Source organism: Eublepharis macularius, chromosome 17, assembly GCF_028583425.1.
Source record: "Eublepharis macularius isolate TG4126 chromosome 17, MPM_Emac_v1.0, whole genome shotgun sequence".
Classification (NCBI taxonomy): domain Eukaryota; kingdom Metazoa; phylum Chordata; class Lepidosauria; order Squamata; family Eublepharidae; genus Eublepharis; species Eublepharis macularius.
The window spans coordinates 9,752,546-9,813,493 of record NC_072806.1 but is presented as its reverse complement, the minus strand read 5'-3'; the positions used below and the strand labels follow the sequence as shown (position 1 = coordinate 9,813,493).

The 60,948-nt window shown below is 45.3% G+C and overlaps 3 protein-coding genes across 5 annotated transcripts; all 3 read right to left on the bottom strand.

The window, feature by feature from the left end:
- Positions 1–922: 922 nt before the first annotated feature.
- On the bottom strand, positions 923–11,050 carry PRXL2B (peroxiredoxin like 2B). Its single transcript, XM_055001689.1, has 7 exons — positions 10,907–11,050; positions 5,328–5,532; positions 4,526–4,577; positions 4,095–4,158; positions 3,107–3,182; positions 1,937–2,055; positions 923–1,077 (listed from the first exon to the last, which is right to left on the bottom strand). The coding sequence occupies exons 1-7, from the start codon at positions 10,970–10,972 to the stop codon at positions 1,051–1,053; spliced, it is 609 nt and encodes a 202-aa protein (XP_054857664.1). The 5' UTR covers positions 10,973–11,050; the 3' UTR covers positions 923–1,050.
- A 3,942-nt stretch (positions 11,051–14,992) lies between these two features.
- Positions 14,993–35,810, bottom strand: TNFRSF14 (TNF receptor superfamily member 14). Of its 3 annotated transcripts, none has more exons than XM_055001728.1 (9): positions 35,531–35,810; positions 34,440–34,764; positions 27,033–27,135; positions 25,260–25,385; positions 22,999–23,154; positions 22,142–22,232; positions 20,743–20,942; positions 19,637–19,653; positions 14,993–18,778 (listed from the first exon to the last, which is right to left on the bottom strand). In XM_055001728.1, the coding sequence occupies exons 2-9, from the start codon at positions 34,491–34,493 to the stop codon at positions 18,674–18,676; spliced, it is 852 nt and encodes a 283-aa protein (XP_054857703.1). In that variant the 5' UTR covers positions 34,494–34,764; positions 35,531–35,810; the 3' UTR covers positions 14,993–18,673. The 3 variants fall into 3 exon arrangements, with proteins under 3 accessions (XP_054857703.1, XP_054857705.1, XP_054857704.1); XM_055001730.1 differs by having other exon boundaries at positions 34,440–34,668; XM_055001729.1 differs by lacking the exon at positions 35,531–35,810 and having other exon boundaries at positions 34,440–34,948.
- A 15,310-nt stretch (positions 35,811–51,120) lies between these two features.
- LOC129344981 (transcription factor HES-5-like) lies at positions 51,121–53,342 on the bottom strand. Its single transcript, XM_055001916.1, has 3 exons — positions 53,277–53,342; positions 52,434–52,614; positions 51,121–51,353 (listed from the first exon to the last, which is right to left on the bottom strand). The coding sequence occupies exons 1-3, from the start codon at positions 53,340–53,342 to the stop codon at positions 51,121–51,123; spliced, it is 480 nt and encodes a 159-aa protein (XP_054857891.1).
- Between the last annotated feature and the right edge of the window lie 7,606 nt (positions 53,343–60,948).

The following is a 60,948-nucleotide window of genomic DNA, read 5'->3' as shown; positions in this document are numbered from 1 at the left end:
GAATGGAGACTGTCTCTTGATTCAGAGGTAATGGGGGAATATGCAGGTTGCAAACAGGTAATGCAATGCTTTATAGAGGGTCAAACCACACAAGACAAAATACACTCGAATTACAAAATACACTTGATTTACCCGTGTATTTTGTCTCGTGTGGTGAGACCCTGAGTTAGCAATACCATCTACTGGGAGTCCTGTTAGCAGTCTACTCTGGTTAAAACAACCAACTATCTTTCCAGTGGTATTTGTTCAGAGACATGTTCTTATCTTTAAGTTGTAACACCCATTGGCCCCAATCCAGCTAAAATGTTACCAACGTCCATGCAAATCAGTGGCATAGATGAGGTGGGATTCGCTCCGTAGGATTTTAGCTTGACCCACTTTAGACAGATTGCTCGCCCCCCTTTTTTTTCTCCTTTTAGGAAGATGGTTGGACACTAGCAGGCCAATGTTCAGAGATGTGCTCTTCACTGCCCACCATTGGCTTTCTCTCCCATCCTTCTCCACAGTAGGTTAGAACACAATTGGTGCTTCATCTACAAATGGGCTAGTACTCGAGCAATTTTGGAAATTGTATATTCTGTCCTGAAAGCTTGTAAGGAACAGAGATGTGTCATCCCAGTCAGCAGTCGCTGGATTTCACCTTGAGAGAAATTCAAAGTGTGTGTGTGTGTTTGTAATCAGATGGCGCCTGTTCCAGTCACCAGCGAACAGGAACTATGGCAAACTTTCTTCAGCTGGTCTTCTCCAACCAAGGTTGGGATCGAACCAGCTTCTCTGCTGCTTAAAAAGAGAGTAAGGGCCCTTTTGACTACCACTGGAGATCATGGGGCAAAAGCCACACCAGACAAGGGGAAGCAGAAAAGCTGGCCAAATCCAACCCAATCGCTCAGCGAAAAACAACCAACAAACGGTACCACAGTGGTCAACGAGTAAACATTTTACTAATTTAGATTTGTGGCTTCAGCTTCACTGCTTTGCAGAAATGCTATACCAATTAGGAAGAAAGGGAGGAAAGAGTGTTTGTTCAGAAGAGCTTCGTACTTTCCTTCTTCATGTGGTACAGACTTCTTCGTTACACTGTGAACAAAGAAAAACAGATTTTGTTTTGAGCTGCGCTCTGCTGGAACATGTGAATTGCCCCTTCTTTCCTGGAAATGCTATGGGGCACACAGTTATTTATATTGTGCTGTCAATGTGCCAAGACAGTAAAAAAGATGGAGTCCCTGCCCTGAGGAACTTACAGTATAAAATTTGATATAAATGAGACAATGGAAAGTGGAAACGGGAAGGGGTGAGAGTTTGGGCTGAATTTTAGTACAGGAAGGGAACTAAGGAGGTTGAGTCCAAGGTTACTTGGGAAAGATGGGTTTTGCAAAAGAGTATGAAGGAGGGTCAATGTTCTATTAAGAGAGCAACTTAGGGGTAGCGTTGGACTATTCCTCATCTGTGTTCAAATCTGCACTAAGGCTCAATAGGTGGCAGATCTCCCTTCAGTGTTATAAACACTCGACAAAGTTCAGTGACGGAGCACCTACTATCCATGCACAGGACCCCAGGTTCTATCCCAGCGATGCTCAGCTAAAGCATCTCAGGTAGCCGAGGATGTGGAATGTCTCTGCCTGAGATGTTACACAGTTGCTCCCAAGCAAAGTAGACTACAGTAGGCTAGATACGGGGTAGCCAGAAGACACCATCTGTACATGCTATGCATTTGGGGAAGTATCCAGTCGCTCAATGGACTGAGCACTTGCTTAGAAGGCAAAAGACACCAGGATCAGTCCCTGGCATCTTTGACTATGGGTATCTCCTTCAGTGCTTGAGATCTGCCAATCGGGGTAAAAGATATCGAACTACGTGGACCAATGGCTCGGGCTCCATATAAAACAGCTTCCTACAGGAAGGGCAGGAACTGATGAAAGAGACAGCAGCTCCTCACCTCAGGCCTTGCCCCCTCTTCTGCATCTGCTGAGAGGCCCAGGGTCTTCATTATGGTGTCCAGGGGAACGTAGTCACCTGGGGACTCCTGCTTAAAATGCAAGAGGACTTTCTCTCCACCTGCAAGGTAATACAGAAAGCATGCAACTACAGCGAAGCCTGAATGAAAGCGAGTCAGTCCGCATGAAGGAGAAAGGCAGCAATCCTTAAACATAAAAGGTGAGCTGTATTCGCAATAACTCACCTTTTATGTGGCGCAGGTGCACTCTGCACGCCTGCAGGAAGGACGGCTCGCTTCCCATCCCTTCGCCACTGCGATCGGCTGGCGGAGGGAAGGGCCCAGCCACCTGCCCAGCCGCCACCCCTAGATCGGGCGGCCAGGCAGCAGGATGGGCGGGTGCGCCTCCTTCCCCTTTACCCGGCTGCCCTGCCCTCCCCGCAACCAGATCAGGGCATGGCAGAGATGGCAACACCTGGCCCACCTGCCCTGCCCTTTCTAGAGCCCATTGTCTTTTTTCTCCGCAACGGGCTTTGTTGCAAGCTTTCATTACTTGCATAACTGGAACCAAAATAAGGAAATTTTTTTGCTATTTTCAGCTTTAGAATTCAAACGGTGTTGATTCCAATTTCCTACACTCGTGCTGCCACCTGGTGGCCGTACACAGAAACATTTCTCTGAAGAGCAAAATTTGTGTCCAATAGCACCTTAAAGACCAACTAGATTTCCAAGGGATGAGCTTTCGCAAGTCTTGAGTAGAATCTGATACTCGCCACACTCTGTCTTGACTCTCAAAAACTCACACCCTGGAAATCTAGTTGGTCTTTAAGATGCTTTTGGACCTGAATCCTGCTCTTCGACTACAAACCAACATGGCTTCCCATCTGAAAATTTCTCCAAAGGAGTCTAAAGAAGCAAGCCCTAGTTCACAAAAGCTTCTCCGAAGTACCATGTTGGTAATCTTTAAAGTTCCACACATTTTTTGTGTGTTTCAGACGGGGCAGCTCAGCTTAAGCCTTTGTGCCCAACCAATAGCTGGTAAAGTGGATTCTAACTATGCTGTCGTTTTATGTAAGAGGTTTGGAAAAGAAACACAAAACGCACCCAGGTTAGAGGGCCAGGAAGTACTGGACGTATAGGGTGCAATGCAATTATGTCCCTCCCACCCCATACCTTGGCTGACAATCAGCGTCCCACCGTTCTGCAAAAGATCTCCGCTGAAGTTGCCGTGAATGCCCTCAGCGTTTGCCTGAAAAGAAAGCAGAGACTTAGGGCCAAGCTACAAGTGACGCCTGACACAGGTTGGACACTTGTCAGCTTCCCTCAAGTTTTGATGGGAAATGTAGGGAGCTTGGCAGAATGTTGGACAAGTGACAGTTGAAAAGTCCATTGGACAGCAGTCGGAGAGCCAAGCTGCAAGACCAGGATGCCTACATTTCCCTTCAAAACTTGAAGGAAGCTGACAAGGGTCCAACCTGTGTCAGGCATCACTTGTAGTTTGGCCCTCATACTGGGGGGGGGGGAAGGGCCATAATGTGACACCAGCAGAAGGTTCCAGGCCCAGTCTCCAGTTCAAAGGATTTCACCTTGAGAGCAAAGGAAGGGCTTCTCCTTGCCTGATGCCTCATAGATCACTGCCAACTGGGGTGGATACATCTGAGCTAGTTGGACGAAGCATAAGGCAGGTTCATATATGACTAGGGAAGGTCCTTAGCTCAGTGTCAGACCACATGTATCATGAGAAGACAAGACCCACTGGAAAAGACAATAACGCTAGGAAAAGAGGAAGACCCAAAATTAGATGGCTTGACTCAAAAAAGGAGGCCATGTCATCTAGTTTGCAAGATCTGCGCAGGGCTGTTAATGACAGGACGTTTTGGAGGTCTTTCATTCGTAGGGCTGCCGTATGTCAGAAGTGACTTGATGGCACATAACACACAGAGCTCACATGTCGTGGAAAGCCTGAGAATCAATCCCAGGAAGCAGGTGTCAGGAAAGACATCTCTCCCCAGGAAACACCCTCGAAAGCTGCAGCCAGTCAAAGAAACCGAGGCTAGGCTCGCAATAAGCTTCATAAGCAACCAGTGTTAGCCTGGAGACTTTCACCCTCTAGGACCTGCACAAATTCATTTGAACCACACTGTTGCTTTTCCTGTCTCACCTTGGTGACGACTTCTCGAACGGGCTTCCCCAGTGCAGCAGGAACTATGCTTAAGGCGTTATACCTGAAATGAAGAGGATGGATTAGAAGGGCCCGTCGTAGCCAACCCCAGCCCTTTGCAACGGACAGCCAATTCCGTTGATGTGGCCCTAGTCTTACAGCCACGGGCGACCCTTCTGGAGAGCCCCATTGAAGCAACAGCCATGCAAAATCCCCTTGAATCCATCTATGGGGCTTCCTAAGCAGTATTACGCCCTCTGGAGTCCAGTGAAGCTGGCAGCTCAGCGTAGCATTGCAGTGTAATGCTGCTAAGCTAAGCACGTATCAAGTCTGGCTTCAGAAGCCAGAGAGGAAAACGGAGGCACCCCGGGCTGCTCTTTGCCTCCTATACAGAAAGGCCATTGCTTAGCCCAAGTAAACTGTGCACCGACCTTTTGAAGCCAAGATCATTATAGCACTGTTTGGTCTCATCCAGATAGAGTTCTGGAAGGAAAAGGAAGAGTAAGAGCTTAGAGCAAAGAAGCAAAGCATCCAGCCAACGTTTTTTCAAGGCCAAACAGTACACAGAAGACCTGAACCGAGTTATTTCCAAAGCAGAACCCTTCAGTTTGGATCCTAGGGTTAGATCCTGAAAGCTCTAGCTTTAATTTTCATCCATTACTCCGCTGCAGACCACCATTTTGCATGTCCCGTTGTTCCCAGGTGTCCACAGCCAGTCGTAAGAGGAGGAGGAGGAGGTCAGAAAGTTTGTTTCTGGGAGCATTACTCCACTAGTGCTACTTTGGACTTACACTATAGTATTGACGTAGATGCTTCCTCTGGAATTTCATCACCTTTAAACTAAACCCTTTTGTGTGGGTATGCTTTCACCGTGCGTATTTGCAAAGGCCGTGGCATTCAAAGTAGGCCGTCGTTTAAGCCACGTAGGGGAATTCACACTAAAGTGTCAGGCCTGCATCTCCCTTCAGTGTGCAACTACAGACTCACGTGATGGCATAAATGTCCATTTTTTTAAAAAAAATCCCTGCATGTAGAAAGCAAGCATACCAGGAAGAGGAATGCTAAGCATAACCCACTTGTTAACATGCTGCTTTTCTAGAAATTTATTTATTTACTTCATTTAGAGTCTGCAACGTTCTCTCCAAGACACAAGATGGATTACAGAATTCAGTCAAAATAAGTGTTATGCAAAACAAAAACGTGGACCAACCATTATGTGCACCCTGGGCCTACCTCCTTTGAAGTAGTTCCCATCTAGAAAGTCCTTCAGACCCACGCTTTCTGGCGCAACGCCAACTAAGCGGACGCCGTGGCTCTCCAGTGGTTCTTTCAACTTGCTGGCTTCCTTGGCGATCCAACGGCACACCTGGCAGCCAAAGCGGCGCAGGAACAGCACCACGCAAGGCTGGTCCTTCCACAAGCTCCTCAGCTCCACCATCTGCCAATCAATCACAAGATTTTACTAAAACAGCAAGATTGGAGGCTAGTGGCGCCATAGAGACCAACAAGATTTTTCAGAGTATGAGCTTCCGAGAGTTAGCGCTCCCTTCTTCAGAAACAAGGAGTGGAGATCCCTGAGCCCATTCCTCCTTGTAGCTGAAGAAGGGAGCTTTGGCTCTCAAAAGCTCACACCCTGGAAATCTTGTTGGTCTCTAAGGTGCTACTGGATTCAAGTCCGGCTGTTCTACGGCAGACCAACATGGCTACCTACCTGAAACTGCTTTTACTAGGCATGCTCAGGTTACCCGAGGCCTACCCTAAAGTAGATCTGGGAACAGACCCCCAGCAATTGTTGAAATGCCAGCTTTGGTCACAAGAAAGTGTTGAGGAGGCCTGTCTCTGTCCTAGATCCTGGAAGGAAGGTCCATTAATGGCTATTCGCTGTGACAGCTAAATGAAACCTCCATGTTCAAAGGCAGTGTACCTGTAAATACCAATTACTGGGGAACAGCAACAGTCTTTAACCTTAGTGTAGGCCTTCCAGGGGGATCAGATTGTGGGAAACAGAACATTGGCCAGGTTGATTCAGCAAGGTTCTTTCTGGGTTGTTTTAAAAAGAAACAAACAAAGAAAGAAAAAGGATAATAATGTTGACTAAACTGTTTGCTGTGGTAAAGCCTGCTTTGTTAGATAGATGAAATGGACTCCAAAGAGACTATGTACAAGGCACTTGAGGAGAAGAAAACAAGCCAGCAAAAGGTATGGTAAGTAAACTTTATGGTAGGATTGCCTGGTCCCTTTAAACTCCTGGTGGAAATGGGGAACCCAGCACTTACCTCTGTGAACTTTTACCACGCACACAAAGTATGCACACACTCCCAGCAGGCATGATGACATCACTTCCAGAAGTGACGTCATCACGCCCAGAGGCGGGCAAGCTCCTGCCCTCCACAGTAGTTCCGGAAGTGATGTCATCATGCCTGTGAGAAGATCGCCTGTTGCACGCTGTCCCAGGAGACTTCTTTGTTCCCTGGGGTCTTTTCTCCCTGCTGGCCAGGTGAGTGGTGGATCCCACAGCCCCATGGGGGGACTGGCAGCCCTACTTTATGGCTCAATTCCAGCCTAAAAATTCGGTTTCCAAAACAAGCTCCTCTGTTAGACTTTTGTTGTTGTTGTTGTTGGTAACGGGCTGATCTAAGCCTCAGATCCTAATACATCTCTAAGCCTGCATAGGGCTTAATTGCTATCTCAAGCAGTTTACTGACTGATTTCAGGCTTCGGCCTTTAAAACAGTAAATAGCCAATGTAATATGAGATGGATGGACTCAATAAAGGAAGCCACAGCCTTCAGTTTGCAAGACTTGAGCTCTAATCTGGAGAGCCAGGTTTGATTCCCGACTCCTCCACTTGAAACCAGCTGGGTGACCTTGGGCTAGTCACGGCTCTCTGGAGCTCTCTCAGCCCCATCCGCCTCACAGGGTGTTTTGTTGTGGGGATAATAATGACATACTTTGTAAACTGCTCTGAGTGGCCATTAAGTTGTCCTGAAGGGCAGTATATAAATCAAATGTTGTTATTATTATAATTATTACGGAGGTCAGTAATTCATAGGGTCACCATAAGTCAAAAGTCCAGTCCAGTAGCACCTTTAAAACTAACCAACTTTATTGTAGCAAAAGCTTTCGAGAACCAAAGCTGTCGTCATCAGATGCAAGCTTTCGAGAACCACAGCTGTCTTTGTCAGATGCAAGCTTCTGAGAACCACAGTTCTCTTCATCAGATGCAAGCTTTTGAGAACCACAGCTGTCTTCGTCAGATGCAAGTTTGAGAACCACAGCTGTCTTCGTCAGATGCAAGCTTTCAAGACCACAGCTGTTTTTGTCAGATGCAAGCTTCTGAGTACCACAGCTGTCTTCGTCAGATGCATGTGACGAAGAGAGCTGTGGTTCTCGAAAGCTTATGCTCTAATAAAGTTGGTTAGTCTTAAAGGTGCTACTTTTTCTCCCTTTCTCACAATACAAGAACTCGTGGGCACTCTATGAAATTATTGAGCAGTCGGGTTAGAACAGATAGAAGAAAATACTACTTTACACAAAGGGTGATAAACACATGGAATTCGTTGCCACAGGAGGTGGTGGCAGCTACAAGCATTGCCAGCTTCAAGAGGGGACTGGACAAATATATGGAGCAGAGGTCCATCAGTGGCTATTAGCCACAGGAGATAGATGGTATTCTCTTTGTGGGGAGGTGGTGCTCTGTTGTCTTGGTGCTGGAAGGAAGGCAGTGGGAGGGCTTCTGGTGTCCTGGCCTCACTGACAGTCCTTTAGATGGCACTGGATTTCTAGCCACTGTGTGTGACAGAATGTTGGACTGGATGGGCCACTGGCCTGATCCAACATGGCTTTGCTTATGTTCTTATGTTCTTATGGACTCATTATTTGGCAGCTACAGATGAACATGGCTAACTCCTCTGGACATAAGTCAAAAGTGACTCCAGGGCACATGACGCACACACAACCATTATAACAAATATATTTACAAATGAAAAACTAGGAGGTTTTTCTGCTTCTCATCATAGTGTTTCTTTTTACATGTTAGTTGTAATTGTTTTCTTTGTAGATTACATATTTATTTGCTTTCTGTCAGTGTGTGTAGGGGAAAGAATCACTTTAAAAAATTGTTAAAAAAATTCATCAAATAGGAACCTATAACATGTAATCAAAATTATGTCCCATGTGGCACAGACTGGCATATAAAAACAAGGAGCAATAATAATTAGAAAGAACTTTTCCAACTGCACCTGTGGTTCAGCCAACTGGGAGACGACAGCTACGAAGGTCATACATTTATATGCTGCGTCTCCAGGGACCAGTTCAGTCTATGGATCTAAATACATTTCCAAGAGTGGCCAAACCTGCATTTCTGGATGCTCACAACAGAAATCTGTCTGCAGAATCCAGCATTCTGAGGTACACTGCTTCTGAATATGGAAGCTCTGTTTCAGTCTCAAGGAAATGGCTCCTGGGTTATTTTTCAGCACACACCTACTAGATCTTTTCTATACTTTCACAGAGAAAAACCAAAGCAAGGAGTACAGCCTAGACTGGATATTGTTGTGAAAAAATCAAATCTTTGCAACACCCTTCCCCTCTTTTTATTGTGTATATAAATCAGCCTAATAGATTTCTACTCCAACATATCTGAAGAAGTAAACTCGGAGTGGGAGAAGCTTAAGATAGAACAAATTGTGTTAGGTGTTTAACGTGCCACTGGACTCCTGGTTTTGTTCTCTCGAACCTCTGTATCATAAATGAGTATGATTTCTCGTTTAATAACCAAATAAGATCCCCCTTTCCCCCTTTTTAGAACCACGAGTTTCAGTGGCTTAGGCACAACTCTGAAAAGAAAAAAACACCCTTCCTCCCATGCCATAGATTTACTGCCTGCCTGACACACAGGATGAAAGAGCATTCACACACCCAAGTTAAACCTCTCGGACAAATATGGGGAGGCAAAAAGAATACCTTAAGAGCCCCACTTCTTCTCTTTTGGGGGGGTTGACTTCATTATTTATTTATTTAGTTTCTAATCCACTCTCCCCCTGAACAAGATCAGAGCAGAACACAACATATATAAAATACATAAACAAATTACTTTAAAACCAGATAAAAACATCAATAAATATATAAAACAATTTCTAAAAGACAGCAGTACACATATTGCACAACCCAAACAGCAATCCATGGGGCCAAACGGTCAACTATTAGATGTTGACCGCAGAGGAGGGAACCCCTCCCCCCCCCATGGCAGGAGGGCAGTTTTACGACCCACCTGCCTCAACCACCATATGCCTGGCGGAACATCTTTGTCTTACAGGCCCAGCGGAAAGATATTTCCTTCCGAGCCCAGGTCTCCACAGACAAAGAGTTCCGCCAGGCAGGGGCCAGGGCTAAGAAGGCCCTGGTCCTGGCTGAGGCAAGTTTAAAATCCCAATTAAAAGGGAAAAGAGAAAGAAAAGAAAAAGAAATAAAGGAGAGAAAGAGAGAAGAGAACAAAAATTAAAGTAAAAGAACAAAGAAAAATCATACATATCTAAGAAATCATTTCCCACTTTTCTCTACAACACCGATATCTTTACAAACATTATACTTATCGTTTTGATACCTCCAAAATTTACCTTCTCAATACTGCCCCCCTTCTATTTAGTTTTCCCAAATGTATTGTTTTAGAGATCAAATCCACAAATCACCAGTTAATTTTTTTCTCATCTCATGCAGAAAGTCAATATGGGGTTTCCTATTTACTATAAAAGTAGACAATGTTTTTATCTCTGATCAGAACTTGCAATATACCAACCAGTGCTCACGAAGGAAGAGCAAATTACCCTTCAAAAAAAATCCCAGGGTTTCAGTGGCACCCTTAGAGACCGAGCAAGATTTTCAAGGTATGAATATTTGTGAGTTAAAGCTCCCTATTATTACTATTACTATTATTGGGAAAGACCCCCCAGTCTACAAACAGAAAAAGATCTCAAACATGGGCAATAAGAGCCAGTTTGGTGTAGTGGTTAAGAGCGGCAGGACTCTAATCTGGAGAACCGGGTTTGATTCCCCACTCCTCCGCTTGCAGCCAGCTGGGTGACCTTGGGGTCAGTTACAGCTCTCTCAGAGCTCTCTCAGCCTCACCCACCTCACAGGGTGATTGTTGTTGTGGGGATAATAATAACATACTTTGTAAACCGCTCTGAGTGGGTGTTAAGTCATCCTGAAGGGCGATATATAAATCGAATGTTATTATTATTATTATAAGTGAGTTTTATACATTAAAAAATAGCCCCTCTATATTGCCTTGAAAATGTAAAAAAAAAACCCCTCCCAAATACAGAGCCACCTCCTTCCACAGCCATTACCCAATGCAAAACAAGAATGACAATTACATAAAATCTCTTCCACACGGATCGCCCCCCCAAACTGAAAGCAGGCATCGGATTGCCTTGCAGAAAATCTTTTTCCGGATTTCCATAAAACGCTCCCACCCTCGGCAGACACCAAAAGTGGCGCAAGAGCGATTCTGCTCTCATTTCTCTACCAAGACCAGCAGTGCACCCTAATCAGAGTTCCGCCCTTCTCTGTCCACTGAAGCCTGGGGCCTTAGAGAGGCGTGACCCTGCTAGGATTCCACTGCAAGCTAACTAACGGTGCAGTCCTAGGAAGAATTACCCCAGTCTAAGCCCGTGGAAATCAATGAGCTTAGACTGGAGCAACTCTTTTTAGGATTGCATTGTAACTCAATCTCCAGGCGGGCCACGACAATATTGCAAACATCAGATCAGAGCATGCAGTGCAAAAAATACACAGCCTCACACATCTCACCTCCCCGTTAGCTGCATATTTCAAGGTATTGGCTCCGACTTTGCCCAGGTCCACCAATGCAGCCATAACTGCAATCCTCCTCTGTCTGGACTACTTTATCCTCCCCTCCCCTCCTTGCATCAGCTGGCAATAAATCCGCGCCCCTGTAACATCGGCTCAGGTGAGAGGACACGCCCCTTCTCATCCATATGCATGAGCAGAGGGCCAATCAGCAATGGAAGGAGGCTGTACCCTGGAAGTGCTGCCTGTCAAATGTAGAGGCTGGAGAAAGGAGGAGAAGCCAGAGATTAGATATTGCAAGCGGGTTTTTTTTTTTAGATTGTATATAAGAGGGGAAATGGGGCAGCAAGGAGGGGGTGGAAATTGCAAGATTTTTCAAGGATTACATAGGAGGGGGAGCTGTCAGTTTGTTGCAAGCTTCTTCAGGGATTGCATAGAGGAAGGAAAATAGAAAAGAGTCCAGTAGCACCTTTAAGACTAACCAACTTTACTGCAGCATAAGCTTTCGAGAATCACAGCTCTCTTCATCAGATGCATCTGACGAAGAAAGCTGTGGTTCTCAAAAGCTTATGCTACAGAAAAGTTGGTTAGTCTTAAAGGTGCTACTGGACTCTTCTATTTTGCTACTACAGACTAACACGGCTAACTCCTCTGGATCATAGAAGAAGGGGAACTGTCCGCTCGTTTTGTAGGAGAAAAAAAAAGCCAGGGTCAGTTGTGACCGTGTCTACTCTTCCACCCAGGAGTGTGCGCCCATTGCTGGAAAAAATCTGCTTGTTGCATTCTTATACCAGGCAACATTCTTCTCTATAGTTATTGCAAAATAAGAAGTGTGTACTAGAGAAACACAAGGAACTGCTGTGGTTGCCAGGTCCAGGTTGGGAAATTCCTGGAGATTTGGGGGGTGGAGTCTGGGGAGCACAGAGTTTAGCAAGAAGAGGGGTCTCAGCTGCATATAATGCCATAGAGTCTACCTTCCAAAGCAGCCATTTTCTATAGGGGAACTGATCTTTGTGGCCTGAAGATCAGGGGTTATTTATGTATGTATTTATTTATGTCATTTATAGTCCACCTTTCTCACTCCAGACTCAAGGCAGATTACATAGAGTGAGATTAGCATAGTCGATATGAAGGACATTTCAATAAACAATCCCGTCAGATAAATAAATGCAAATTTACAAACATATAACATCAGCAAAGACCCAATTCAAAGTTGAGGTTGGCAAGCCTACCACATTTTCCCTCCTAACAGGAACATTCTAAATTTTCTCCGGAAAGGACCTAATAAAAGACACGGTTGTCTTTCCCCAAGAAAGTGTGTGTGTGTGTGTCTGTGTGTGTGCACGCGCTGTAGTGGTTGGGCTAAGCCAATATAGAAGAGATAGGATCTAAATCTCCATTGAGCTATGATGAGGGGCCGTAGGTCAGTGACTGAGCACATATTTTGCACTGCAGTGAATCTCAGGTTCAGACCCCACCCCAAATCTCTCCAGTTAAAGCGTTGTAGGTGAGAGCTGCTAAGAATGGGGAAGACAGAACTGTTTGGGTAGCCAGTAGGGTTGTGGAAGAACCTATGGCACCCACTGGTGTTTAACCTTTTTTTAAAAAAAAAACTGCATTGGTTTTAACTTGTTGCCGGATGCTTCTGATAGTCCATGTGTTCTTCCATTTTTTGCTGTTAGCCGCCTTGAAAATATGCCAAATAAATAAAGCCCTGAGTCCTTTGCTTTGGGAAATAAGAGTAGAAAACCTTTATAGTCCGGAAATGTCAATCAAGAATAGAATGGGGTTGTTTCACTCTGGAGCTGGTTTTTCTTTTTTTTATCCATGGGAGACCCTGGGAGAAAAGGGTTTTGTTTCTTTACTGGCTTTGTTGTTGTCTTTTAACCCCTCCTTTCAGCCTGCACAAAAAGGCTTGTTCTAAAACAAGCTAGAACTGGGTGGTGTCTTTCCATTTCCCATTCATAACAGCATTGTGATTCTGCAGCTATCCAAAAGGTAGAAAGGAGCAGGTGTTCAGATACCAATGATGCAATGCAGGGAGGGATTTACAGGAAAGAATTCGGGGCAGTGGAATAAACACCAGAGTGAAACAAACATGGCAAAAGCAGAAGTGGCAGTGGTTCGGTGAAGAACTTAAAAGAGCACATCAAATATTCTGAATTTTAAGAGCAAGTTTTGAGTCCAGTAGCACCTTAGAGACCCACTAGATTTCCGAAGTATGAGCTTTCTGGGACTCGAATCTTGCTTTTCTACTGCAGGTCAACACCTGAATCTATGTTCATGAATTTTAAGACACCCCCTGCAGGGCAGGCCATTAAACATCCATTGAATGTGACAAACAGATCTTGCTTTGGAAATTCATTCATTAGGGAATGCACCTCTCCTTTCTAAATTGCAACTTGGTCAACCTGCTTCTATCGCACTTTAATCCCATTCTTCTTCCAAAGAGCACAGGCCTGTGTATATGTTTCTCCCTGCTTTACCTTCACAACAATCCTGTGAGGTAGGTGTGGCTGAGAAAGAGTGTCTGCCCCTATCAGCAAGCTTTGCAGCAGAGTAAGGAGCTGAACCCAGGGCTTTCTAGTTTTGTATTCCAACAGCTACAGCACACAGCCTCTGTTTTTTAATTCTTCTAGTTGTAAATTTCTAGGCTGCTCTGCAAAAGGATCACAGATCAAATGTGAGGATCTCCCAAGGCTTTGCTAATCTTAATTAGCAGCCCTGAGCTAATAATTAACATACTGCAATTAAAGTGATATGATCCTTCAGAAAAGGGTTTTTACCTTTCTTCCTTGAAAGTGCAATTCATTCCGAATCAGCCCATCCTAAAGGGGAAGGGGCTTAACTACAATGCCAATTTAACCCCTGTAGGCACTTGACTGGTCCCATATTGGGGTCGTTTAGATCCCGCTGGCCATTATCTTACATGCTTACTTCAGTACAAGTCCTAGAGATTTCATTGGTACTTACTTCCACATAAATTTGCAGGGTTTTTTTAAAAAAAGAGATGCTTTGGGATAATTTAATGTTTAAAAAATGAAATAGTGTTCTGGAAATAATGTTTAGGATTCAGGGTCAAAAAGAGTCCAGTAGCACCTTTAAGACTAAGCAACTTTACTGTAGCATAAGCTTTCGAGAATCACAGTTCTCTTCGTCAGATGCGAGAACTGTGATTCTCGAAAGCTTATGCTACAGTAAAGTTGGTTAGTCTTAAAGGTGCTACTGGACTCTTTTCTATTTTTGCTGCTACAAACTAACACAGCTAACTCCTCTGGATCTAGGATTCAGGGGTTTATGATGCATTATTTCATTCAACTCAGAAATCTCCTAGAGGCGTGAATGTTTTTTTTTTAAAAAAACACCCAACACCTGAATGGTTACCATCTCCTTAGCTGTATATACAATAAAGTTGCTGTGGTATCAATTTTTTTGCTTTTTTGAGGGTCTCTACAGCGCGAGTGTATGCAGAATTACTCCAGCCAAAATCCACTTACTATTTTTTGTTTCTATCCCACTTTTTCCCCCCTTAGTAGGGACCCAAGGCAACTCATCATATCATTTGCCATGCCTCTGCTCTGTCTTCACAACAACTACCTTGTGAGGTAGGCTAGCATGAGATAGTGTGACAGGCCCAAGATCAAATGGCAGACTGGCATGGAAGAGTGGAGAGTCAAACCTAGTTACCCCAGGTCTTAGTCTGCCGCTCTAACCATTATGCTATGTGACATGTTTAATTTTTCCTTGTTCATTTTAAGCAGGGTATAATGTACCCCAATAATCTCTTAATAGAAATCCTTAAATTCAGTAACAATGTGCTAAAACATTAGAACATCTGAACAGCTGCAGGAAAATACATGGAGTACAAAGAAGAAAAAAAGTTTCACATTTTTTGAAGACTCCTTTGGGATTAGTTATGATTAGAGATGGGGGCAAACTGTGGGGGGGAAAGAACCATGAGGTCAGCAAATTGTCACTTCTGGGGCAGCAGAACGTCTGCAGAAAGCCCAAGCCCCGTTGCCTAGGAAATTGATTGATCAGCACCAGGCTGTCTGCAGTGATGAAAAAGACCCAAACAAGCCGGTCTAAAGTTCATGGCGGTTCATTAGAAATGGGCTGATGAACCGCTGGTTCGTGAACCACGAACCAGCATGATTCGTGCCAAACTTTGGTTTGTATTTTGGTTCGTGCCCATTATTGTACTACAGGTCATTACAAATACTGTTTTCTACAGTGCTATGGCTCAAATGCAGCACCCACATGAAAACGTCACAAGAAGAAATCAACAAAATACGATTCATGTGCATGTATTGTGTGTAGAAATAAAAAGGCCTTCTACAAAGCTTCAGGTTGTGTAATTCCATGGTAGTTTAGTTTTATATATATAGTGGTTGTTAGAACATGTGTTTACTCTTAAAGTTGTTTTAATGACAATTGCTCCCATGAATTAGAGAGAGCGAAGAGAGAGATGACTAACGGAAATTCAGCATGCTCTTCTAGAGCCTACCCCGCTCCCTGATTCTTACAGTGCAACCCTAAGCAGCGTTATTCCAGTCTAAGTTCCTTGAAATCAATGGGCTTAGACTGGAGTCACTCTGCTTAGGATAGTAAAATAGCAAAGAGTCCGGTAGCACCTTTAAGACTAACCAACTTGATTGTAGCATAAGCTTTCGAGAGCCACAGCTCCCTTCATCAGATGCATGCAGGGTATGAAGAAAGCTTATGCTACAGTAAAGTTGTTTAGTCTTAAAGGTGCTACTGGGCTCTGCTATTTTGCTACTGCAGACTAACATGGCTAACTCCTCTGGATCTGCTTAAGATTGCACTGTGTGTGACTGAAGTGTCCAATATTAGACTCAGTACCAGCAACTATAGGTGGTGGTGGCCTTGAATTGGAGCTCTGAGAGGTGGTCAGCAAATGCCTTCCTTTTGGCCCACCAAAAAGAGCACAGGCAGAAAATTGGGATCCCTCTCATTTAAAAGAAGGGAGCTCTGGCACCAATTCCTGGGCATTTTATGACACCCACAGGCAGAGCTGAAATGGAATCAGGAGCTATCTAGCTTAATGCTCTACAGTGGAGTGGGCAAGGCCATTCACCCACCAACCCAAACCACTCTTGAAAAAAGAGTGGGTGCACTGCAGAGAGGCCAGTGGCAGAAAAGAAAGTTACAGATGACCCTAGCGAACCCGCTGAGCCTCAGCCCGCAGGGGAAAGTATAATTGCGCACAGCACATGGTGAAGGGGAAAGCCACACTTTGAAACTTTTTTACCTAACCTGTCCCCCAGTTATTAGAAACTCCTTCTAGGCCAGGAGTGGGCAAGTCGTAAGAGCGTGCCCCAAACTAGCACATTCTGTAGTCTACGTGGGCATGGAGAGGGGAGGGAAGAGAATCCAAACTCTGCATTAATTGAAATAAATTAGGGACTTGGAATCAATGATGAAAATTAAGTGAATGTGTACTGATTGTCCATAACGTATTTTTTCCTTTGCAGAACAGGGGAGGCATTTCAGGAGGGCAAGTTTCACAGCAGCAATTGAAAGACCTCCTCTTGGAGGTAGACAAGATGGAATGTTTAAGATGCTAAGGCCATTTCCACACACGTTGGATAATGCACTTTCAATGCACTTTAGCAATCATTTGGAAGTGGATTTTTTGCTGATTCCACACACGTTCGATAATGCACTTCCAATCCTCTTTATAGATCATTTGGAACGGATTTTTTTTTGTGTGCGGAACAAAAAATCCACCTCAAACGATTGATAAAGTGCATTGAAAGTACATTATCCAACATGTGCGGAATCCACCAAAGTTTCACACGTGAAAGCCCAGTTCCAAATTATCACTAAAGAGCCTTGAAAGTGCATTATGCAGTGTGTGTGGAAGCAGCCTAAGTTATGGTGAGCCCTGAAATCCCATTTGCCTCTGATTTCAAAGTGGAAGCAGGCAGTTTGTCTTTCGTCTGATCCGTGTCTTTTCTGAGACCGGGATTTCCCACTCTTTCCTGTGCCGGGTCAAGGACGCTGATCAGATGAATGACAAACTGCCTGCTTCCGCTTTGATATCGGAGGCACTGGAATCTGTGAAAAAACCCGCCCGCATTGAGTAAGTAGCCCATTGCTTTAACAACATGTGGAAACGGCCGTTGTCAGCCTGAGGTTTTATCTTTTCAGTGTTTCCTCCCCATTTAAGGGCTAGAATCATACGGAAAAAAAGAAAGTCCCAGGATGTCACCTATAGTGTACGAGCACGGGAGGGACGCAACTTTGCCCAAACACCTCTCAGTTCAGTCCTGGTTAAAGAGAGAATTTGCAGCAGTTTAGGCTGAATTGGGTGTTTGCATGAATGAAGCGGCCCTGCATGTTCCAGGAGACAGATCGACCGCCTGCTCTGTAACCAGGCTACTGTTCCATATGGTGCCATCAGAAAACCCCTCGAAGGAGGTAAAGGAACAGCCTGTGGAAGGAGAAGATATAGAACTCATCTGCTGGCACGTGTAACATGTCCTTGGATCCTCTCCCTCCCTTCGTGGGACATTTGAGAGCTAAGCCACAAGTGACACTTGACACTAGTTGGACACTTGTCAGCTTCACTCAAGTTTTGATGGGAAATGTAGGCAGCTTGGCGGAATGTTGGACAAGTGACAGCTGAAAAGTCCATTGGACAGCAGTCGGAGAGCCGAGCTGCAAGACCAGGATGCCTACATTTCCCATCAAAACTTGAGGGAAGCTGACAAGTGTCCAACTAGTGTCAAGCGTCACTTGTGGCTTAGCTCTGAGTCATGGCAGGCCCAGCACGGCATTCTCATCACCAAGGCAACGGACCTATAACTCCTAACACTGTCAGGCTTGGGCCCACACCCTTCCTGTTTCCCAGTTGCCTTGGCAACCAAGGCCATATGCCTGATGGTGATGTGGCTTTTTGTGGCTTGGGGTTGACCCCAAACTGTCCACTCAACCCAGATCTTGCACATTGCCTCTAGTATCATTCTAACAAGTCCAAATACTTGTGTTCAGTGCTACATAATGTGAACTGTCACATGCCCTCACAATGGTATTTGTCGAAGTTGGCCCTCCAGAGGAATTCAAAGTGCAGAGATTTTTTAGGGAATCCAGTTTTGGTGAGCTCTGAGATGGTTTCCACGTCTGCGAGGTCAACCCTGTATCATCTTGTAGGAATGCCTTTGGAGGTTTACAACCTCTCAAAAGAAATGACAAACCCGGAAACAATCTAACTAAGTTGCTATCTTATATGGACATAAGACAAATTCCCCTTCCCAAGATCTGCTTGGTTGTGGAATATTTTGCAGTTTTCTTTGTAGTGAATCTCCTGGGTCACAGATTCTCCAAGCTTTTTGTCCTTTCCCCCACAAAAGTCTTTCCCTTCAGGGACACCAAGAACTAACAACCAAGATTTTGTGTACCCTCCCTCACAGCGCCCAGCCCCAATCCAACCAGAATATGAAAAAAAAGACATGATTTCCACAGCTCTGTAGGTCCCCAATTTGAGTAACGTGCCTGGAATTCTGAGCCCCTCTCAGCCCAACTTCCATCAGCTTTTCTTCACTTCTGTACATGATTTTGCCTTCTGCTCATGTTTCTTTTAGTCTGAGAGAAAACAAAATACTTCTTCAACCATGTCCTCAAGCTTGGAAGATTGCACAAAGGAAAGCACGCTTTTTGTGGGATATCCCAAAGGTGCAGACAGGTCATGTGTTATCCTGGCAACAAGATCCATGTTTTCCCCCCAACGCTGCTTAGTTTTGGTCAGACAACTTTGTATGCCGGCTCGCTGAGGTTTTGAGTTGTTTCCTGGATCGGCTGCACCATATTGGTCTCCTCCTTTGGAACACGGTGGTAGTCTAGTTCTTCCTTTTAAAACAAGACCCCGCCCCCCAAAAAGATGTTATTATACTGAAGAACTGGATTGATAAGAGTTTTGAATTAGGAGGGGATTCTCACCTACGGATGAGCAAATGTTTCTTTTTATATTTAACTTTTTTGGAGATGATTTTGATTTGCATTTTTGCTCTAGTTTGTATTGTGAATTCATGTCGAACAAATATTATACCAATATATGGTACTTAAATGTACAGTGTCCTTCATTGATGCCTAGAATGGATAATGCTGATTTATCGCTGCACAAAGAACATCGAAGCTGTGCATATATTTGATGGGGAGAAAAATTTAGTGCATGGAAAACTGACATTGAACTACGTTGATCTAGGTTGAAACAAAGGTAAGAAAAGTGAAATTGTTTCTGTTTTGAATTCAGGGGATTTGTCAAAACAAATGGATTCCAGTTCTAAACTACACAGCCTCATGGAGGCCCCATGAATAGTACATATAAATGTATTGGTTTCTGTCAAAGAATTCTGGAAATTTTAGTTTGGTGAGGACTGCCAATTCTTCACGACATGCCTAGCCCCCCCTCACATTGAAGGGTAAGGATTGCAGAAGTCACATTGAATATACTTTTTTGCTGCCAGTTTTAATTGTTTCAGCTGTATTTTCATTATTGTATACTTATTGTATTTTAATCGGGTTGTGATCCGCTCTGAGCCTGCATCACGGGGAGAGCGGACTATAAGTCCGATAAATAAATAAATATAAATAAATTCTACCAAACTTCTGCTACCCAGCATTGTTAGGTATGTGGTGGAAAGACAGGAAACAGAGAATGAAATGGGAGGAGTGTATTAAAAAGAACAACTAATTGTAGGCACTCACCGGTTTTTTATCAGCAGCTGCGAACAAAAAGAAAGAAAGAGCTTTCTGAAAAAACAGTGCAACAAAGTTTTTATGGACTTCTTATGTGTTGCTAAAACTGGCTTTGGTATCAAATGTTTAAGGAGAACATCAATGAAATCTCAGGGTTAGGATAAGCATGTTCGTCCCTTGTCCATTACACCAGAAAGGCAGGGGAAAGGCAAACTGTGTTGCCCCCAACTCTGTTCTTATCTCCACGTACATGCGCCTGTGTGGGGATAAAAAGTGAGTCGTCGGCAACACTGTTTGCCTTTTATCTAGTAGGATATGCCATTTACATGCTGAAATAACACACAAAATTATTCTAAAATACGTAAATTTAAATGAAAAAATTACACATACATACACACAAATGGAATGAGTTCAGTTCATACAAGCGAGAAATGAAATCTAAATGGGGATTTTTCAAGTTGAAACAGTGGGACTGTGGGATTGGGTAGCACCTTTCATTCAACCCTCTTTAAATGTCATGGCTACCAGAAATTTACAAAAGCTGTATTTGCATTAGATCCCTCTGGCTATGTTTAAAGAGATCTGACCAACAGGAAAGACCCTTATTCAAGCTGCAAATCCTTACTGTAGAATTTGAATTATGTTTTTAACATGAAGTATACAGACAGAGCCCTGACCTAGATAGCCCAAGCAAGCTTGATCTTGTCAGATCTAGGAAGCTAAGAAGGGTCGGCCTTGGTTAATAATTGGATGGGAGACTACCAACAAAAATGAGATCTGCAGAGGCAGGAATATCAAAACATCTCTTAGTCACTTGCCATGAAAATCCCACCGGGGTCACTATAAGTCAGCTATGACTTGATGGCACTCTCCACCACCATATATAAAGAGCCTTGTTTTACATCTATTGCCCTCCAAATTCTGATAAACTTTGCTGAAATTTGGAATCTATGTGGTGAGAAATGGCATTCTCTTAACTCTGACCAAAGCAAATAAGTACTCCTGCATCCATCCAAGAGAGGGTGAAACTGGAATAGCTTGGATTTTTGTTGGAAAACCCAAGCTGTAAACATATACTGAAAGGCAGAGAGGAGACTGCTCATTTATGCACTCACGTTTTTTTTCATGCTTCCTCTTTCTTCTCCAGTAGAAGAAAACAAGTATGAGAGCAAGTGATGGGAGGAGAAGACTTGGGATTATAATTGCGGCTAGGTTGCTGTGGCTGGGTTTGTTATCATCTGTCTGTGTTTTTTTGCAAACCACATCAGAAGTTGCTGTTCCAGCTTCTTCTTCTGTTTTGCCTGATTCACTGCAGCTGAAATGAAGATTTAAAAGAAACGAGGGATTTCAAGCCAGGCTGTGTTTGTCCTGTGTGTTCGAGTCCCTTCCATATACAGTATGAGCTATCAAACAGGGCACTGAATAAGAGTCTCAAGTGAAGAGAGACACATTGTCAGCCAGGAATCGTAGCTCTGTCAATTTCACCTCCCCTTTGGGGAGGCAAAGATGAAATAAACAAACCCTTTGAGGTGCGATCTCTGCAGGCTCTAGAGAGGTGAAACTGACAGGGCCTTTGGCTCTGTCTTTTTAAACTATGATTCCCAGCTAACATTGTGTCTCCCTTCACTTGAGCGTCCTCATGTAACAAGTCTCGTGTAGAGAGACTCTAAGTCCTTAGTTCAAACTTAACCTCTGATTAGCCAAACCATATTGGACACATTTTTAAAAAAAAGGTGCAGTAACACTGTCAATTGGGGCTGTGAACATTTTATTGATGCGTAAACAGAAAAACATGATGCTGTATTTTCAGAACTATTTTTATTCATATGCAAATGAGTACTGATCCCAAATCAGTCGATTAGTCAATCAAAACTCATATGACTGATCGATTAATTGCTTGAATCATATGATAGCCCTACTAAACATTCTAATAGTGATGAAGATAATACTGTATCCATCCACGCTCAATACATTTGGTTCACCAGAAGCTCTATTCTAGCATATTCTGGTCAGTTTATTCCCAGCATGGAGGCCTCAATGAAATTACACTTAGCCATCAAGACTGAGTTCAGTTCTGAGACTTCTCTATGAGACTTTCTACACAAGACATCTTATACGGGAATGCTCAAGTGTAGGGAGATGCAATGTTAGCTGGGAAACATAGTTTAAAAAGACCAAGAGCCGGCTCCTCTCAGAGGGTTTGTTAATTTCATCTTTGCCTCCCTGAAGACTCTGTCAACTTCAACTTCCCTTCTGGGAGGTGAAGATGAATTTAACAAAGCCTCCGAGGAACGATCTCTGCCAGCTCTGAGTCTTTTTAAACTACATCTCCTGGCTAAAATTGCCTCTCCCTACACTTCAGCATCCCCGTTTAAGATCTCATGTAGAGACACTCTATGTTTCTTCATTAGTAACAACATGGATGGGACATGGGCAATATTGAAGTTAAAGAGAAGTTCGATAGGAAAACTGTGCAGCAGCAGCACCAGTGGAAGCCAGAAGAAAGAAGCTTACTTGGTCCAAGGTTTGCAAGAGAAGGACATTTCTTCTGTTGAAAAAGTGCCAGGTGGGCAGGGCACATACTGGGTGTCGGTGGTTTCTGTACCTATAACAAGAGAAGAAGGTCAAGGAATGTGACTCTATGTATACATAACAGTTAGTTATTAAAATAAATTATATACCATGTATTGGCATAATTCAGATGTAATAGTGTGGTTTGTTAGTAGGGGCCCATAATAAACATATGATTTATTGATTTACAAATAACATGCATAATGTTATGGGGGCAGACCGATGAGAAGAAAAGAAAGAAAAGAGTATGGAAACAGAGAATCACAGGTTTGATTCATACAAGAGATGCATATTTCACCAGTGTGGTTTAGCAGTTAGAGTGCTAGGCTAAGAGTCTCTCTACACAAGAGATCTTACACAAGTAGGATCAAGTGGAAGATCTAACACTTGTTCTCCTATTGTGGATACATGTGCCCGGCTAGGAAGGCAGTGCACACTTGAATATAAGACCACACAGAAAGTAAGTCACTTGAGCGTCCCCGTATAAGATGTCTTGTGTAGAGAGACTCTAAGGTTCAGAAGTTCGAGGAGTTCAAATTCCCACTCTGACATAAAGCTCACTGGATGGCTTTGGGCCTGTTACTCCATCTCAGTGTGACCTACCTCACAGGGTTGGTGTGAGAATAAAATAGGGAAGGAGACCTGAGCTCTTTTTAGGAAGGATGAGATAAAAATAGCCCTAGACAGATAGAAATCTAGAAGGGGATTTTTCAGGTTGAAACAAAAGGTATGAGAAATTCAAGATCTCCTATAGAGGAAAGTGAATTTTCCCAAAGAGGCCATAAGGACGTGAATATTACCAGCCTTCGTCACCATATAACCAGGTTGGGAGATAGTGTGCTTCTGACACGAGTCACAGTCTTCATGCGTAAAATGTGTGCAGTAGTAACCTGAAGCACAAGTGCACACTGTGTTCTTCGTATAGGTGCATCTTTCTTTAATCACCAAGTTGGATCCTGCAGAGCACAATCAAAACCCTTTGAACATCTATGAAATTGCGTGAGTCAAACCATTGGTTCTGATACCCCATTTTCACTCGTAGCAGCTGGACCAGGCCGCAACAAGTCTGGTACGAAGGAGCCATTTTTGGAAGCAAAAATCCGTCTTCCGCTTCAGGAGATCGAATAACACCCACTGAAACTGTGGCCTCACAGAGACCAGCAAAATAATAAAGAGGGTTACTATGACATGACTGAAGAGACCTTCAGCCATAGTCTCAGAGTCTCTCTACACAAGACATTTTATACGGGAACGCTCAAGTGAAAGATCTTACACTCGTTCTCCCATTGTAGATACACATGCACTGCTAGGGAGACAGAGTACACTATAAGACCACACAGAAAGTAATTCACTTGAGCATCTCTGTGTAAAATGTCTTGTGTAGAGAGACTCTAAGGGTCAAAACACAGGATACTCATGGGCAAGTGTTGGATCCTGCAATGATCCCTGGGAATTGTAGTTTAAAAAACCATCCGCTCAACGTAATTCTCAGCTGGGGAGGGAGGGGGGAGTTTTACACACACAATCTTTCAAAAATCCTCTGAGAACTTGAGATGGGGGTGGGGGGGGAACTACATAAAAAGAGACAGGGAAAAAGCCAAGGAGAAAATCCGTCCCTCCCATTCTTCTTCTCCCAGCAGGGACTCGCAGCTTGGACTCCCCCCACCCCATCTCTGAGGTGAAGCAAAACCAGCTGACTGGATTTTTGAAAGTGAATCAGTCTCTCTTTGAGAGAATCTCTTTGAAAGACGATCTCTTCAGCTGAGCAGCTGTTCTTTGCAAGAAAATCCACTTCACTCGGAGGGGGGGGCGGTGTTAGACTACCATTCCCAGCAGAGATTGCAGGACAAATCAAGTGCTCTTCACGTGACGCCTTACACAGGTTGGACACTCATCAGTTTACCTCAAGTTTTGATGGGAAGTGTAGGTGTCCTGGTTTTTACAGCTTGGCTCTCCATTACAGCTGCAAGACCAGGATGCCTACATTTCCCATCAAAACTTGAGGGAAGCTGACAAGTGTCCAACTAGTGTCAAGCGTCACTTGTAGCTTGGCTCGACTCTCAGTCAACAAGGCGGCAGCCTTTTTTCTGCTACTCCATCTCTTTAAGAAGATAGATTTTTTTTTCTTCATATGATGGCTCCTTTGCACCAGAATGGCTGATGGCCTCCTCTAACAGGTGGAGGTAGTCCGTCATCATAAGTCCTCACAGTTCCATAACCAAAACCTAGGAAACTGAATTAAAACACTTTTTTTCCAATCTGATTGGTGAGTTTCTGTTTCTGGGGAGAGAGACACTTGATTTAGAGGTAGTGTGTCATATGAAAGCCAGTGCTGGTCAGCCTGTTGGTCAAGGACTAGGAAAACCTAATCCCCCTACTTTGGTTCAGAAAAATAGCATGGGGGGGAAGGAAGGAGCCCTCCCCCCTCATGATGTGATGGTCTCAATCAGAATAGGGGCTCACTGCACAGTAAAAAGGAATTCTCTGCTACAAAATGGTGGGTTGTCCCCGGAGACGCTGTATCATCTAGTTTGGCCCTCTTTCTCAGACTAATCTATCTCACAGGGTTGTTGTAAGGATAAAATGGAAGGGGGACATGGAACCACATATACCTTCCTGAGTTCCTTCATGCCTTCCCGAGGAAGAAGGGGATAAATTTGTATATTGGGATTATGGGCCACGCTGGTCTAAAACACTTTGCAAAATTCTGTTTAAATCCCAGCCTGGATTGATAACTCACAACAATGGTAGCTTTTTAAAAAAACTGAAAGTCCCTTGGTCGCACACAGGTTTTATACACAGATCTTTGAGACTGTCAGCTATGACCAGCGTGCCTCCTTGGAGATCTCAATTAGAAGTTACACCTCAAGAACTGTAAAAACATAGAAGTAGTCCCTTCATTGCTAACTCCAAGTCTGAAAGACTGGAACAACCCAAAAGTGCTTTTCCTTTGAGTAAATGGTGAATTATTGCAACCTATCGTCTTTATCTGTTAATATACCAGATGAAACAGAAATTCCAACTTAGGACATATACATCCTTTACCTTCTTTTAGTATTACCTGAATCGCAGATTCGACAAGGAAAGCAACGTGTTAGCCCATGTGGGTGGTCTGTGTATGTCCCCTCTGTACAAGGCCGGCAGCTTGTACTAGAAGAGGAGGTGCAGTGTTTAAAGACTCTGTCTCCTGCAAGAGATTCAGACGGAGCTATTAGCGTATGGAAAGGAGCTTGAGATTTGCAAGTAGTTCTGTCCTATATGTTTTTGACCTCCACCATCCCGCCCCCCCCCAAGCCGTTTTCCAAATTAGCAAGCAGGGAGGGGGTTCTCTTTTTGCTGTTCCATGCAGAATATTCTGTGCATGTGGAACAATAAAAACAGGGGGGGAAACCATGCCCCTGTGCTATTTTTTAACAATAACATTAACAACAACATTCGATTTATATCATAACATTCGATTTTTGACATGGGAAAATGGTTTGGGGGGGGTGAGGCAGGAACTCTTACTTCCCCTAAAGTGGTATTCTGAGGCCATTTGGGCTCTCCTTTATTTTTTAACAGCCATTCCCCACAGCTGTTCCATGGCTGCAGGGAACTCGAGTGAGGCGCAGGGCAACTGAGTGGGCAGCCTCCCAGCCCTCCCACTCAGTTGCTCTGTGGTGCTGCCGCTGCCGCCGGGACACAGCTGCAGGCCAGGCACGGTAGGCAGCTGGGGTGGCGCGTGGAGCAACTGAACCAGAGGGCTGGGAGGATGCACGTCTGCTGCCCTGGCTGCCGGCCGCACCTGGCCCGCAGCTGCTGTGCTCAGCTAGGAGCGCGTGCTGGCGGCGGCAGCATGGGGCAGCCGAGCAGGCAGCCTCCCAGCCCTCCTGCTCAGTTGCTCTGTGGTGCTGCCTGCCACCACAGCCGCCACCAGCACACAGCTGCGGGTCAGGCGCAGCAGGCGGCCAGGGTGGCATGGAGCAACTGAACAGGAGGGCTGGGAGGTGGCCCACTCAGCTGCCCCAATCTGCCGCCGCCAGCACGCGCTCTGTGCTGCTGCCTGCCGTCACAGCCGCCACCAGCACACAGCTGCGGGTCAGGCGCAGCAGGCGGCCAGGGTGGCATGGAGCAACTGAACAGGAGGGCTGGGAGGCCACCCGTGCACCGCCCAGCCCCGCGTGATGATGTCACATGCAGTGACATCATCACACAGTCTGGTGCGCACGTGCAAAGTGCGCGTGCACCAATACCGCTCAAGCTGCTACAGGCGCCAGAAACGCTGGCCCTGGCCCTGGCTACGGGGCAAATTCTCCACCACAGAGTTATTGGAGGGGTAGAAGGATTTGAAGAACAAATTGGTTATCTTTCCCCCACATTCCCCAATGACAGCCCTATAGACAAAAATAAAAGAGGAAATTTTAGTTTGAGTTTTTCTAAGAAGGCAGTGATCTAAAGCGGATAGTGACCTTTGCAGCGTTCATGGGATTGTCTCTTGAATAAACATGTGCAGCAAAGCAGACAACATTGTAAGCTGCCCCAAGCAGGACTCTGAAGAGGTGACATAGAAATATTCGAAAGAAAGAAAGAACCTTTTGCTGTGTTTCCTGAACACGAAGCAACTTCTCTCAACGACAGAGATGGATAATTGAAACATATTAATGTGACAGACTTAAACCAGTTTAAAAACCATTCTGTAAGGACGTAAGGAGGGATCTCAAGAGAATTCTCAGCTTCTCACCAACTACATTTCCCAGGATTCTCTAACTATGACAGGTCAAGTGATATCAGATAGATAAGCGTGAACAATGTACATACAAATCCTTAGCTGTGAGGGATAGCCTTGTTTACTTACCTGGACTACACATGGGACAACATTCGTTGTCAATTTCATACTCCCCATCGAGGCACGCTTCCAAGCAGAGCAGCTGCGTTACAAGGACAACGCTAGTGAAAATCTGCCAAAAGAGAAGAGAGGAAAGAGATTTGGGGGGGGGGGTCACATTCAGCTCAATATTTCTCTGCAGTCTCTCTTGGTGGATTCGTCTTATCTCAAAAGAGAGGACGAAGAATGCAGAAGAGCGTGTGGAGGAATTCGAGTCTGTTTGGTTATGACATATCCACCCTTGGGGAATCAATTTGGGGGGGCCCTCCCAGTAATCCTTTCGAAGGGATTTAAGAACTTCCATTTCCAATCTCTTTTCCCTGAACAAGATATAAATAACCAGACACCATATTATCAGTGAAATCCTAAACAGAGTTCCTCCAGTCTAAGCCCGCCGATTTTAATGGGCTTACACTGGAGTAACTCTGCTTAGGATTTCACTGTATATTTTGTTTTTATCCCGTTATTCTTCTAAGGTGTGTATGCGGCTGTGAGGCCAATGAGAGAGTAACTGGCTCCAGGTCAGTTAGCAGACTTTTTGGCTGAGCGGATTTGAACTGGGCTCTCTCTGGTCTCAGTCCACCATACGAACCGCTACCCCACAGTTCGAAAACCACATGGTGAATTCCTTCATCGAAAAAAAATGGTATTTTAAACGAAACTTTTAAAACGAATAAATAAATGTGAACAAACGTAGTTCCGTGTACTTATACTTCCTTACAGCAGAGAGGGACATCTAACAGTGCAATTCTAAACAGAGTTACTCCATTCTGTGCCCACTGATATCAACAGACTGGAGTAACTCTTCTTAGGATTGCAATGTAAGTGGCTGAAGTCAAAGGATTCACGGGAGAAGGGGGCATGGAGTTAGGGTTCAGTAGGAGAGAGAACTGGTGGCACCGTGCAGGATGTTCAAAGCCTTGCCAGTTTGGCTCGTGCTCTGCTAAATAAAACAGAATTCCAGTGGCATCTTAAAGACGAGCATCATTTGTTCCAGTGTGAGTCTTTGTGAGTCAGAACTCACTTCTTCAGATAACAGGAAGAAGAAATTGTATGAAGGGAAAAGGGATGAGGAGATAGTGGCAGAGAGAGGCTTGGTATAAATCGCATCATAAATCTTTCAGGTCTGATTCTAAGTGTAAGGGGTTGGAACAGATTAGGATGTTACATGTAACAGATGACGAGAGAGGTCAGAGGGTCCAGTCTCTGTCCCCGTAGGTTACAGATAAAAGTGTAATTAAGTAGGATGAACAATGATTAATCATGGGAAGTAGCAGTCTGACACACAAGAAAACTGACATCAGGAAAAAATTATAGCATGTTACAACATTAAATTAAATTATTTACATTCAATTAAAGTTTCTAAGAAGTGCATCCTATCGGGTTATTAGAAATTATAGTGAGTAAGGAAATCCAAGTGTCTCTTTAAGCCAGGATAAGAGGTATTGTTTGGTCTCATCATTCGTTCTAATTCAGTGCTTTCATGTTATATATATTCCCTTTGAAGTTTTTTTGTTGAACAGCGACCCCGGGGACATAGTTTACTACTTGTTCCGGTGACAGTCTCCTAAGAGGACAAAGTTGTAGAGCCACTTCTCCATATTCTGTCAAAAAAAGTACAACCAAGGGGTAAAATTCACCCTGGGGTATCTCCAACAGGGTTGTCAGGTCTGGGGCTGCAACCCCCAATATATATTTGGGATCGGGCTGCATTCCAATATATAAGAGACATCACTTCTAGTCAGTGCTACAGGAACCTCCCAAACCTCTGTAGTAAAAACCTATAGCATAGCCCATACATGAAATAACTTCTGGGGTCAGACACCAATCCCTACCCCCTTTTCTCCTGCCACAACTGGCAGGTGAGTGCAAGGCAGCCAAATCAATATGAATTCTACATCTCTACAACTCCAGATTCTGGTTAGAAGCTGTTGCAGCCGAATAAACAGAAAACATGTCAATATTTTTACAAGCCGAAGAAGAGGATTAGACTTCTCAAAACAACGGCCCGATGCTTCTCTGTTCTTTGCCACAAGATGGAGCCTGAAATCTATCAAGAAAGGCAAATGAGCTGACAGAAAAGGAAACACATGTTTAGGATTTTTTTTTAAAGGGTCTTGGGAATGGATCTATTTGGTCAGGAGATCAGTTGTCATTCCAGGAGAACTCCAGGCCCCACTTGGGGCTGCCAACCTTAGTTTGAAGCCAACTGCAACTAAGAAAAATGGATGGGAAGAGAGGAACAAAGAGTTACATGTAGTGTTCACATCAACCCTAACAGAATGTTTGGGGGGGATGCATATGATAATAATAAGATAAATAAGGTAGCAGAGTAGCAGAGTTTGGTTATTAGCGCAGTGGAAATAAGTAGACAGACTTCAGTGGTTCTGCTCTATAAAAACACTTTACTACATAATAGGATAAAAAGGGTACATTTGGTAGAAAAACAATAAACGCTGATTGACTACCTCTTGAAGGCTAGGCTAGGAACTTAGAGAAAAATTTAGAGACTGAGGGCCAAGCTACAAGTGACGAATGACACTTGAACGGCAAGTGTATTTCTCCCTGTTCACTTGCCCTCCACTCAATCCACTTGCCATTCAAGTGTCATTCGTCACTTGTAGCTTGGCCCCATGACTGAACTAAGACAGTTAGAATGGACATACTGGTCTGAGAGAAGTTGCATCTTCTACATCTTTTCTCCTCTTTAGAGCAATAAAAACTTACTATCTGTTGCTAGCTAACTGTCCCCCGATAAACTGGCTCATCCAATAGACATTCCTAGATTCCTTCATTAAGATTAAAGACTCCCACTTTCTCTGGCGAAAACTTTTCTCTAAGCCCAAGTGGTCCTATGCTAACTAGCTATCTGACTAAACAAACAGAATAACAATTTAACTCTTTGATGACTGAACGTAGGATACTTGCAAAAGAAACCCAACTAGAGATGGGCACGAACCAGAAAAAAACCGAACCATGTGGTTCGTGTTTCATCAAATTTCACGAACCATGAACCATGAACTTTCACGAACCTGCCCCCAGTTTGCAAACCGGTTTGTTTGGTTTGTGAAAACGTCACATCCAGGTCAGAAAATGGTCACTTCTGGGTCAGCAGAAGGTCACTTCCGGGTCAGCAGAAGGTCTGCAGGAAGTCCATCCCTTGTTGCCTAGGAAACTGATTGATCAGCACCAGGCTGTCTGGAGTGATGAACCAAAAAATGAACCAAACAAACCAGCCTAAAGTTTGTGGTGGTTTGTTAGAAATGGGATCTGACGAACCACTGGTTCACGAACCACGAACTGGGCTGGTTCATCATGAATTTTGATTTGTATTTTGGTTCGTACCCATCTCTAAACCCAACACAGAAGACGTGCATCTCCAGAGCACAAGGTAAAGATGGGGCCAGACCACAACAAATAATTAGTAATGATAGTTCTAGCTGAGCTACGCTGTTTTAGTGTTCTACTGGGACAGAAACCAACCATTCCAGTTGTCCAAATTAAATAGAATCTAATTTGCTGACTCTGTCTGTTTAATGCTGGAACCTCCCTTTGGAAATTCCCTCCCTAAACTGCAATGAGGATGAAGCAAGCAGCAGCTGAGTGTCCCGGGCAGCTGTGGGGAGGCATATTCTGGTGGTCCAAACAGAGATTTGGCTGTACACCCAGGTGCTCTTAATGGTCCCAAAGGCAATCCGATTTCTTCCTTTGCATTGGGGGAATTTTAGCCTTTTGGATGTCTCAGTGCTGGGAAACGATCAGAATTATGCATGTATTTATGAGGCTGCCTTGAGGAAGGGAGGAGGCATTCTAGATTGTAAGGGAAGTAGTTATTTTCAGTACTCTCTGCCACAAGGTCCTGTGGAAGTGAGTTTCGCACCCACAGATGCAGCAAAGTGCATCCCAGCTATGCTGCTTTCTCTTGGGCATGGTCTCCCCTGTCCAAGTTTTCTCCATCCCAGCACCATATCCAGGAACCACAGAGTGTGATACAGATGGAAGAAATGCCTGACAGTCGAAGGACAAAACTTTCCATCCGGACCCTAGCAGAGTTTAGTTCGGTGTTCACTCTGATATCAGAAACCAGGAAATGAAATTGACAAACTGGGAGATTCTTTCATCTTTAAAATGAGTGAAGATGGTTTGCTAAAGAGGAAGAATACAGCTTTTTAAAAAATTAAAGCGGAATAGGGAGGAGTATATGAAAAAAAATGTGAAGCACAAATACAGGATGGGGGATACACTTCTGGGCAGTAGTGTATGTGAAAGGGATCTTGGGGTAAGAGTGGACTGTAAACTAAAAATGAGCAGTCAGTGTGATGTGGTGGCAAAAAAGGCAAACTCAGTCTTGGGTTGTATCAAAAGGGCCATTGCATCGAAATCGCAAGAGGTCATAGTCCCTCTCTATACAGCCTTGGTCAGGCCACACCTGGAGTACTGTGTGCAGTTCTGGAGGCTTCACTTCGAAAAGGATGTGGACAAAATTGAGAGGGTGCAGAAGAGAGCAACGAGAATGATCAGGGGTCTGGAGACTGAGCCCTACGAGGAAGGGCTGAGGGCCTTGGGAATGTTTAGTCTGGAGAAAAGGAGATTGAGGGGGGACATGATTCCTCTCTTTAAATATTTGAAAGGCTGTCATTCGGAGGAGGGCAAGGAGCTGTTCCAGTTGGCAGCAGAGGGTAGGACTCGAAGCAACGTGCTTAAGTTACATGCAGAAAGGTACCGGCTGGATATTAGGAAAAACTTTTTCACGGTCAGAGTAGTTCCAAGGTGGAACCAGCTGCCTAGGGAGGTGGTGAGCTCCCCTTCACCGGCAGTTTTCAAGAAGAGGCTGGATGAATCTTTGCCAGGGATGCTTTAGGCTCATCCTGCATTGGGCAGGGGGTTGGACTAGAAGGTCTGTATGGCCCCTCCCAACTCTGTGATTCGGTGATTCTGTGAAATGGCAGAGATATAGCTTAACAAGAAGCAGGTAGCCTTTATTATTAAGAGCCGGAGCCACAGAAAGAGCCACTATTAAACAGAGACTAAAATCTGGGTTCAGGTCGCTAAGGATGCGTGCAGCTCACTGGATAGCCCTGGTCATGGTTTCACCTACCCCGCCTCTGACGATATTTAAGAGAATAAAATTGGTTAATGTCGTTTAAATACTGCCTTTCTCCCCGATGGAGACTCAAAGCAGCTCGCGTTGTTTTCCTCTCCTCTGTTTTATCCTCATGACGATCCTGTGAGTTGGGTTAGGCTGAGATTATCTGACCGGCCCGAGGTCAGCCAGTATTCTTCCATGGCAGAATATGATTTCGAACCTCCGTCTCTCACATCCTAGTCTAACAACTACACTTTGCTGTATCTCAGGATAACATTCACATGCATCCATATGTCCTTGGAGAAAAAGTAAGAATACAGATCTGCAGGGGTCATTTCATAGAAAAAGAGCGGGAGGAACTCATTAGCATACCTCATTAGCATAACTTATTATTATTAAGGAGTCGAAAAAATCTTATTCATGAGTGCTTCCCTGCAAAAACAAATTATTCGGGAGGGCTTTTTTTACACAGATTAATAAAGCTGAGCTGTAAGGAAATGATTCAGAGAGATGGTTTGGGAAAGGGGTGGGGACTGTAGACCATACTGCTGTGTACTGTCTGTTGCTGTAAGTAATGTTCCTACTGAGCAGTCCCCATGTCATGTCAAATTGCTTACGCTTGGTTTCAACATTGTATCAAATTTTTCAATTTTACTTCATTTATACCTTGCCTTTCTCCCCAGTAGAGACACCAAGTATCTTATTCCCCTCTCCTCCATTTTGTCCTTACAACAGCCCTATGAGGTAGGTTAGGCTGAGAATATGCAACTGTCCCTATACCCTATACAATCTATACCCTATTGTCTAATTAACTGTCCCTATACTCTATGCAATCTATACCCTATTGTCTATTTGAATGTCCCAGCCACTGATCATATTGATTTTCGTTGTGTAATCTGCCTTGAGAGAAAGGTGAACTATAAATAACAGCAACTACACCAACAATAATAATAAATCAAGGACTAAGTTGCTATGGGGGCACAGTGGATAGACTGGTGGATTTGGGCCAGGGAGAACCAGGTTCAGACCCTGTTTGGCTACAAAGGACACACTTGTGATCCAATTGTAATTATTTAGCCTGTTTTCTCTGAGAGATTCTTAACAGGATGAAATGGGATAATATCCACATATACAACTCTAAACTTCCCGAGTAGTTCCTGGATGTGAGGAGTGCTCCTGCATGTATCAATGTAGTATGATAGGAGATTTGAAAAAATTAATATGTCGTTTTTTTAAAAAAATTGCATTGCCGTGGAGTGGAGGGGAAGTTTTGTTACTCTTCGCTACTAGCGTCACAGGTGCTAGCCAATAGGAGCCCATAACCTTTAGGCAAACCACAGACCACTCAAGTTTGCAGTAGTTTAGAAACGTATCTTACTCCCCCATCACTCAAACCACAACATTTTCCACCACAACAGGAACAAAAAACTACATAGATGAAGATCTCTAAATTCTGCATGACAACTGAACAATGGAGTTATTGTTTCACTGGAAACAGAGGTCAAAATCCAGCACCTAACTGGGTTGGGGACTTGCTCGCTTGGACATATATCTCGCTGCCATACGTTCTTGTAACTTGGGGGATTTCAAAAGCTGTTTCTGATACCATCCGTGTGTGGCTACTGCTCCAAGGCAAAACACCTAAACCAGTCCTTTGGATTCTGCTATCACTCAAAAGCGCCTGGTAATTCCCTCATTCCAGCAATCTCACATAAACTACCCCTTCTTCCTAGAACTGTCAAACAAAGATTTTTTATTTGATTCATCATCGGTTCAACCAATCCTTTAGTGAATCACTTGAAATACATTTGCAGAAGACCAAAACTTTAACATAAGGGGCATTTTGAGATACAGATGTATGTAGAAGATTATTTAAAATCTAATCACCCAAACACCCTGGTAATTGTGTATGAGAAAAATCTACCTTTCAAACATCTCCATTCCCTATTAATGATTATTGATTAACTGGGAAGGGCCTATTTTAACTTGCATCCTTCCTGACCTCCTAAGATCTGGCCTCGCTGCTTAAAACTGGTCTGTACCAATTAATCAACTACAGCTTAATTTGACAGGTAAGTCAATCAAAGTTTGCAACTCTATATTTAGCCTCCCCCCCTTCCACTAATGAAAAAGAGTTGGTCAGCTGATCAGGAAGGGGGGTATGCATAGTAAAGCTCCACCCACCACCCAGTCTCCTGAGAACCCTCATATTTCTTGGCATTCTCTCTACTCTGTTTACATTATCTGGTGAGTTAGGGAGAAAGCTGCATAAAGGGCCAAGGTATACTTACCAAGCCCATAATGACTTGAGGCTCCAAGGGGAATCCAAATCCATGGGCCGCCATTTGGACCTTGAAGGTTGTTTACCTGCAGCTGCTGCTGGATACAGCTTAATTTTTCCTTTCTCCTAGTAGGAATGGATCCTGGATACTTGTATTCCATATTCCCAATGCATAGTTTCTGGAGATCTGCTCCATGTTGTGTCCCTCTTCCTCGTTTTCCTCTTTGGGTGGTCTCCAGCTGAAGGGAACAAAGGTTGCCAGGCCCCGCTGCAAACGTTGACTTTGAACTCAGGCACTCCAGTCCTAACTCAGCAACAGCACAGAGATCAACTGGCTAAAAGCGAAAGTAAAAAAAGGCTGGGTGGGGACTTTCTTTTCTTGCTTTTGTTTTCCTCATAATTATTCCCCAGCCCTTGGGCTTCCCAGAAACTTATTAACCTCTTCGGTTACATCAGCCTTTCCCCCCAATTAGATTTCCTAGAATTGTTTGTAGAAAGGAAGTGGCTGATAGGCAGGGAAGCCAAGAACTCTGCATTGCTGTCAGCGAGCTGCCAATTCTAATCCCTAAATTTAGCAAGTGAAAACACTTGCTAAACACAAGTTTCAGACCTCCTGAAATCTCTGATCTCACTGAAATTGGATTTCGTGAGGTTCATTTTTCAGTGCAATGAGTGACTGCTTAGGGACTCGGGGGAGAGGGGGTTGTTGTTGTCGTCGTTGTAATATGCACTACAATGTGTTGCAGGATCTTTCACCTTCTGTTGGAAAACAGATGTTCAAAATGGTCCCTCTGGTGGGGAAGAGAGGGTGGGTGTACGCTGGGCAGCACACAGCAAACGAAAGGTAGAATTTTTGGCCCAGTCAAAGCACCTCTCTCCAGGGCTGCCAAATTGGGCATTTTTTTTAAACAAAAGGGAAATATTTGGGGGGCCTGGATTTCTAGTGAAGAAACAAAAATAGCCTCTTCAGTTCAGCTCTGGCGACTTCTCCATTCCTGGCAGGATGTGGGGTTGCAAAGGAGAGCAGCGCCAGCACTCTCTCAGCATGCCCCCTCCTCTTTTCTGGATCAGGAGGTCAGTTCAAGTAGTAAAACTTCTTACCATGCAGCTGTCCCTCAGCAGGAAGCAGCAGTCTGCCTTGCGTTCCCAGGATGGTGCGGGGAGAGATGCCAAGGGTCCGGAAGCAGAAATCCAGTTGGAGAATGTGTGCAGCTTGTAGGCCACCAGCTTGTCGCTCCTGCTCTGATGTGGTTAGAATTATTTTGTAAGGAGAAAAGGGAGTTGAGAAAGAAAAAACTGATGCCGAAGGGTCATATGCTCTAACCATTTTATTGCACGCTCCATGCATTGTGACTGGTCATGCTGTCTACTTCCCTTTCCTGACTCATCGATTGGGTATGCTGCTTGTACTTGTTAATCCAGCTGCAGAATCCCTGCTTTGTATTCTGAGCTTTCAGAGGCTAAGGAAGCAAGATCTTGTAGCCAGCCCTTCTCATTGGTGGCCCTGGCATGAAATTCCCGCCTCTCTTTTGGGGGGTGGAGCCTGGGGAGGGGGAGTGTCATGTCTGTTGCCCACTATCCCTCCATATTGTTACCCACCTTAAGATATGTTGCAATAGCCTCGTGCACCTGTTCCCTTGTTGTTTCCAGATTCCAGGACGGTCCAGCCCTTATCTCGGATGGCTCGCCGCAGCGGCCTTGGGACAGCTCCTTCCGTCCCGCTACTGATTATGTTCGGCTGGGAGTGCTGGAGGGGTGGGGGAACATGTGGACGGGTTGATATAATGTATCATGTACTCAATGCGTCATTCTTAACAAGAGACCTGTGTCCAGCCAGACGCCTTTAATCGCTTCTGTGTAACCTATGGACATATGTATGGCGAAGCCTATGATATCTCAATAAATACCCATTTACTCAAGAGAGCTTGGATTTCTTGCTGCAAGGGTTGGGAGCCACCTTCAACGTATCCTGTCTTCCATAGACTGACAGGGACCATCAGTGGTGCATTGAGGTCAATTCCAGGTGAGCTCCTAGAAGTGATTTCATGCCTTCCGCAATGTTCTATGAATTTCCCCGATCTCTATGCTAAAGACATCTCTGCGATACTCGCCTGGAAATGATGTCATGGAGTCAGCACCATCGTCAATCCCCGACAATTGTAATACCTAGAATCAAAAATGCAGGAATAAAATGTACAGGAACTCCTAGAGAAAATCTTTCCACCGAGACCATAGGAATGCTTACAAATGAAGTATGAAAAAAAGTCAGAAAAGTATATAATTAAGTATTATAGACTCATAAGGTCTGCACAGATTTTTCTCCATAAACCCCAATCATTTTCATCACATTACAATAATATTATGAAAATGCCTTTGTATTACTACGCACTCTTCTGATCTGTCAAAACAAAAAGTGCCAGCAACACAATAAAACAAAAAGTTGTCACCGCATCAAATAAATTTAAGAAAAAATGAAGGAAAACTTATACAAAAATCCTGTAAGTGTAGTATGACATATACCATATAAATAATTCCTACAGCACACTCTTACAGATGTGTTCAATCTGGAGAACAGACAAAAAACCATGATGACGGGGGCATGGAGCACGGGTCAGAGAAAAGTACCGACAAACTATCTTTTAGGGCCAAGCTACAAGTGATGAATGACACTTGAATGGCAAGTGGATTGAGTGGAGAGCAAGTGGAGGGCACGTGAACAGGGAGGGATACACTTGCCGTTCAAGTGTCATTCGTCACTTGTAGTTTGGCCCTTAGTTTATATTTACTTCCTGGCTTAATCTAACAACCACCCCAATGACTAACATTCTAGGTAGGCCTGTAAAATGCTTCTACTTCCTTACCTGACCTTCCCTCTCTCTATAACTGTTAAACTTTTCTAAGCGGCACAGTGCATTGATAGGCTTGGATCTGCAATTCCATAGAAACCTACCTTGAATCATTTTGGCTGCTTTACATGTAAAGTAAAGAGCAAAATGTTTGTTTAATGATTACTGTATAAACCACCATCATGACAGTCTGGGATGCCCCGGTTTCTAAACTAGTTTACTCAGAAGTCAACTTGATCTCAGTGAGATAAGTTTCCAAATAAATATGTTTCAGTTTGCAAAAGGCTGTTTATAATGTCTCTTCTGGGGAATAAGGTCTCATCTGGCAATGTGAGGAATCACGGTAAAGCAGGGCTTTTTTCTGGGAAAAGAGGTGGTGGAACTCAGTGGGTTGCCAGAACAGGGGGCGACTCCTGGCGGGAGGTGGTGCCCCTGATACCACATGCGCATGTGCAAAGTGTGCACAAGTTTCCGGGACCGCGCAATGACGTCGGTTTGGGTCAACTGGAACAAGGGGGGAGTTTTTTAATGTTTAAATCACCCTTGGCGAAAATGGTCACATGGCACCAGCGGAGGGCAATCTAAATTCCCCTCTGTCTGGAGATCAGGGGGCGGGGCCACCAGCCATGTGACCATTTTCAAGGGGTGCCGGAACTCCGTTTCACCATGTTCCAGCTGAAAAAAAGCCCTGCTGTAAAGTAAACCAAGAAGTCCCTGTCTACCAAAACTCACCAAACTATAAACTATGGTATCGGCATTGCCCTGCCCCTTCCCCAGTATGGAGTACAAGGATAAAGTTAGGGTTTCTAACTTCCAGGTGGGGCCTGGAGTTCTCCTGGAATTGCAACTAATCTCCAGACTACAAAGATCAGTTCCTTTGGAGAAACTCCATCCCTAATTCTCCAGAAATTTCTCAGGCTGGAGTTGGCAACCCTAATTACTGATCTACTTTACAGGATTGTTGTAGAGGTCATTGCAGTAATACGTTGATTGAAGTGCTTTGGACACTTTCAGGATCTATATAAACACTTACTATTCTGAAAGTGTGCTAGTATAAATGTCAAACTAGATCTTATCTAGTGTGGGTGCATTGGTTGGACTAGGAAGTCCTGGGTTCAAATCTCTGTGAGTGACCAGGAGTAGTCATACATTCTCTCTCTCTCTCTCTCTCTCTCTCTCTCTCTCTCTCTCTCGCCCGCTCGCTCGCTCGCTGTCTCTCTCTCTGCCTAACCTACCTCACAGGGTTCTTCTGAGAGAAGTACATATGCTCCAAAATTTTTGAAGAAAGGAGCAGGAAAACATGTGATGGTAGCACCTATATTTATGTTTTTTTTTAACACATCGCTATAGCAAATTCTCAACATGGCAAAATCTGTGATACTTAAATCCAGAGACTAGAGCTATGAACTGATCTTGCTACAAACCTGAATAACACCTCAGGTTTACAAAAATGTGTGTGTTTGTGTGTCCGTGTATTGGGGGGGATTAATCTTACCCCAAATCCTAGAAACTGCACCTGTAGCTTTAAGAAATCAATGCCCTCAGTTGTCGTTGCTAGGCAACCACACGGTATAGCCTGCCTTCAAGGCTTGGTTTCTGGCAGAAAAAGTTAGCGAGAACGGGCAGGGCCTTTTTAGGGTTATTTTGGCCTTTGAAGAAGGAGGCAAGCAGTCTGAGAGAGAAGAACAGCCCTAGAAAAAGGCCCCACTTCTAGCCTAACCTGGCTCAACGGCTCCAAAAAGAAGGAAGGAGGAAGACGGGAAGAGCGTTCCTCTCCTTGCTACCTTCCCCACACTGTGTGGAGCTTGGGTGGACCAGATACAGCCCTTCTGCTACAGGGCTAGCTAGGGTTGCTAGGTTCTCTTGCCCTTCCAGTGGGAGGGCACGCACACGTCACAGTGGGCCAATTTGGGTCCCAAACAGGGTTCCCTCTAACGTGTGCTCGTGCGCAACTGTGCATGAATTTTAACCCCCTCAGCGCACAGCTGAGAAGCCCAGTGCACAGAGGGGTGCCCTGGGCATCGCCTTCTTTGTTTCCTGCCCCAACGGCTTGCCTGGTGACACCTCGGCCCAAGCCTCACCTTGGTGAGATCCCAGCCTGGTGCGCCTGGCACAGCCCCAGCCCTGCCCCGGCTTCCCTTTTTCCTGCCGGAAGGGCCTGGTCTGGCCCCAGCCAAAGTGCAGAGGAAGGGGGAGCTGGAGGCAGCGGCATGGGACAGGCAGCCTCGGGGCCTCTCTGCCGCGCACCCGCAGCTCTGGTAGCCAGCGGCGTCGTGGGGCTGGTGGTCTCAGCATGTGAGCGCCCGCACAGCCTCTCGCCTTGCCTGCCAAGCCGCCTCTCCTTCCCCTCACAGGGAGCTATAGGAGACAGCAGCAAGCCTCGGGGCCTCTGCACCATGCGTCTGCAGCACCAAGCGGCAGCGGTGGTGTGGGGCTGGTGGCCTCGGCCCGTGAGCACCTGCACGGCCTCTCAGTTTGCCCACCAAGCCATCTCTCCTTCCCCTCACGGGGAGCTAGAGGAGGAGGCGGTGGCAGGCAGGAAGCCTTGGGGCCTCTACGCCGCGCGCCTGCAGCTGGCGGCGGCAGGGGCTGGCGGCCTCAGCCCGCTAGCGCCCGCATGGCCTCTCAGTTTGCCCATCAAGCCGCTTCTCCTTCCCCTTACGGGGAGCTAGAGGAGGAGGTGGCAGTGGGCGGGAAGCCTCTGGGCCTCTATGCCGTGTGCCCAAAGCTCCCGGAGCCACCACCAGTGGCAGCGTGGGGCTGGTAGCCTCGGCCCACGAACACTCACAGGGCCTCTCAGCTTGCCTGCCTTTCCTGCCTCTGCTGGCTTGCATGGACACCGTGGTTGCCAACTCCAGGTAGATAAATTCCTGAAGATTTAGGGGCTGGAGAGGGTGGAGGTTGAGGGTGTCTTCTTCATATTTTCTTTCCCTGTGTCTCTTTCCTCATTAAAGAAATAAATAAAGAGGGAGTGCCCACTGATGGCACCCAATAACAATGCCTCAGACCATTCAAAAGTCTTTTAATCAAATGGATTCTGGTTTTAGAAAAGGCATGGCCACTATGGTTGCTAGCTCCAGGTAGGGAAATTTCTGAAGATTTGGGGGCTGGAGAGGGTGGAGATTGGGGGTGGTTTTTTTCATATATTTTTTCCCGGGGTCTCTTTCCTCGTTAAAGAAAGAAAGAAAGAGTGCCCACCGATGGCACCCAATAACAATGCCTTAGACAATTCAAAATTCTTTTAATCAAATGGATTCTGGTTTTAGAAAAGGCGTGCTCAAATCTTGCAAGTTGCTGCTCACAAAGTAGATTTCTGGCTCACAACACTACACCGCTTAGAGGGAACATTGGTCCCAAACAGCCCGATTTGGCTTGTTTGGGGCCCAAATCAGCCCACTGCGAAGCACAGGAGCATTCTCTGGCCAGCACAATGATGTCACTCCTGGGAAATGACATCATCAAGCCGCACCAGGAACACACCTGGGAGGCCCGTTCCCGCGCCTTTCCCCCATGCTGGCCAGGTGAGTGGTGGATGGAAGTGGAGGGCAGAAGCATGGGATTCCCCCGCCTCCATCAGGGGACCTGAGATCCCTAGGACTGGCCCAGTTCTGATGGGGGGGGACACCATTGATCCACCAGGAGGCATCCTCGTGTCCGTAATTGCCAATCTGCCCCTAGGAGGATGAAGAGGGAGAGGCTATGGGGGTTTTGAGAGAAGGAAAAGGGGAAATACTGGGGGAGGGGGAAACGAGATGCCCCCACAAGTCCTTTCAGGTCCCCCACGTGTTCACACATAAATGGAGGGAGCATTTAATTTTAATGGCAAACAACAACAACTGTGCTCTTGTAGACAGACTGGTACCTTATTCAGAGTAGAGAACAAAGTCGGTGTTATTAAGGAAGCAGGAGGGCGACGGATGTTGAACCGTCTCCATCACCTGGCCGTGGTCTATTGTGCAAATTCATTCCCCTGCTTCATCCTTCAGCTCCTTCATTCCTCCAATGCCAGAAGTGAACCAGACAGGGAGAGAAGTTCCCCATGGGGGTGGTTCAGATCTCCTCATCGAAACTTTCCTTGTCATGTTAAAACTAGACTTCGCCTTTTTACAAGAAAGGAACATCACATGATCAACAAAGATGGCTGCCCCAAAATATCTGGCCCAGACCTGAGAATATAACCGTTGAAGACATATAATCGAGGTTTCATGCTTTACTCAAAAATGAGGGGCTAGTGGTTGGGTATAAACCTCTCTGTTCTGTTTTTGTCTAAGGAGCATCTGTTCCTACCAGAGATACTCAAGAAGCAACTACCTATGTATAAATGTAGTTCTTCATCAGTGGAAAAGGAAAGTTTTTTAAAAAAATTAAATATTAAAGTTTGAGGTGTCAGGTAAAAAGAAGTTGATACTCAGCTACCTAGCATCTTCAGATTCTGTTTCTGGCAGCCTTGGGTTCATATTTCATTGACAGGAAGTGGAGTGGGTCAATGAGTTGTTTTGAAAAATGAGTGTACCCAAAAATCCCTTTGGCTGTAATTCATTTCCTTGTATCTCCACAGTGCTTCACAGTGAAGCCACATCAGAGGAGACATTTTTAGGTGGGTAGCCATATTGGTTGGCAGTATAACATCAGGATTTGAATCCAGTGGCACCTTAAAGAGAACAACGATGTTCTCAAGGTATAAGCTTTTGAGCATCAGATCTCACGAGGACTTGCCAATGAAGGGAGCTCTGATTCTCAAAAGCTTATATCCTGAAAACCTTGTTACTCTCTAAGGTGGCTCTGGATTGAAATCCAGAGATGACAGGATCTATCCATCTGGCTTGCCTCCCTCAGATCTTAGATTTCAGCGTCTGTAGCTGATTTGGAGCGTGTTTGCCAGGGACACTCTATCAATGTGACAGGCTAATATTCTTATCTTCCTGAGGGGAATTTTTCACCTCAGAGCCCTTTTGAGGCGAACAAACATTACCTATTTCATTTATTTTTACCTTCATTTTTGCTTCGGCTTTTTTTCCACAAAGGTTTCTGTTCACCAGTTTTGCTTTTTGTTTATTGTCTTCACACCTTATACTTGTTTTTCTATATAACGTATGCATCCATTGCATAAATTTGTACGTATAATATGCATACAAATTATAACGGTGATTTGTGGTAGAGAGTGCTGTCAAGTCATAGCTGACTTATGGCAACCCCTGGTGGGGTTTTCAAGGGAAGAGACTAACGGAGGGGGTTTGCCATCACCTGCTTCTGTCTTCATTGGGCTCATGGTGATTTTTCAAAGTACAAATAACTTTAAGGGATACATTTTATGGGGGAAATTCTGTGCCAGGAAACAGAAACAAAAGAATTGCAGGTTTGATTTGCACAAGAAAGAAACACAATTGGAACAGGAATTTTTAGGTCAAAGTGGCGGACTAGGAGATGGGACATTTAAAGACATACCTATTCCAAATTATTTGGTCTGTGTTCCAAAGTGGGGCAGATACAATAGGAATCTTCACTGTTCCATTTTTTTTTATTTCTATATTTATAAATAGCAATTTCCAACAATAAATAGGGAATAGCCCAATGCAAAAATATATTTCTGTCTAAGAATCTACTTTAGTGCAAGCAGCGGCCGGGAAGTCCAAACACAATTGTCCGTCCACACCCTAAATAAATACTTGTTTCTGTTCTCTTGCAGGTGCGTGGACTTCCTGGCCGCTGTTTGCACTAAAGAAGATTCTCAGACAGAAATATATTTTAGTATTGGGATATTACCTATTTATTGTTGGAAATTACTATTTACTATTACTATTACTATTTATTACTGTATTTTGCACTTGAACACAAAACACTTATAATTATTTATATGCAATAGTTTCTATGTATCTTCCCCTGGACGTGGGGTTTCTACTATGCTCTTAACTACCAAGCTGGCTCCCAGAATTCAGGAGGGGTAGAGTGCTGGGCAAAGTGAACATGCCAAACTTGCTTTGCCAGCATGAATAAGTGCAGAACACAGCTCACCCCAGCGACGCCCCCAGAGATGACCTCTCACTTTCTTTCTAAACCTCGCTGAGAGGGATCGGGTTAATTGCCAATGAAGCATTTGCTTAGCCTGTGCTCCTCCTCCCCCCCCAGGCTAAAAATGAAACTGTTGACTCGGTACCAAAATCTGCTGAGTTGCATCCCAGCTTCAGGACAAGATGAAAGGCACGCCTGTCTACAGTTTGGGGACTCCCCGGTTACTTCCCTGCACCTTCATTTTTGCTTCATGCCGACAGACAGAGAGCACATGTGCAGGGTTGCTAATTCTGGGCTGGGAAATTCCTGGAGATTTGAGGGTTGAGCCTGGGGAGGGGAGGGAGCTTAGTGGGGTAGCAAGACTTGACTATTGTAATGCAGTATACAAACGTCTCCTGTCTAAGAGCAGGGCTGTGGCGAGGCTCGCCGCCACCCAGGGGGAGCTCCAGGGCAGTTGCTGCCCCCATGACCACTAGTGCATACGCATGTGGCCTCCCAGCCCTCCTGCTCAGTTGCCTCACGTGCTTCCCCAGCCACCTACCACGCCAATGACTGCACCTGGCCTAGAGCTGTTGCGCCCAGGAGTGTGCTCTGGCGGTGGCAGCACATGGCAACTGAGTGGGAAGGCTGGGAGGCTGCCCGCTCGGTTGCCTTGCACTGCCGCTGCCAGCGTGCACTCCTGGCCGGGTGCAGCAGCTGTGGGCCAGGCACAGCCTTTGGCATGGCAGGCGGCCAGGGCAGCACGCGGGCAGCCTCCTAGCCCTCCCACTCAGCCTCCAGGGCTGCCACCACCAGCTCCGTGGCATGCGCTCCTGGCAGCAGCCGTGCCCGGTGTCCTTTCTTCATTAGTGCCAGGGGAAGGTGACCCCCCTATCCCCCCTAGATCCAGCCCTGTCTAAGAGTCTTTCCACACAAGACGCCAGACACATGTTCTTCACATGTCGAGTCCCACAAGGTTCCCTGGATAAGATAGTCTTACAAAGAACAGCTGCTCGATGCAATTCTCTGCTGGGGGAACAGCAATGGGAGGGATCTCTCTCTCTCTCTCTCTCTCTCTTTCAAAAAGCCTTGGCTAGGGTTTTCCTCTGGGAGCTGGCAGTGGGGGTGGGGGGACATAACAGGAGGCAGGAAATCCAAGGCGACTTTTTGCAAGAGAGAATCTCCCCCCCACACACACACACTTCTCCCTGGTGGAGACTCATATTGCAGATTCTCTGGCTGCTTCCACACACGTTGGATAATCCACTTTCAATACTCTTTAGTGAACATTTGAAACTAATTTTCCATGTGTGGAACAAAAAATCCACTCCAAAAGGATTGCGAAAGTGCATTGAAAGTGCATTATTCAACGTGTGTGGAAATAGCCTCTGCCTCTCTTGCAAAAAGCCTTTGGGGCAGTACGACGGCCCCTGGAGTGTTCCTGCGCTCTGCAGCAGGCCAAATCGGGATGCACAGCTGCATTCGAAGTGTGTGCAGACAGGGCATCTCTTTCCTGCAAAGAAAGCGTGCAAAATATTAAGTCCAAGGTGTGGCAGTTTTAATTCATGCGATCAGCTTTTGAAGCCAGTGCTCGGCTGAAAGGTTTGGTAAAAATATAATTAATAATAAATATCATAATCCCATTAGGTGCTTTGCAATTTGCTACTGCTTTAAAGGAAGTGGTGACGAATTGCAAACTATTGTGATCCCTTCTCTCAAAGCGCTCGCAAATTGAACGCTTCCTTTAAAAAGCTTGCAAAGAATGTCATTTTATTTTTTGTATAGTTTTTAAATTTTTTTACTAAGAAGTAAGGAATACAGAATAGAGGGGATGGGGAAAAGATATTCATATTATATAACTCTAATACATTGCACCGTTCAATCTAGTATATTTCTAGTTACATCAATGTGTTCTGCAGATCAGCTATTTGTTTACAAATTTTTCCATTCATTTTAATGACCATAAAAGGCTGATTCCGCACACGTTGGATAATGCACTTCCAATCCTCTTTATAGATCATTTGGAACGGATTTTTTCGTGTGCAGAACAAAAAATCTACCTCAAACGATTGATAAAGTGCATTGAAAGTGCATTATCCAATGTATGCGGAATCAGCCACAGTCTTCATCTTAACTAAAAGCTAGGTTTCTTCAAACTTCTTTTGTATCCAGCTGTAAAATGGCTCCCAAATGTCATTATATATTGTATTGTCCATGTCTTTCAATAAACTCGACAATAATGTCATTTTAAAGGAGGTACCACCCCTGACCAGGTGTAACACAATCACTTTGCTTGGTATCAGTTGTTTGCCAAAGGTTTGTTTGTTTAGAGAGGTAGCGTACTCATTGTTTGCTAAGGTTGCCCATGTGATTATCGCAGAAGCTCTGCTCTCACAGTAACTCGCCTTCATTTGCCCTCAATAATAACTTCACACTCATTGTGTGGTCCCTCATTGGCCAGGTTTGCTACCGGAAAAGTGAAAAACGTGTGCTGAAGAACTAATAGCATAGTGGAAGAATGAGTGGAAACTATCTCCCCAAAAAATGGAAATGTGATTGTCAGGAAATGTTTTACCCTCCTTGAAAATATCATATACCCTCTTAATATGACAGACAGACATTTGGAATAGACAATTCTTTGCAGTCTTTTTTACAACTTTGGAGGAAAGGCTTCTGAGAAGAAGAGAACAAAGGAAAATAGATGGTCAGTGTGGTATAGTGGTTAGAACATCGGAATGGGAAAACTCAGGGTTCTTGGATGATCTCTGTTAATGTTATTTATTTACTCACAGAATTTATGCACCACTTTTCTGCCCTCATCAGGGCTAGCAACAGGGCTCATTTTGAGGGGGGACACGCAGGAACGCAGTTCCGGCAGTTCCTCAAAGAGGTCACATGTCAGGTGGCCCCGCCCACCTGACTCTCGGCCATTTTGGGCCTGTTTCAGCCTGGATTGGGGCCGAAACGGCCCGGATCGGGCCTCTGACAGGTGGAGGATTACTCTCCCACTCAGCAGCGGCCCGATCCTGACCATTTTGGGCCCCTTTTTGGCCATTTTCAGTCCCTTTTTGCCATTTTGGGCCCAATTTTGGCCCTGAATGGCCAGGATTGGGTCCAAAACAGCCAGGATAGGTGATGTCAGGGGGTGTGGCATATGCAAATCAGTTATGGCAATGACACTTCTGGTGATGTCAAGGGGTGTGGCATATGCTAATGAGTTATGCTAATAAGTTCCTCCAGCTCTTTTTCTACGAAATGACCCCTGGCTAGCAAGATAGGTTCTTGGGCTGGTCGCTCTCTTCAATGTACCTCACAGGGTGGTTGTCAAAGTAAAAGGAAGAATAGACAAAGCATCTGGAGGTCCTTGGCTAAGATAAAATGAAAATAATATATAAATAAAGCCAAGCTAAATCAAACAAGGAATTTTCTTTTAACAATCTGATTATCAAAATTGCCTAACGTATTTTGAGCGTCCATATTGTTTCTCATGCAACAAGCATCAAATCCTCAATTTGAATAATACCATCCTTCCTCAGTGACCAAATTGTTAGGAAATAAAGGAGAAAGGGGAACTCTTACAAGTAACCAACAGGAAGTAATTGCAGAGGTGTAGGGTGCCTAGCCTGCTGGTTCGATTCAAAAATCCCCGTTTTAATCTTATTTCCCTTTCCCCTTGTACCAAAAGAAACTGTGTCAATTTTAAATGTTCTTTGTGCAAAGCAAATTCTTACTGGCTAGTCACCCCACTCATCTTTGAGTTGCAGCAAGACTTTTTATGCTGGAAATTCTCCTTGAGTGAATTTTTCAGACCCACTGGAGTATACGAATATCTTGAATCAGCAATCATGAAATCGATCCACTTTTCTTAGGGATTGCTGACTCACAACAACTTCAAAGATGGTTGGACTCGGCGGGTGGGGTGGGGCTGCAATTTATCTTTTCAAAATCATTGGGAAGAACTGATCTTCAGTGTTTCCGTGTCTCGCCTAGCAGTCTTTAAGGCATGTAGCAGACTGCCCTGGACAATCCTACCCAGTGATACTGCCTTGCATGCACTTTTGCTTACAACAAATGAACAAGAAAACATATAAATATATGTCCTGTAGTTATCTGTTCTCTTTCAACTCAGTTTTCCCCTTGTCATTTCTTTTGGGGGTGGGGTGGATTTGATGAGATGCCGTTTTATATAACCTCAGATAGATTAAGAAATCTCACTTCTCTATTCTGGCTGTCACAGATATAAGGATAATAGCACCTTATATTAAGTAATACACATATATTCCAGTGAACTTTCTGAACTCTGCATGAACTCTGTTGCGTTTTTTTTCTGTCTTGTTGAATAACAACACAAGTGCAGGGCCAGCGCACCCATTGAGGCCAGGCGGGCGCCAGAGGAGGCGCTGGGGGCGGGAGCATGCCCCACGGAGCTGCAGCCTCCCAGCCCTCCCGCCCCGTGCTGCCACCGCCGCCAACACATGCCCCCAGCCGGGTGCAGCAGCCACAGGCAGGCTTCTGGAGTGGCGCAGAGCAACTGAGCAGGAGAGCTGGGAGGCCACCTGCGCGCCGTCCCAGCCACCCATTGCAGTAATCGTGCCAGAGTGCGAGCGCGCCCATGATGACATCACACGTGGCGCTGCTCCTGCACAAGTGTACTTACATCTTTGACAGCCACTTAAAAGTAGCAGACAGTATCTAGATTAATGTCCTCCAATCATAGAATGGATCAATGCTGATTGACTCACTTAACTCTTCCTGTCATTTTGCAGAGATTTATAGTTTTATTTTGCTAGTTGGATCTATAACATCACTTTTTGGCAAATTAGAATGGTATACAATTGAAAATATGAATATTTAATTAAGCATTAAACCAATCATAGTTTCTCTATGTTATCACATAAAAAGATCTTAGATTTTTGCATAAGGTAACCTATAAAAGTGCCAACTCGGATAGTATGTCAGAGTTTTGACTGAAAGAAATCTCATGAGGACCTGGGTGAGAATTTTACCATTGCTTTGGGAATCTTAATGCATTTCATAGAAACTTTAATTGCTTTAAATTTAAAGTCAATTAGAAAATGTTAGCAAACCTAATTCTTATTGCTTTTCTGTGTTCCATCTTTGTAGGATTTATATTAATAAATTTATATGTTTTGCTATCTTATTTCCTTAACAAGACTAGAGTGTACTGCAATAAAAAGAAAGAAACTCTTTGTGTCTCTTGAGGGGAAAAGTTTTGCAAGAAGAACCTAATACAGAATTTTGTACTGATAAGCAGTCTTGTATAAGAAGCAAGTTCTGTTTTGCAGGTCTTAATGAAGTGCTGAAAGCTGTCCAAGAGTAAAGATAATTTTTTTAGCCTGAGATGGTGGAAGTCTTAGATAGAAACGGATAAACTCTGTTACATGGCATTGCAATAAGCTGTATGGTTTTCTCTTTGCCTTTCTGCAGTTCCTTATCCAGGTGCTCAGGAGCTCCTCAGAAGTGCCTTGTAAACTGACAAAAGTCACCGAAGGAATTCCATAAGGCAACCTTAAGAAACATCAGTTGATCAGCCGGCAACCTGACTTTGAGAGGGAACCTGAATTGCATCTCTTGGATCACATGATACAAATGAACTCTGATCTGGTTTTGTGTTGGGTTCCAGTAATGACCAGTGGGATATTTCTGGGAAGGTCATGGACAGAACATGAATAGCTCTCTCCAACATCGAGGACACAGATATACTGCTTTTGAACAAGGCAGTTCTATAATCAACCCCACCTAATAGCCAGCGACAGACCTATTCTCCATGAATTTGCCTATTTTTTTAAAAAAATGCTTTAAGCAGTTGGCTTTACAGATCCCATAAATCCCTATTGCCCATAAATTTGTGTAGTTCTAGAATTATGGGGGAGGAAGGAAACTTTTCTCCCTATTAGGATCTGGGAGAGTCAGGTTAAAATCCGTGTTCTGCTTCCATGAAAGCTTGTTGGGTTACCTTGGACCAGCCTCACAATCTCAGCCCAATGTCAGGGCCGGATCTAGGGTTGCCAGCGCCCAGGGCAACCCTAGTCCAAGCCCCACGTGCACAGCACGCACCCTCCCCGCTCCAGCGGCGGCGAGGGCAATCTCAACTCCCCTCTGTCTGGAGATCAGGGGACGGGGCCACCAGCCATGTGACCATTTTTGCCGAGGGCGATTTAAACTTTTAAAAACTCTCCCCCTTGTTCCAGATGACCCAAAGTGACGTCATTGTGTAGTCCTGTGCTGGCAACCCACTGAGTTCCACCACCTCTTTTCCCAGAAAAAAAGCCCTACCGGTCAGAATGGATATACTGAGTTAGATAGACCAACAGAATTACTTGGGAGGAAAAAAGGCTATATTCTCCAACCTTGGTTTCCTGTAACAGTGACACAGCCGGCCTAGCAGCTGGGCAAATCTCTGTTCAAATCCTTGCTCAGCCTAACCTACTGTCCTCATCATTGTGAGGATAAACAGAGGGAAGGGGGACTGAGCCCCTCCTGCTTCTGGAAATCCTTTCACCAGAGCTAGGGTTCCCAGTTCCAGGTTGGGAAATTCCCGGAGATTTGGGGGGTGGAGCCTAGAGAGGGTGAGGTTTAAGAAGGGGAGGGACCTCAGCAGGGTATAATGCCATACAGTCCACCCTCCAAAGCAGCCATTTTCTCCAGGTGAACTGATGTCTCTCAGCTGGAGATCAGTTGTAATTCCAGGAGATATCCCGCTACCACCTGGAGGCTGGCAACCCTACTAGAGACTGCTTTCTACCACTGAGCTATGGCCTTCTTCCTTTGTCACTTTGCATTGCAATATATTGGTTGAACCTATGACTCAACCATTAAGCTGCCATTATCTACTTTTAGTCTCAGCTACAGTTGTCAACCTCCAAGTTAAGCCTAGAGTTTTCCCAGAGTTGCAACTGATCTCTAGGCTACAGGGAACCGTTCACCTGGAGGAAAAGGCAGATTACAGACCTTTGGAGTGCTAAACTCTTGTTGTTTCCCCCTCCATTTGCAATGTAGTAATAGAATGGTTTTCAAACACCCTCTATCTCTTCTTCCCTCTCTCCAGAAATGAAGCAATTGCAGAATGACACCAAACATTTTTTTTCTTTTCTTTTATTCTTTTTTACAAATAATGTCTTACAAAGGGCATACACAGTATGCACACCATACAAAGATCCTGGCAGCAGGACAAAACACTCGCAATCCATCATGAACGGAAACTTCCCCGCACAAGAGGAAACAATCATTGTATCAATGAAGCCGACAGAGAGCATTGTTCTTAGCGTCACAATATGGGACGCCACAGAAACAGAATCTCTCATCAGACATTTTCTTTAATATAAAGCAAGAGGGTATCATTTTCCTAAGAAACAGAGAAAAATACAAGAAAGAATGCACAGCTTTTTGCTTAGCCTTCCTTAAAGAAAAGGAAAAGCTGGTTGTCTTTGAAAGTGGACAAGAGTTTGTGCCAAGAAGTCAGCCATCTGGGGTGCAAGAGCCATCTGGAAGAAAGCCGTACATTTTTACAGTTATCCAGAGAATCCTCTCCTACTCCAATCTCCAACAACGCCATGATTTGACAATCATACCATAGTTGTAACACAACATATAACTTGCCCTTAAACACACACACAGCAATCTTCATTATGAAGATACGTGCCCCTCCCCAGGTTGGACTGTTGCTGTGGGTGACTTTCACCCACTGAAGAACAACCCAAATACTCCACCCCATAATAAAAAAAAATACAAAGGGGAAATAATATTCCCTACAAAGAAGAAGAACAGGACTAGATGATTGCATTGGAACCCAGCCCTCCTTCTGGAGTAAATGTCCATTTGCAAGCTTCCTGAAGTCTACCAAGGTCTCCAGAGCGTAGGAGCGCTCTTGCAGGATGAGTGCTTCAAGGCAGGAGGCGAGCTGACAACTTCAGGAGTGGACAGTTGGTTCCTTTGGAAATGGTTCACAAGCTTGGCTTGCGTTTCGATGTGGACTTTGTGGAGAGACATGAACCGGAAGGCCTCTTGGAGACATCTCGAGTAGCCCTCTTTAAAGTCATGGTGAGCGTCTTTATGAGCAGGCCCTAGGGCTGGAAAAGAAGAGAGAACGGACGTTATTTTAAGATTCATGCAGCGGATTGGAACACCAGTCAACAATGGCTGTTTTCAAAGTGCCCTAATGACTTCTGCAACCTCTGATGTGGCTCAGTGACTGAGAGCCAAGCTACAAGTGACACCTGACACAGGTTGGACACTTGTCAGATTCCCTCAAGGTTTGATGGGAAATGTAGGCATCCTGGTCTTGCAGCTGTAATGGAGAGCCAAGCTGTAAAACCAGGACGCCTACATTTCCCATCAAAACTTGAGGTAAACTGACAAGTGTCCAACCTGTGTAAGGTGGCACTTGTAGCTTGGCTCTCAGTGTATACTTTGAATGTGGTTCTAAGGTAGCAGATGAAAGGGAAGGCTATCTTTCCAAGAACCACTGCCAAACAGATCAGATAGCACCAGCCCAACTTGGTATAAAGTAGCCTATGTTCACTTGAGTCTTTCTTATGGGAAAAGGCCATAGCAAAGTGGCAGACAATCTGCTTTGCATGCCCATGGCTCTGGCATCTCCATTCCAAGGATCTCATGCCTTGAGAAACACCTTTCTGTGAGTCTCTCTACATGAGACGCCTCTGCACGTTCGTCAAGTGTAGGGAGATGCAATGTTAGCCAGGATGGGTAGTTTAAAAAGACAGAGCTGGCAGAGATCACTCCTCAGAGGGGTTGTTAATTTCATCTCCGCCTCTCTGAAGGCTCTGTCAATTTCACCTGTCTAGTTTAAAACTGGGTGGAATTGTAATCAGAGGGCAGCCAGGAATGGAAATGGGATGGAGCTGCCTTCTAGAGCCGGGCTTAGACCTGAAGAGGTTAGAATGAGCTGAAGTTTCCCTTCTGGCCTTTCACAGCCCCTTCACACAGCTCCAGTGTAGAGCAAAGCCTTTGCCCTGCTACCAACTCTATTTTTTTAAACTACCCTTCCCGGCTAACATTGCATCTCCTGACATTTGTTCTTCGCATGTCAGATGTCTCGTGTAGAGAGCAGCAGCCAGTCAGAAGGGCTAACACTTAGCTAGATGAACCAATGATTTGATCCAACAGAAAACATCGTACGGACTACCAACCTTTCAAATGCAGCCATCTCTGCTCTCTCAGGTAGTCCACAGTCATCTCTAGGATGTCAGCTTTCTCCAGCTTGGAGTTGGGCTGGTGTCTCTGGAATTCCTTCTCCAGTAAGACCTTCAGTTGCTCAATGCTACTGTTCATGCGGTCACGGCGCATTTTCTCCACTGCCGGTTTTCTCAGCTGCAAAGAATAGAGAGATGCATTTAGGAAATTCTTATGTTAAAAACCCGTTCGCTGCATAACCCGTGGAGCTCTCCAAGCGGCACATGCCAGTCAATAGCATTAAACAGAGGCTCCTAAACATCAGTAGAAATGTCTCATTTCTAATAAAGTAAAAGAGTCCAGTAGCACCTTTAAGACTAACCAACTTTATTGTAGCTTTCGAGAACCACCGCTCTCTTCCTCAGATGCATCTGAAGAGAGCTGTGATTCTCAAAAGCTTATGCCACAATAAAGTTGGTTAGTCTTAAAGGTGCTGCTGCACTCTTTACTATTTTGCCACTACAGACTAATACGGCTAACTCCTCTGGTTCTATTTCCAATAAAGGTAGCAAAACTTCTTCCCACACACATACCACACACACAAATAATCCTGGCACTTGTCATTTGATTAAATTGGTTCTCTTAGCTATCCTCCCTCCTTAGAACTACGATTCCCACTTCCTTCTAAAGAAAGAGACCACTTGACCCATTTAAGATAGTGGGCAGCCGTGTTGGTCTGTAATAGAAGAGCAAGATTTGGGTCCAGTAGCACTGGACCCAAATCTTACTCTTCTAACCCATTTAAGCCAATCAGGAACATACACCTACAGAATCTCGTGTGAGCCAGTCCAGTTACTTACTTTGTTTTTCTCCTTAGGCGTGAGCAGGCCACTTTGAGACATGAACACGAGGCCAGAAGGTGCCATCCTTTCCCAGGTAGCGAAAGCAGAGTAGGTTTTGTCAGGCTGCAACCCGGAGGGAAACCTGTTGAAGTTTATTGCCTCTTGCCTTGTATTTATACAGGTCGGGCACGCTGAGAAGAGCTGTGGGTGTCTGCTTCCCTCGACTTTCCCACACTCGGGAGCCAATCAGAAAGGCTCTGGAAGACACAATAGAAGAAGTGGCTATTCTTGCATGCTCCATTGGCGGTGAATAGCCGTTGGATAATGACTCTCTCTGAGATGAGCAGGTGGAGAGTGTGTGGCACGAGAAAGATTGGAATCGGGGATTACACATGGGGAGCTGGGAATGGGCCGGACCTCCCCCCCTCCCACTTGCTCAGGCAGCAGAAGAGATCCATCACATTCCAGATGATCAGAAGATGCACTTGGTAGACGTCAGTGGGCATGGAGGGGAGGGCATGGCAACTGACGGCAGGGAGGATGGAACCTTCACTTGCCTGAAGGGGACACAAGTTTCCACTGTGAGAGACAGTGTTGTGTAGTGGTGAGAGGAGAGTGCTAGGAGTGCAGAAACACATGTTCAAATATCCAGTCTTGTACTGTGTCTGCGAGCAAGTCTCTCTCTCTCTTTCTCTCTCCTACCTCACAAGGTTGTTGTAATGATACAGTGGAGGAGGGAAGAGGCATGTATGTCGCCATGAGCTCCTTAAAGAAAGAACCAGATAAAAATGTGTAATAGTCAGTACCATTGGGGAAGGCCTAGTTCTTATTATTGAAATAGTCATCCTGTATCTAGAGTCTCTTCCGCTGCAGGGAGGCTACAATCTTTCTGTGGGGAGACATTTTCTGCATTGAGGAGGGATTCAGTCATGTGGGGCAGCCTAAAATGGGGCATCCCACATACAGACTGAGCACTTCAATGAGAACTAGTCCCCTATGAAGGACAGTGGCTAAAAGATTCTGATAGTCTCTCTACATGAGACAACTTAAACAGGGATCTCAAGCGTAGAGAGATGCAATGTTAGCCGGGAAGCGTAGTTTAAAAAGAAAGAGCCAGCGGAGATTGCTCCTCAGGGGGGGTTGTTAATTTCATCTTCGCCTTCTGAAGGCTCTGTCAATTTCAAACCCTCCCCCCACTTCAAGGGGAGTACTGTCAATGGGTCTATCACTAGGATTGGGCCAGAAGTGACATATTTCATAGGCGAGTAGGCCTAGGTCCAAAGCACATTTGTGTGATTGAATGGCTGTAGAGGGTCCCTCAGTGGAAGCTAGTTGTCAGGAGATGGTCCATCAGCTAGGAATGAACAAGTTCCAGGATTTTTCTTCTGCTACACTAGCCTAGCCTTCATCAAGCCACTAACTCTTCCTAACCCCCGTCCTCCAGCACCAGGGAATAATGATACTTATTTTTTTCCTTACAGAGCTATTTTAAGTATTGTTGTGATATTTAGAAGGTTGCTGATTCAAATCACATCCAATAATAAACTATGTGGCCTTAGGCAAGCCGCACTTTCTCAGCCTCTGCCCCCCAGACAGTAATATGGGGACCATTGTACTGCCTTATCTTACAGGGTTGTTGTAAGAATTCAGAACAAGACAATGCATTTGATAGAGATTGGAAGCACAGGACCTACAAAACTGTGTAGTTTAATGTATCCATCGACCAAAGACATAAATATTCACCCATTTTACCTTCACAGTGACCTTGTAAGGTAGGACAGGCTGGGAGAGAACAACTTTCCCAGGGTCACACAGCTCCAATTACCTAGCCTCTATACAGTGTTGTTTCCAGTCTCCTCTGAGTGCTCCAGATACTCTCTTTCCAATTGCTGTGTTTGTGTTGTGTGTGTTTTAATCTCCCCCAAGATCAGGTGATGCGGAGGGTGCCCGGTCTCCCTCGAACAGCTCCTCTTCCCTCCCCACTCCACACACACTTCGATTGTTCCCCGTCCTGAAAAGCTGTGGCCACCTTTTGTATAGCGTAGCAGCTGTTGAGCTCTGAGGCTTTTATGTCAAGTGGTGGGAAAGTTTATACGACCCCATCTCCCATGTCCGTCTCCAAAAGAGCGCCGATAATCTCTCAATGCGTGTGTTCTGTTGTTGTTGTTGTTCTTGTTGCTTTTAAAACAAGACCGATTCCAGATTCTCAGCCTCTGCTCCTTTGTGCCCCAAGAATTAAGGACGTTGTTGAATTCACAACAGTTTGATAAAGGACTGTCATTGGCGAGTGTTTTATTTATTGGTGGGCCAGGTATATATATATTTAAGAATATTGCAGGGGACTCTTGTGCCCTGTAACTAGCCATGTCAAGTACCTGCTTTGGGTGTTGCCCTGGGTGCATAATTTTGGGGGGTGCTGTGGGGTGCTGAGCTGAGGACAGCCTGCGCTCTGCAGGAGGCTCGCGCAAGCGGCCTGAATCGCGAGAGTGCTCCCGTGCCCTGCACAATGATGTCACTTCCCGTGACGTCATTTCACAGTCCTGGGAGCACACGTGTGCATGCTTTGCACGCACGCGTGTATGTGGAGCCCAGGAATTACCCCGGGCACTCCGAACCCATGCTACGCCGCTGTCTAGTATCCCCAACCTTTAATCAACTTTCAGTTCTGCTATGACTGACAGCCACTGTGGTGTACGGCTTAGCATACTGGACTAGGACTTAGGAGATGTATGTTCAAAACCTTATTAACCAGTCACCGTTTCTAGACCTAACCTACCTCACAGGGTTAGCGTGAAAGTAAAATAAAGGTTGGGAGAACCATGTATGTTTGAATAAAATGTAATCGCCAGAGTGGCAAAGTTCCAGGAGGGGTCCAGAATGCAGCGGCGCAGGGTTTGACCAGGACTTCATTCCGGTCACATATAACACCAGTCTTGCACCAGTCTTGGCTCCTGGTGGAATTGCCATCAGGTTCAAGGTCTCGTTTTTAACCTTTAAGGCCCTTAGTGGACTGGGACCAGCATACTTGCGGGACCACTTCTCACCATAAGTTCCCCGGAGGGTGCTTTGATCAGCAGACAAACAGTTACTGGTGATCTCTGGCTCCACGGAGGTTTGCCCTGCCTTGACCAGGACTAGGGCTATTTCAGCCCTGGCACCTGCCTGGTGGAAATCTCTGTCTGTGAAGACCCAGGCCCAATGGGATGTGTTACCATTCCACTGGGCCTGTAAGATGGAGATGTTCTGCCAGGCATGATATGGTGGTTAAGGCAAGTGGGCCCCCTATCCGGCCTCCTGCCATAGGGGGGACACAAGTCCCCCTGGTTCTGCTATGTTAATTGGCCACCCTTGCTGATGTTGGAGGTTCATTGCAAATGTGCACTGCTGTTTTAATGATTATTTATTAAAATTTTAATTGGCATGCTACCATGTTTTATCTTATGGACTGGTTGTAATCCTTTCTAAGCCCGCCTGCGGGGTGAGTGGACTATAAATCCAATAAATGAATAAATAAAAGGTCAAACAAGACTCTCCCAACCTCCATTTTAACAAATCCTGTAAGGTAAGCAGAGTTTGAGAAAGAGGGACCCCCAGGTCACCCAGATGGGGATTTGAACCTGGGCATTCTCGGTCAGCACAACAGCAAACTGCCTTTACTTTCTAGGGTTCTACTTTCACAAGGTTGCTGTGAGAATAAATTGTAGGAGGAATTGTTTAGAGGGAGGGTGGGATAAAAACAAAGTAAACTGAACCCTAAAGGGTCAGACTTTTAACAGTGTGTGTGTGTGTGTGTGTGTGTGTGTGTGTGTGTGTGTTATGTGCTGTCAAATCGCCTCCGACCTATGACGACCCTATAAAGGAAAGACCTCCAAAACATCATTAACAGACTCGCTCAGATCCTGCAAACTGGAGGACATGCCTTCTTTTATTGAGTAAAGCCATCTCGTTTTAGATCTTCCTCTTTGCCTGCTGTCTTCTACTTTTCCCAGCATTATTGACTTTTCCAGAGAATCTTGTCTTCTCATGATGTGACCAAAGTATGATAGCCTCAGTTTTGTCATTTTAGCTTCTAGGGAGAATTCAGGCTTTATTTTTATCTAGTATCCACTTATTTGTCTTTTTGGCTGTCCATGATATTTGCAAAACTCTCCTCTAGCACTACATTTCAAATGAATCCATTTTCTTCCTGTCGGCTTTCTTCACCGTCCAACAGAAAGAGCGGGCATCAAATCCTCACCGGCCTTGGTGGGTCAGTCACATTGTCCCAGGATACCTTACCCTACAAGACTGTGGTGAGGTTTACAAAAAAAAGGAAAGATGGTGACCGTGGGGAAGTGGTTGTGGAGCGAATGGTTTCTATGCACTTGAATTTGAAGGGAATTGGTGAACTTAGCATACCTGAAGCGTGAGGGAAAGAAGTGAGCTGAGAAACAGACTGAGTTACCGTAGGCCAAGATCTCACCTCAGCCATGATCCCCCCAGGCCAGTGGGGTAGTGTGTGTGTGGGGGGGGGGAGAGCAGAGGTTGCCCCGGGTGCATAATTTTGGGGAGGTGCCATGAGGTGCCACGCCAAGGACAGCCTATGCTCTGCAGGACGCTACCCGTGGCACCCCATGCTGACGGGGCAGCCATCCTGCAGCTGAGGAGTGCGCTGAGCCAGTGACGGTGTGGGTGGCTCCTGTGGAGGGCTGCCTGATGGGGGCGGGGAGGCAAGCGGCCTGAATCACAGGAGCACTCCTGTACCCTGTGCGATGACGTCATTTCCAGTGACATCATTGCGTAGTCCTGGGAGCATGCGTGCACTTTACGTGCATGCATGTGGAACCCGGGAATTGCCCCGGGCACTCCAAACCCATGCTGTGCTGCTGCCCCAGGCCATACGGTTGCCAGCTCCTGGTTGGGAAATAGCTGGAGATTTGGTGGGGGTGGAGCCTGGGGACAGTGGGTTTGGAGAGGGGCTAGAACTCAGAAAGTTATAATGTCATCATTTCCAAAGCAGTCATTTTATTTAGTTAGTTAGTTTGATTTATATTCAGCCCTCCCCGCAATAGCAGGCTCAGGGTGGATTACATACAATATAAAACATGAAAATATATATATACACTTTAAAACAGAACTAAAATCACAAAAGTATTATAAATATTTGAAACAATGTGGCAGCACTTGTCAAAAAAGGGATCCACCACCCCGTCCTCTCCACAGATGTTTAACAGAGAGGCTGGGCAGAGAATTTTCTTCAGGGGGACTTATCTCTGTATGGAGATCAGCTGTAAGCCCAGGAGATGTCCAGGCCCAACCCGGAGGTTGGCAACCATGCCCTGACAGCCTTTCGCCTTGGCATCCTTGCTCAGTAGAATACTGATCTGCCATGCCAGGTTGGTGGCGAGATTCCAGCCATGGAGATAATAGCGCTAACTTAATTGCAGGGTTCATGTAAGGGTTACATTGTATGAATTATTTGGGGAGCATGTGCTGAGTTTTCATGAGAAGGTCTATAACAATTGTTGCCATTATTTGCACTATTAAGGATGAAAAAAAAAGCGCAGGATCAGACCAAAGATCTATCTAGTCCAGCATTCTGTTTCTCACAGGGACCAATCAGATATTCCTCGGGGGCTTGCAAAACAGGCCCGGGGACGGACGCTTTCCCCTGTTGTTCCCCCTCTACCCAGCCGCTGGTATCGCACACGTTGGATAATGCACTTCTAATCCTCTTTATAGATAATTTGGGACAGATTTTTTTGTGTGCGGAACAAAAAATCCACCTCAGACGATTGATAAAGTGCATTGAAAGTGCATTATCCAACGTGTGCGGAATCCACCTACCTCTGAACTTGAAGGTTCCGTTTAGCCACTTTGCTATTGATGGAACTCTGCATGATTTTATTTGGGGAGAGTAGAACTTGGGGAGAGTAGAATCTGGGCAAGGGAGCTCAGCAAGGATGTGATGGCACGGCGTCCAACCTCCAAAACTGCCATTTTCTCCAGGGGACCTGAACTCGCTAGCCTGAGGATAGGGTTGCCAGGTCCCCTTACCCTCCTAGCGGAAGGTGGGGGGACTCAGTGCTTACCTTCTTCTCTGTCCCAGCATACACCTTGCATGCATGGTCTCACACCAGCACAATGACATCACTTCTGGGAAGTGACGTCATCGTGCAAGGCAGTGAGCGTGCTTCACAGCGGGCCGATTTGGGCCCAGAATTGGCCCGCTGCGAAGCGCATGCACACGCTCTTGGAACAGCACGATAATATCAGTGATACCACCACACCGGTTCTGGGAAGCCCATTCCCCTCCTTTCCCTCCACTGGCCAGGTAAGTGGCCAGTGAAGGAGGACAAAAGGTAGGGATCTCATTCACTGGGAGAATGAGATCCCTACCTGGAGATCTATCGTAGTTCTGGGTGAACTCCAGGCCCCACATGGAAGTTGGCAGCCCTGCTTCATAATTCTACAGAAATATGGTTCCCAGAGTTCCCTAAATAAGCCTGGAGCATCAGTAAACCTTCAGAGGCCCTGTAGGAGCCGTACTGGCAGTGCCATCCTAGAGCCTAAGCAGAATTACATCCAGGGCTTTTTTTCAGCCGGAACGCGGTGGAACGGAGTTCTGGAACCTCTTGAAAATGGTCACATGGCTGGTGGCCCCGCCCCCTGATCTCCAGACAGAGGGGAGTTTAGATTGCCCTCCGCGCCACTCCAGCGATGCGGAGGGCAATCTAAACTCCCCTCTGTCTGGAGATCAGGGGGCGGGGCCACCAGCCATGTGACCATTTTCTCCCAGGGCAACCCACTGAGTTCCACCACCTCTTTTCCCAGAAAAAAAGCCCTGGTTACACCCTTCTAAATCCATTGAAATCAATCGTCTTAGAAGGATATCCAGGTAGGATTGCCAGCTGCAGGTTAGGAAATTCCTGAAAATTTTGGTCCCCCAGAATCCAAACCAGGGACAGAGGGTCTTGGGAGGGCACACACTTGGGAAACTTACCTCGCGCATGCATGAGGCATGCATCACTTCCACGTTGTCGTGTCATTCATTGTGTGACAATGAAGTGCTCTGGAGCACACAGGAGCACGCTGTGAGGCTCCCAGGCCCATTCCCTGCATCTTAACACAAACACTCCCCACCACCAGCCAAGTAAGTGGTGGCAGCCGGGGGGCGGAGGCTGGGAGCAGGGGATCTGTCACCCCACTAGGGGAATGGGATTCCTAGGATGGAGCCTGGGGGAGACTGAGAGAGATGAATTACACAAGGACACTCACATGAAAGGAGTCGCAGTGTTAGCTGGGAAGTCGAGTTTTAAAAGACAGATTGGAAGGCTTTGTCAATTTCCCCTCTCTATCGAACCAGCAAAGATCTTTCCTCAGAAGGTTTCTTAATTTCCTCTTTGCCTCCCGAAGGCTTGATCAGTTTCACCTCCCCTTCTAGGAGGCAAAGAGGAAATAAACCCTCTGAAGACAGAGTGATCTTTGGGGGCCCCGTAGAGAGGGGAAATTGACAGAGCCTTCCGATCTCTTCCCAGCTAAAATTGCGATTCCCTTCACGTGAGCATCCTCATGTAATTCGTCTCTTGTAGTTTAGCTCTGAGGTTTGGGAAAGAAAAGGAGCTCGGCTGGTTATAATAATACCATCCTCCAAGGGAACTGATCGCTGTTGCCTGGACATCAATTATAATTCTCAGAGATCTCCAGGCCT

Coding starts and splice junctions, on each gene's coding strand:
- PRXL2B (XM_055001689.1), bottom strand. CDS start 10,972: ATGGCTGCATTGGTGGACCTGGGCAAAGTCGGAGCCAATACCTTGAAA. Junction 4,578..5,327: donor TGGGAACTACTTCAAAGGAG/GTAGGCCCAGGG, acceptor TTTTCCTTCCAG/AACTCTATCTGGATGAGACC. Junction 1,078..1,936: donor AAGAGGGGGCAAGGCCTGAG/GTGAGGAGCTGC, acceptor CTTTGTTCACAG/TGTAACGAAGAAGTCTGTAC.
- TNFRSF14 (XM_055001728.1), bottom strand. CDS start 34,493: ATGGCGGCCCATGGATTTGGATTCCCCTTGGAGCCTCAAGTCATTATG. Junction 27,136..34,439: donor CTCAAGTCATTATGGGCTTG/GTAAGTATACCT, acceptor CTCTTTTGGCAG/ATTTTCACTAGCGTTGTCCT. Junction 20,943..22,141: donor TCTTGCAAACCTTGGACCAA/GTAAGCTTCTTT, acceptor TCTTCATTTCAG/CTGCAGTGAATCAGGCAAAA.
- LOC129344981 (XM_055001916.1), bottom strand. CDS start 53,342: ATGGCACCTTCTGGCCTCGTGTTCATGTCTCAAAGTGGCCTGCTCACG. Junction 52,615..53,276: donor CGCCTAAGGAGAAAAACAAA/GTAAGTAACTGG, acceptor TATTCTTTGCAG/CTGAGAAAACCGGCAGTGGA. Junction 51,354..52,433: donor GAGATGGCTGCATTTGAAAG/GTTGGTAGTCCG, acceptor CTTCTTTTCCAG/CCCTAGGGCCTGCTCATAAA.